The sequence below is a fragment of the Solanum dulcamara genome, chromosome 8, assembly GCF_947179165.1.
Source record: "Solanum dulcamara chromosome 8, daSolDulc1.2, whole genome shotgun sequence".
Classification (NCBI taxonomy): domain Eukaryota; kingdom Viridiplantae; phylum Streptophyta; class Magnoliopsida; order Solanales; family Solanaceae; genus Solanum; species Solanum dulcamara.
In genome coordinates, this window is record NC_077244.1 from 19,530,670 (window position 1) to 19,602,758 (window position 72,089).

Here is a 72,089-nt window from a genome sequence, read left to right on the forward strand (position 1 = left end):
TAATGGAATGTAGAATGAACTAGAGAAGGGGATCATATTGCTTGTTTCTTGACAGTTTCTTTCCCCTTAAGCTAAGGGAGGTGAAGATTTAAGAGATTATCAACTTAAGACAAGGTAGCATGAGTGTGCGGGAGTATGCCCTCAACTTCACCCAACTGTCAAAGTATGCTCACTTCATGGTATCCGATCCAAAAACCCGAATGAGTATGCTTTTGTCGGTTATTTCGGAATTGGTATCCAAAGAGTGCAAAGCAACCATGTTAATTAGAGAGATAGATATCTCAAGGATCATGACCTATGCCAAAACGATTGAGGATGAAAAGCTTAGGGAGAGGGCAAGAGAGTATAAGAGTTTGTCGGTGGTGAATTCTCACATGTGAGATCTGGAAATGGTTACCTCCCTCAATTTAACCAAAAGTATTCAGCCAAAATTTGGCAAACATCCAGCTCCAGAGTTTGAGAAAGAGAGGGTATCAAGACCTAACTTTTACGGAGGAGCTCTAAGTGGCCAAGTCATTCCTCCATGCAAGAAGTGTAGGAGAAACAATAAGGGAGAATGCTTGGAAGGTTTAAATGCATGCTATAGGTGTGGTATGTCAGGTCACCAAGCAAATGATTATAGAGATCATGGTCTACCCTAGGATCAGACTCAAGCTATAGGTCATCCAGTTCAACAGGATGCTACTACGGGTACCGATGGCGGTCAGCGCCAAAATTGATTCTATGCTCTTTAAACTAGGAAGGATCTAGAGGAGTCTAATGATGTTGTGAAGGGTATGTTGAAAGTCCTGGACCTTGATGTTTATACTTTACTAGATGCAGGTGCTACTCTATCTTTTATTACCCCTTATATTTCTATGAGATTTTTAGTTGATCAAGAGATATTAATAGTGTCTTTTTGGTTTATACCCTGGTTGCTGATTCAGTTATGGCTAAGAGAGTTTCTAGAGATTTTCAGGTCTCAGTTTTTCATAAAGTTACCCTATGTGATCTTATAGAGCTTGATATGATTAATTTTAATATTATCCTTGGTGTGGATTTATTTTATGCATATTATGCTTCCATATGTTGTAGGACCGGTGTCATCAAGTTTCACTTTCCTAATAAGCCAGTCCTAGCATGGAAAGGTAGTAATATTGTGTTTAAGGTTCAATTAATCTAATGCCTCAAGGCTTAGAAAATAATTTCTAAGGGTTGCATCTATCATCTAGGCTAGGCTAGGGCTACAAATTTCCAAAGCTCCTACCCTTGAGTCAGTTTTGGTTATGAATGAGTTTTTAGAAGTATTTCCTGATGATCTCCCAGGTATCCCCCAAAAGGGAAATAGACTTTGGTATCGTTCTCCTCCTCGATACCCAACCTATCTTTATTCCTTCTTATTATATGGCACCGATGAAACTTAAGGAGTTAAAGGACATTTGAAGGATTTGTTGGATAAGGGTTTCATTAGACCAAGTATCTCTCCATGGAGTGCTCTGGTTCTCTTTGTTAGAAAGTACGATGATTCCCTTCAAATGTGCATTGATTATTGGCAATTGAATAAGTCCACCATTAAAAATAAGTATCCCATTCTGAGGATTGGTGACTTGTTCAATCAACTTCAAAGAATGAGTAACTTTTCAAAAATTGATCTTCAATTGGGTTATCAACAACTCCAAGTAAGGGAATGTGATATTCTGAAGATGGGTTTTAGAACTCAGTGTGGTCACTTGAATTTTTGGTTATGTCTTTTGTACTAATGAGTACTCCCGCAACTTTTATGGACTTGATGAATAGGGTGTTCAAGCAATATTTGAATATATTCGTTATTGTGTTCATTGATGATATTTTGGTCTACTCTCGGAGTAAAAAGGAACATGCCAATTATTTGATGATCATATCGCAAGTTCTCAAGGGTGATCAATTGTTTGCTAAATTTAGCAAATGTGATTTTTTGTTAAGATTGGTTGCTTTTCTTGGTCATGTTGTGTCTGCTGATGGTATTATGGTTGATCCTAAGAAAATCAAAGTGGATAAGGATTGTCCTAGACCTTTGTCTCCTTCAGATATTTAGAGTTTCTTGGGTTTAGGCAGTTATTATAGAAGGTTTGTGGAAGGATTTTCATCGATTGCTTTGCCTTTGCCAAGTGGACCCAAAAAAAGGTAAAATTCCAATGATTCAGAATAGTGTCTTATGGCGAATGTGAAGTCAAAACTAGATAATGATCCCAATTTGGATGAGTTGAAGAAATCGGTTGCCCAAAAAGCCATTGAGACTTTCTCCCAAGGGAGAGATGGTGAGCTTTTTTATCAAAGTCGTTTGTATGTCCCTAATATTGATAGTGTAAGGGAATTGTTATTTTTAGAAGCTCATATTTCTTGGTATTCTATTCACTTGGGATCCACCAAGATGTATCGAAATTTGAGAAAAGTATATTAGTGGAGTGGCAGGAAAAAGGATATAGTCGATTTTGTGGCCAAATGTCCTAACTATCAACAAGTGAAGGTTGAGCATCAAAAATTGGGAGATTTAGCTCAATACATTGAGATTCCTACTTGGAAGTGGGAAGATGTGAACATGGACTTTGTAATGGGTTTGCCTCATACTCGTAGGCAACATGACTCTATTTGGGTAATTGTTGACCAAATGACTAAGTCGGCACATTTCAATCCAGTTAGACTTCCTATTTGGCCAAGGATTATGCAAGACTATACATTCATGAGTTGGTTAAGCTTCATGGTGTTCCTTTGTCTATCATTTTGGATATAGGTACTCAATTTATATCACAATTATTGAAGTATTTCCAAAAGGCTTTTGGTACTAAAGTTAAGCTAAATACCACTTTTTCATCTCAAACCGATGGTCAAGCCAAAAGAACAATTCAAACCTTGGAAGACATGTTGATGGCATGTGTTATTTACATCAAAGAAAATTGAAATGAGCACTTACCATTGATTATGTTTTGTTACAATAATAGCTACCATTCTAGTATCCTAATGGCTTATTTTAAAGCTTTGTATGGTAGGAGATATAGGTCCCCTATTGGGCAGTTTGAAGTTGGTAAGGTTTCTTTGATAGGACCCTAACTAGTATTTGAAACTATGGAGAAGTTCAAACTCATTAGAGAGTGATTGAAGACCGCTCAAAGCCGATAAAAGTCTTATGTCGATATGAGGAGAAGGAAACTTGAGTTTGAAGTTAATGATTGGGCTTATTATAAAATCACCTATGAAGGGTATGATGCATTTTGATAATAAAGGGAAGCTTAGTCTCCGATATGGTGGTTCTTATGAGATAGTTCAATGTGTTGGTAAGGTAGCCTATGAATTGGAATTGGCATTGGTACATCCGGTGTTTTGTATTTCTTTTTGGATAAAATGTATTGATGATCCTAATTCTATTGTGCCTTTGTAGAGTGCTTGTAGCATCCCCTTTGGGGAGGATGCCACGTACGAATCAAAAGATAGCTTTTTTTATAATCTCAAATAGTCAACACATTTAGAAAGCTTGTTTTGAAATTCTATTTCCAATTCAACACCATTGCGGGTCCATAAAATACACAAAACTCAAACTAGTAATTATCACAGAACTATTATCTTCCTTTGTGCATAATAAAGGGTCAGAGTATAAACCCAGCACATGGCATGACTTGATTTAAAAGCACACTCCAAAAATAGCAAAACTAGTGACCCTGTACAAGTTACAAGCATCTTGTTTTGTTTTCACAAGCTTTCAAAATTTCATACATAAGTGCCACATGTATCTTGTACAAGTCTCTAAAATATTTACAAAACTAGATGCATATGCAGATGTGATCTTCACAAGGTCTCCAAAATTCTACTCCAAATGGCCATCTTCACATCTCGTCCCGCACATTACCTACGATAGAAAAAAACTATCGCTAAACATAAAGCTTAGTGGTGTATAAACTTTGGGCTTGGGGCCATTAAATTCTTTAACTCCTTGGTTTGTCATAGGTGGCTCAATAAGGTAAAAGTAAGCCCAAGTGAACAAGTATATCAAAGTATCGAATACAAACCTTGAAGAGTTTCAAAATCAATATCAATATTCAAAGGCTTAAGTATCAAGAAACTTATAATTCAATTTGAAAGAGTTGTCAAATAATCAATTTCTCCCAATAGGTACGTCATGCCTTCACACTAAGCACAATAAACATCAAGATGGACCGAAGCCCCGAAATCAAGAAGGGTCATCACCCAATATCAAGAGAATCAAGAACCATGTTGAAAGTGGCTTCCACTCGTACTCGAGAATGGACGAAACCCCATCGTCAAGATGAAATATAAATCCAAAGTCAAGATGGACAAGATATGGATCAAGAGGCATGCCAATATCGATGAAAAGTCACCTAACAAGAAGGATAAATTCCAACAAGAATGCAAAATGATCAAGCAATACGTGCAAGTGGGTGATTTAGTGAAAGTTTTGCAATTCTTGAGATAATAGTCATACCATAATACAAGACAAGGAGTAAAGAAATAACCCATCAAAATTCTTCAAATTTAAGAAAAATAAAATATTCCAAGTTCAAGTTTATACACAAACATTGGCATTTTAGCACATAACAAGTTCTACCACAACTCGAGGAGTTCAATTCATCTACGTCATAGACCAACCAAAGTCCACTTCGTCAAATAATTCCCCTTAGCTTGTATAAGAGAATATACATCTTAAATACATAATCAAATACCTACTTAAGTTTAACAGTCTCATCATATCAAAACTAAACATGAAATCAATGAAAATCAGCCCAAACAATCAAAACAAGAGTTTTGGACAGCCTATTGTCTTGTATTGTTGCTCAGTTTCGAAGGGGTAAATGGGGGAAGTAGGATTTGTGGCCTCAATGAAAGTTATATACATGTTTCTTAGAGTATCATACAATTTATAATCACCCCAACATAAATTATTGAAAAAAAAGATATATCCAAAATACTAACAGCAATCCATGTAGGATTTCCAAAATAAAATCTGGGCAGCACCTCTCCTATACTTCATCACCCTTTTTCGAGCAGATAAAAGCAAAATTGGGTTTTAGAGCCTAAATTAAAGTTATATCCCTATAAAATATCTTTCCAAAACATCTTGAATCACTCGAAATGAAACTTTATACAAAGAGTTATACTAATAGTACTAACGGCAGTCCCATCCAAAAACGGGTTTGCTAACAAGAAAAAGAACCTCAATCTTACCTTAACAAGTGAGTCTCTCAAGTTGGCTAAAATATGTGGTGTGCACGTTAATCTCCTCTTTCTATTGCTTTCTCTCAAATTTTTTCTAAGTTTCTAAGTGTAAAAGATGAACAAATGAGAACCCTTAGTCATTAGTTGCCTTATATACTTCTCCCTTGAGAGTGATGTGTCTGGCTCTTAGGCCACCACCTCATTCCATGCATCCACCCCATAGATACCACATGGAGGGGTAGGTTCCACCAAAGCAGGTGCATCACCTACTCATTCTAAGTAGGTGCGTCATCTCCTTATTCCTCTTTCGTGGGTTCAAAATGTCATCTCACTTTAAGAACCTATGAAATCCTTGTTACTTAAGCTCGACATATAATCAAGTAGCTTTGTTATGTAAGGCATACAAGTTGGTAGCTTACTCAAGTAGGTTGATTACCACGACTCATTATTTTGCCTCCAACTCCTTCCAAATCCCTCTAGACATATTTCCAACCATCGCTACTCACATAGAACTTCATAGATAACATGGATCATATAGAAATCCTTTAGAAAAAATATAAAAAGAAAATTGGGGTGTTACAGTGCTGGTGTAAAGGAGAGTTTATCCTATGAGTTGGTCCCAGTGGATATTTTAGACCGCCAAGAGAAAAAGTTGAGAAATAAGGATGTTGCTTTCATTAAAGTGCTATGGAGGAACCTAGAGGTTGTAGGTGCTACGTGGGAGGTTGAGGCCGATATGATGACATGTCATCCTTATATCTTTTCCTCTATTTAAGCCCAAGGTATCTAGCTTCCTCATGATCTATCCCTTTGAATTCCTCTATTTCATGTTTTTTCATATGCATGCATGTTCATGATGATATTTTTCTATATTTTATGTTGGGTTTAAAAGTCTTATAGTCTATGCATATTAATGAGTCATTGCATTCATGGTGGGTTGATAGTCCTTTTTCCATGTCTGTTATTTCCTAGTTGAGTTCCATTCGAGGATGAATTTCCCCAAGAGGGAGATATTGTAAGACCCCAAAAGTTGGAAGGGATGGAAACAAGTTCAAAAAAAAGAGATCAGTTCACCTAATGATTCGGCGAACTGCCAAACAGGTTCAGCGAGCGCAAGGGAGACCTTTGAAAGTTACAGGAAGCTTGGGTTTTAATCAAAGTCTAGTCGGTGAAGAAGGGGAAACTCGGAGGACCACTGATTCAGTAGTCCATCTCAACGGAGATCGTCGAATAGACAAAAGACTTTGACCCCACGGACTAGCCAAGTAGGCAATGGAAATGCCATTCCGCAACTTGCCAAATGGGTTTGGGGACTCGATCGGCTCACCAAATTGGCCCATCATATAGTTTTATTCAGATTATTTCAGTCTTTTCCTATCTAATTAAACCCCAAGCTATATGTTTTTGGAATATTTTTTGAAGACCTATAACTATCCAAACCCTTTGAATCCCCTCATTCACTCCCAATCCTTAATTGCAATATTTCTCTCTCTAAAACACTTTTCTAAGGGTTTCATCTTCAAGAAAAGTTAAGGTCCAAAGGATTCAAGTCAAAGCCTCCATTGCTAGAGCTTGTTGTACGTGTTGGTTATCAAGGTTTGTGGGAATACACCAATGGATTCCATCCATCCATTGGGTCCCAAAAGATCTCAAATTTTTCCATTCAATTTCACCTAATTTGGGAGGGTTTTATGTAAATTATTCATGGGTCCTTTTCATTATGGTTAAATTAACGTTATTCATTTTCATTCATGAACTTACCATAATACATGATTTCTAATCGATTTTGTATGGACCCATGCATTATGTTTTTTCAAGCATAAACCTATGAAATTATGACCATGAAGTGATGATGTATTTTATGAAAAGTCATGACAATAATAAATTAGATTTCAATGATCTGTCAATGATGTATCTATAGATGTGAAAGGTAATTCTCACACACTATGTTAAGGAGGTGAAAGGTTTTCGCACCTAGTTAAGGATTCGTAAGAATTGAAAGAATCTCTCATTCTTTTATGAATCAATCATGTTTATGAGATACTCTTATAACTATTTTCATGATGATGTTAATAATTATGTTTAAGATGTATTCTATTGGGATAATGAGTATGCACCGAGAGGACTTTTAGGTGGGGTTCGATCCGGTAGCCAAAGTAGCTACCCAAGGGAATTCTAGGGAGCAACCTTTGGTCCCTAACTATGTTTCCCCCGTAGGTTTTCCTTATGGCCTAGATAGTGGATCCACATTTAGCTAATAATGTTAAGAAAGGTTCTCACGGAGTCTAACTTGGCAAGTAGCCTCTGTCATCTTGATATGGGAGTTACATCATATTCCATGTTACAGCTCGCATGGTTGCAAATGTCAGTTAAGGTCCTATCCCACACAAAAATGTATATGATGTGATATGATTTCTTATGTTGTTTTTATGATGACATAATTATAACGTTTTAAATATTTTCAAGTTTTACCTATGCTTTAAAGATATTGTTCATGCATTTTACGCTCATATTTCTCATATCCCATTACCATTGTTCATGCATGCTTCTCACATACTTAGTGCATTCTATGTACTAACGCATACTTTTGCCTATATTTTATCATAATGTAGTGTCTGATGATCACGTATATACTCATATGCGTGGCTAGAGTTGCTTTGTTAGCATCTCTTGATTGGTGAGCCCTCATGTCTCCGGGGCATAACCGATATGAGTTTGTGTTCATTTCTCATGACATTTCTTTCTTCTATGGGTGATCTAGGAACATATCTTATGCTCTCATCTAGACTAGAGTAGAGGCATGTTTAGACGATCATGATTTGTAGTCCAACTATTCGGACATGTTGTTTGGAGTTCTCCTTTCTATCTGAGTTATTGTTTGAGACTTATCTTTTGCTTATGATTGACTTGATGTTTTAAGTTACCTTATGTATGCAATGTAATCTAAGAGGCTCAGTTGGGCTCCCTCGATATTTCGATCGACGTGTCACGCCTAGGGCCTAGCTTGGGTTGTGACACTGCCCCCTTAAACTCTTTCTCAAAATTATCATTTATGCTTAATATTCTAACTCGTTTAGACTTTAGTAAAATCATGGATAAAATCAATAATATATAGCTTCATAAAACTCAAGTAATGTATGCACTTGTAACACTCGTGTCCCTTAAAATTCATCTTTCTCTCAAACATGAGAGTACACTCTGTTTATCTTAAAATAATGTATAATAATAAGCAATGAAATAACTCAATTAGGGTTCATGTGAAACTAGGCATGAACATAAATTCAAGATTTAAAATCATATGAATAAGCATAATCTCATTAAACATTCAGAGGACTCAATAATATGAATCATAACTCATTCGAAACTCGATAGAATTAGGGTTGGATCTCAACTTGTACTCATGCTTACTGAGTGAGATGTAGGGCACGAGAATGAAATCAGTTCAATTCTATGATTAACCTTACATACCCTGAAGAACGATGTTCTTTGTAATACTAGAAGAAATCTACCAATATGTTTGAACCCTAGATTTTCTCCTCTCCAATCTTTGATCAAAGTATTTTAAGTGTTAATGAGGGGAAAAGGCATGTAGGGTCCTGATAATGAACTTAACATAGTCCCAAAATGTCAAGGTTTTTACAAATAAGGGGTGGGAAAATAAAAAAACGCCCTTTATTAAAACTTTTTGGGTCATCCTACAGGTCATAGAACCTTCTACAATATTAGGAGCCCTCTTATGGAAGTTAGGTGCATAATTTTGAGCTTATTGGAAATTGCAAGGTTGGGTCTATGGGTCGTGGATACTTCTATGAGTCATAAGGGATAGTTATATGATCAAGTTGAGGGGCTTTGAGGTTTGAGTCTACGGACCCTTCTACGGGTCGTAGACCCTCACACGGTCTTAGATCCTTGTTTATGAGGACATGGTACACTTTCCAGTAGCTACTGGAATTATAGGGATGGGTCTATAAGTCCCTTCTATGGTTTGTAGACACTTCTACCGGTAATAGGAAATATTTTGTAGAATGGGTCTGAGACTGGACTTCAGGATATCCCTTATGGACACTACCTATGGTCCGTAAAACTTCTACACATCGTAGAAGCCATCCATAGAAAAAGTAGAAATATAGGAAAATTTTACTAAGTCTGTGGTGACCTACAAGTCCTCTTATGATCCATAGAAGCTTTTACAGGTTGTAGGTGGCACTCGTAAAAGTTATTTGATATAGAAACTCAGTCTCATCCTCAGGGGTATTTGGACTGATATAAGTTAGAATATTTCAGGGTGTTACAATATCTCCCCCTTGGGATCATTCATCCTGATGACCAATCTAAGAATTTACACAAGGCACAAATGCAATGCAAGAATTGAAGTACTCAAACACTCGAAAAGACACTAAATCTAAGATGGGAAAGGAGTATTACCTTCAACATTAATACTAGGAGGAACAAATAGATCAGGGTATTTAGCTTTCATATCCACTTGGGCTTCCCATGCCACCACTTCAACAAATTGATTCCTCCACAAAATATTTACTAAAGTGACCTTTTTGGTTCTCAACTTGCAAACCTGACAATCAAATATCTGAATCGGAATCTCCTTATAAGACAAGCTATCTTTCACACCAATGAAACACCAGATGAACCATAGCTAACTCAAATGGAAAATCCAGCTCATATGCCACCTTGCCAATACATCTCAATATCTTATAAGGTCCAAAATGCCTAGGAGTCAATTTTCCTTTCTTACCAAAACGCATTACACCCTTCATGGGTGAAAACTTCAAATAAACTCAATCATCCATATAAAATTCAAGGTCTCTTTTCCTAACATTCGAAAAGGACTTTTGATGATTTTGAGTCGTCTTCAACCTCTCTCTTATGTGTCTCACATTCTTCATATAATCTAATAACAAATCAAGACCATTCAATGCTATCTTACCTACTTCAAATCACCCCACCGAGGACCTACACCTTCTCCCATACAAAGCTTTAAAAGGATCCATTTGGATACTAAAGTGATAACTATTGTTGTAGGCAAACTCAATTAGTGGTAGATGCTCATCCCAACTTCCTTTGAAATCAATTACACATGGCCTCAACATATCCTCTATAGTTTGAATCGTTCTTTCAGCTTGGACATTGATTTGAGGGTGGAAAGTGGTACTTAACATGACTTTCGTATAAAGACCCCTTTGAAATGACTTCTAAAAATATGAGGTGAATTGAGTACCTCGATCCGATATAATGAAAATGGGGACACTATGAAGTCTTACAAACTCACGAATATACAACATAGCATAATCTTTGGCACCATAAGAAGTCTTAATCTGTAGAAAATGCGTCGACTTAGTCATCCGATCCATGACAACCCAAACAGAATCATGTTATTTTTTAGTATGACGCAAACCTGTTACAAAGTCTATATTTACATCTTCCCACTTCCAACTAGGAATCTCAATGTCTTGAGCTAAACCTCCTGATCTTTGATGCTCAACCTTAAATTATTGACAATTTGGACATTTTGCCATGTACTCTACTATGTCCTTCTTCATGCTATTCCACCAATACACCTCTCTCAAATCACGATACAACTTGGTGGATTTCAGATGAATCAAATACCGAGAACTATAGGCCTCATCCAATATCAACTCTCTTAGACCATCAACATTGGGTACACACAACTGACCTTGATATCGAAGTACACCATCTCCCCCTTGGGAGAAATCCTCAATGGCTTTTTCGGCAGCCGACTTCTTCAATTTAACCAACACCAGATTATTACCTTGCTTAACCTTGACATCCTCCACAAGACACGATTTCGAACCATTTTGAACAAGAATACTTCCATCAGTGGAATCAACCAAACGAACACCTAAATGGGCCAATCTATGCACATCTTTAACTAACTCTTTCTTACCCTCCTCAACACGGAATGAAGAAGAATATGGATTTAGGTTAGTTTATAGAGCCAAATTAGGTCCTAAAAATGTCCAGGTTCAATAACTAATAATTAGAAAAATGTTTAAAGTGCCCCCATTTAAAAATTAACTTCGAACAGAAAAATTATGCCAAGTCTGTGACACGGACTTGTTCCCATATAGGACAATTTTGAGCGAATGAGATTTTGGTTAGATTTTGACTTGGGAAAAAATTGCACTATAGGGGAGCAAGTCTGCGATGCGAACTTGCCGTGCACCCTAATTTTTTGTGCAATTTCTTGAAAAAATTATCTTTTGATATACTAGTCTTGAAAACCTATCGAGATCATTTTTGGAATGTTTAACCATATTATATCATATTCCAACCTTCAAAAGCCTGAGATGTTACATCTTTCTTCTTGAATATTTTCTACTCCTCCAAGTATGAAAGGTTATTATAATGAGGAACTCAGTTCGTCCTCACGCCCTAAATCAATAGTTTCAATTAGTAAGATCAAAATTAGAATTTTTACTCGTATGTCTATTATTTTGAATTGCTCTATTTCGAATTGCACATTGTTTATTCTACTATTAATTTCATAGTAATTTATATTGTTGGTTATTTTTCATTGATTAAGGGTTCATGCTTATTCTATCACATGGACTCCTTTTTAGCTGAAAGTTATTTGAAAACCTATTTTAGGAGGAGTGTTGATTTCAGGGAAACAATTTGGATTCATACAGAGCGGTCAACTACTGAAGCAATTCATCTTATGTGGAAACTAGTGGAAGAATTTAGAGATAGAAAGAGTAATCTTTATATAGTGTTCATTGATCTTGAAAAGTCTTATGACAAAGTTCTGAGGGATGTTCTCCGGAGATTTCTGGAGGCTAAAGGTGTCCCAATGGTGTATATTAAGGCGATAAAGGACATGTATGCTTGATCCAAGACTCAAGTTAGGATGGTGGGGGTGGCTCAGAGTATTTTTCTGTTTAGATAGGCCAACATCAGGGATCGGTGTTGAGTCATTTTCTTTTGCCTTGGTGATGGATAAGCTGACACGGTCTATGAAAAAGGAGGTTCCATGGTGTATGCTATTTGCAGACAACATAGTTTTGATTGATGAAACTTGAAACAGAGTTAATGATAGGTTGGAGGTTTGGAGACAAACTCTGGAGTCCAAAGGGTTCAAATTGAGCAGGACCAAAATAGAATACTTGGAGTGCAAATTTAGTGTTGCGAGAGATGAAGAAGGAATGAAAGTGAGGCCTATCACTCAACCTATCCCTAAGAAAGGAAACTTTGAATACCTTGTATCCTTCATCTAGAGTAGTGGAGACATCGATGAGGATTTCACACATCGCATTAGGGTAGCATGGATGAAATGGAGGCTTCCCTCTGAAGTCCTGTGTGATAAGAAAATACCAGCTAAACTTAAAGATAATTTTTATAGAATGGTGGTTAGACTGTCGTTGTTATATGGAGTGGAGTGCTGATTAGTCAAGAACTTTTATATTTAAAAGATGCATTGTGGAGATAAAGATGCTGAGATAAATGTGTGGACATACTACAAATGATAAAATTAGAAATGAGGTTATTCGGGAGAAGGTTGGGGTGGCCTTCGTGGAAGAAAAGATAAGAGAAGCGAGATTGAGTTAGTTTAGGCATGTGTAGAGGAGGGGGTCGATACCCCAGTTAGAAGGTGCGACTGGTTGGATTTGGGGGTTAAGCGGAGGGTAGGGGTAGACCAAAAAAAGTATTGGAGAGAGGTAATTAGACAGGATATGGTGCAACTCATATCACCATGGACATGACCTTAGATAGAAAGGAGTGGAGGTCACGGATTAGGGTAGAAGGCTAGTAGGGGTAGAATTTTATCTTGCCTTGTGATGGTTTATGGTTGGTCTTAGGTCTAGGCATGTCCTTTTTTTAGTTGTGATGTTATTTTCTTTCGATTATCATATTTTTTTGCTAGCATATTGTTATTGTTCTATATAATTTGCATCGCATTTCGCTTTAGCCATTATGCTATACATATTTTTTTCTCTCTTATTTGGAGCTGATACATTTGAGTCAAGGGTCTTTCAAAAATAGTCTCTCTATCTCAATGAGGTAGTGGTAAGATCTGCATACATCCTACCCTCCCCAGACCCCATATTTGGAATTTTACTGGATATGTTGTTGTTGTTGTTGTTGTTGTTTTCATATTATTTCTTATGCATTATTTTCATAAGTAAAGTATATTGCAAGTTTTAAAGCAGTATTGCAAAAAGAATTTCAAGAAAGTATAATTTGCCTCAAGTGCATAATTTCAAAAAGAAAGCATAGTTAGTTTTAAAGGAAACATATTTCAGCTTAGAGAAAGCGTAGTCATATTTTCAGAAAAGCCTAGCCAGTTTTAAAGAAAGTTTACTTCAATTCTAAAGAACTATTTTGATCAAGGACCCAAAGAAAGAGATTTTCAGATTTTCCCGGAAGTGGTACACTTTTCCTAAAGTGGGACATCTTTAAAGTTGTTGAGTAGCAGTGCATGTTTTAGGAGTAGTATTGAGCATCGGGTTGGATAAGGGTTCAGATAATTGAAATCTCAGAACTCAACCGCCAACTTGTTGATTGGATCAAATCATTGATTTTGACTACTCCACAATAAGCCCTTTGGTAAGAGATTATAGATTGAATCCATTAATTAAGTTTGTTCTTTACCCTAGCAAGGCATAGAATGGTTCTAACAATGTGGACAAGACATTGTATCATCATGAGGCTCACGCGATGGTTGTCGGTAGAAAAAACTCCACATCAAAAGTAATATTATTTTCACTATTTTTTATTATTGTATATTTTCAGTTGTAAAGTTTGTAGTTAAAGTACACATGCATGTTTTACTATTTAGCTGACTTTATTACAGTCCATCTTCAGATTTACTCTTTTAGCTAAGTATTTTCAGTTGTGACCAATTATTTCATTTAGTTATTTTATATGTCGTATATTCCATGTGTTGACCTTATTCGACATTACATTATTTTATGATGCAGATTCAAGTACTCAAGATCAAAAGCAAACGCATCATTGGAATCTCACTTTTATCCATCTTTATTGAGATCTCTGTGCTTTCGGAGGGCTCCAATCTATCTAGAGTTTAAGTAGTTATAAGATATTGCAAGTAGAGTGTTTAGGTAGTTGAGGATATTTTTTGGCACCTATCTTCAGTACATTAGAGGCTCATAAATGAATCTGTTGAGTTATAGTCTTAGTTGTTTTACAAACATCTTCACTATTAAGATAATTTTATTTATAAAGTTATTGAGTTATTTTCTAAATCAAGTGCATAGTCATGTTTCAAAAGCTTCTGCACAATGTTATAGTATTTAGTTAGTAGTAGGTCAGATCAAGGGTTTGCTTGGAACCAGCAATGATTCTAAGTGTCGATCACATCCAGGGTGTAGGCTTGGAGCATGATAGATTTATGACCTAGTTAGAGGTTTGCCATGATTTGTGACGCATTCGGGAGTATTTTGGACCTTTGGGTGGAATTATAGTTTCTCTTAAGATTGGAATTGACTATAGTCAAAGTCTAGTCAAGACCATCTTGGAATGGTTATTTGATGATTCCAACAAGTTCGAAACACATATTTTAGTCATTCTGCATATTTGGTTTGTTTTCGTGGTATTCCAAACGAATTTTTAGGAACAATGTGAAGACTTGAATAGATTTTGGTTGTTGTCTTCCGGTGTCAGAGCACTCTTCTTCGCATTCGCGGGTCCTTATCATGTTCACAAAGAGGAGAAGAGTATGGGTTGTGTCGATTGTGCATGCATTGAAAGGGTGATTTTGTTTGCGATAGGTTCGGGCCCAGTTCGTGGTTGGGGTCGCAGAGGGGTATTACATTCGCAAAGAACACCTACGACCTTGACATATTTAATTCCAATTTTGAACTTAGACTTCTTGTTTCGATTTTGGGATTGAACTCAAATTGAGAAGATTTTTTGATTTATTTTGAGATTCTCATGCAGGAGTTAGATTCTAACTCCCTACTTGGTATTTTTCTCATTAGTTTATCATTTATTTCATCGTTTAAACCACGATTGAAAATTGGATATTTTGCACCTAAATTTATGAAATTGTATTTTGATGATTTGAGGATCTATTTAGATTTTGATTTACTTCCTCACCTTATCGGTAAACAGATTTTGAAAAAAAAATCAGTTTTGACCTTAAGGTTCAGGATTAACTTTTTCACATGATTTATGAACCAAACTTTTATATTGCAATATGGATGTCAATAGACTCGTATACTCATATAGAACATGATATTGATAAATTGGGAGTTTTCTGTGGTGATACACAAGGGGACGACGATTGTGCAACAAGTTGTGGCGCGTTTGGTTGGTATTTGTGGTAGGTTATGACTTACTTTTTCTAGACTTAGCTTGGGTAATAGCTTATTGTAGAAAGCATGTCATGGTTTGGATGAAATGATGGGATTGAATTGTAAAGATGAATCGGTATTGTGAATTTTGAGTTGGGACTTAGATGATAGATATATACATGACTTGAAATGTGTACTTGTTGAATATTACCTTATTTTCGTATGTTATTCACGGTGTTCTAAAGGACATTTCTAGAGCGAGTCTTGATGCAGGGCGTAGTAAAAATGCACCGGGGCGATCTATGGTGGCGAAAGAATCGTGAGGCATAAGGCCCATTAGTCAGGGCATAAGCTTAGGCGTTGGACGAGTATTTATTTTGGGGCGTGAGCCTAGGAAATTAAACAAGTACTTAAATTAAACTTGTTATTAAACTTTAAGAAGTTAAAAGGTTTAAAAATCTAAAAAATATATATTCTTAGCCTAATTTTTATTTTTATTTATCTTCGTCTTTCATTGGGTAAAAGGAAAATATGATAAATGCACAAGATACGAAGCAAAAACGCATCATTGGTCATTGGTTGCTCTGAATTGATGTTTTTGATTGTAGGTTCCTTCTTCATGTTCTTTTTTTACGAGTTAATTCACAAATTTCTACTCATTTTTTTATGAAAGCCTAATTAGCCTTTTGAGATGAGCAATTGTTTTAATGAAAGTCTAATTAACCTTTCTGTTTATGTTTTTAGGTAATTATTGATTTTGATTAACATTTTAAGATGAAGTAATGCATTTCCACTTTTTAATTATTTTTTTTAATTTTCTATAATTTCTATGTAATTCTTTTATTAGCATTTTAATTTATAAAATATTAATATTTAAAGATTCACGTGATTTACACCCTAGTGCCTCGAGGCTTATGCTTCACTCCATATCAGGTAAAATGTCTCGTCTTACCTCCGTACCTTTTAAAACATTAGTCATATCATACCATGATGGATTATTTTGTCAAATGTGCATCGTTTTGAAAGGAATCAGTGTAGTTGATGAAATGTGGCCTAAGGACATAGTTTTGAAAGTGACGTTTATTATTAAGAAGGCTTGTAGCCTATAGTTATTATGGTCAGAACAACTTTCATATATACCCGTTATTTTTACTACAGTGATCATCCATACATATTCATATACATATTCATTCTCATGGATTTTCTCATGGATCACAAGCTTGGTACTATGGAAACAACAGGTTGAGGAATACTTATCTCCAATGGACAAAGCTCAAAGCATGTGAAACTCATCACTATCTCATAAGAACATTGAGATCATAGCATGTTACACAAAAGTGTGTTGAACAACACAACTCGAGGGGGTTTTCAAGCGTGGAAATTCTTAATTGTCACAATTTCTTTCTGAAATATTCTACGTATATTGTCCTAACGTCTACTGTGAGGATACATGCACTCTTTTATTTATAACTAACTAGGGTTGTCAAATGAAAGAATTGAATTAAATTTGAGTATGTCAAAATGGAAATTGCTAATAAATAGATAGGCCATTGAACCACCCATAAATTACTTGGACTGAAACAGATTAAGCTAACACGGGCTTAAACCGGATCATAATCCAACCTAGGTCTGCATGTGTATCGATCAGTTCAATTTTAAAACCTATCGACTTGACTAATAGGTTATTGGTTTATAGACATGCCAAACCATTATAGCACCATTAAGATATTGGCTTATCGATTATCGATTTATCAGTTATTGATTATTATCGGTTTAACCGTTAAGATTTGACACAAAAAAAACTCATTGAAAATCACTTAGAAACAAGATGACAAACCAAATGAACCATGCATATGAATTAATAAATTACATCTTGCTCAAAAGCAAATGCAAAACATTGTAGAGTTACCAAGAATTTGAGGCAGCCAAAAATAAAAGTATGAAAACTAAATCCAAAATGAAGGACTTTATACATCGAATAATAATAAATATAAATTAAGTTACTATTAGGTTATTGATTAACCTGACAGGAAAGAACCTTATATCATTAAGAACTGATAACTCGATAATAAAAAAAATTAAAACCATTAACAAAACCACTAAACCAATAACCCATACTGATAAACCAATAACTTTTTTCTTAATTCAATCTTTCAATTTCAATTCCATTATAAACCGCCTTAGTCCAACCTACCCAATTCTTATTAAGTTTTAAATTATTTGTTGTTTTCTTATAATTTATTTGAGTACCTCATAAAAAAAAATTCTTATATTATAACTATATAGGTAACATATCAAATAAAAAATCAAATTTAAAATGGCCGAATTAAAGGTGCAAAATGGACTGAATTAATAAAATATGCGAGTCACTAACACACCCACACCTACACAAACTGAGCGAGTCAAGATTATACGCATTGATTTTGCCACCCCTATAAGTAACTTTTAACAAACTCGAATGTTAATTCATGATTGCAAGGGAAAAGAAAACTTGGTCAGACCACTCCTCCAAGCATGTGTGCTTTCTGTTCTACTTATATCAACTAAATTAAAAAAAAATTGTACCAAAAAAAAATCTAAATTAAAATCAACAAAATCCAAAATGAATAAAGAATGCTTCATCTACTGGAAAATCAGCCAAGACTGAACATTTCTGTATGCTGAAGTTGATTCAGACAACTATGTTCGTGTATCTTCTTTGTCGTCGTATTTCAGCTTCATTCATTCGTTCGGAAAGCCATTGTAGGCCTTTATAACCCAAATATACTGAAGTAATTAGAGCTATTATAGTGATAATAAATAGAAGAAATCTCCTGAGGCCAGCTACAATTCTCTGTCAAGTTAAAATAACTGCAGTAAATCATTTGGAGCTTTGAAAGGAGAACAGATGCATCATTAATTCTAAGACGAACCTGCAGTGTCGAAGTTTTCTTTTCTTCGAGCACCCGCACTCGTCTCCGTCTTCGCTTCGTCACATTATCTTTTGTTTCTGGTTCCTTTTTCTGTGCAAGAGCAAATTTGAGTTAAATTTCAACAACTTAGGGGGTATTTTCGGTCAATAAACTATTCAACGCAAAGACAAGAAAGTAGCCCTCATGTTGAACTCCAGAAAATACTGTACAGCAGATGTGACATGCATTTAAGAAAATTAAAAAGGTTTACCTCGGGAGCTTTTGATTTACGATGTTGCAACTCTGCCTCAGCAGCCTTCACTTTGCTCCTGCAATCTGAATTGCAAGGGAGGAGGCCAAGTCCATATTGGTTTCTAGATACATCTTTAGGATCAGTACCACTACTTTGATAGGCTGCTTGGACATCCTTACATAGTAACTCTTTTTTCAAAGTTTGGCATCCACAACGAACATTAACCTAATGAAAGAATCATTAAAAATTAACAGTAGATAGGACAAGCTTAATCACAAAATAGTGGATAGAACATGGAAAAAAGATTGAAAAGGTGCAAGATAAACAGAATAACTGAAACTATTTCTGGGATATAGGATCGGCTTTTTCTGGCTCATCAACTAAGAACTCAAACTATATGCCATCAATCCAAAGAAAAAAAAAACAGAATCGATATTACATTTTGCACTAATTAGCTATCTGGGTTAAGAGCGCTTATGGTCATCTTTGGAGAAGTATTCATGTTCAACTTTCTAGGATGGAGTTTAGTTGTATTTGGATGAGCTCACAGAAGTTAAAAAAAAAAAATCTGAAATATTAGTAACTATTTCTCACAGAAGTTAACTCTTTCTCTTTTTCTTTTCTTTTCTTTTCTTTTTCTCCAATTTTTTCCTCTCTCCCTGACAATCAGAAAGGAACTTACTTCATTTTATGGTATACTTAAAATTTCAATAGATAACTGACACAAATAAGAAGTAGCTGATGGAAAGCAATGGTATATCCAGACAACTTGCTTTCATGCAGCTTCATAAAGATGACTTGTAAACACCAGTTAGTGGAATGTTTAATGGCATCAAGTGAAGCCCATTAAATCCCAAATGTGTGATTCTTTGATAGGATAGCAAGGCAAAGAAAGTAGTGGAAGGAAATGATGTTTCCTTGTTTGGAGGCATCATGGAAATTACACCCTTTATGGACCAAACACAAAAAGACATTTCTTTATTTTATTTTCTGTTTCTCCTTGCTCTATTTCATGTATACATGCACACATACAGATACGTATAGATACATATATACACACATCACACACGTATGTATCTCTCTCTCTGTATCCAAGCATGGAAAGGAGATTTTCTCACTTTTTTTCTTATCTGCTCATTCGAGGAGAGGTCTGGAAGTTATTATGTCTGATTTACAACAAAATGCAAAGAACATAAGCTCTTTGTAATTAGGATTAAGTATAACTAACCAAGATAGCAGATCAATAAACCATGCAGTGAGAGTACATCAATCAATTACCTTCTTGGAGCATTGATCAGGAGATGGACATTCACCAGGATGACATGTTTCAGGGCAGAGGTGCGTACAATTAGGTAATTTTCTGCACATTTAGCAGCCAAACAAAGAATTGTTCATCGAGGTCAGTTAAGGAGTTTCAGATGCATTGCAAATGCACATAATTCGGCATTTTATATAAAGCCTAAAGGGGAAAGGGGTTGCACAAAGAAGTTGATGAGCCTAATAGCCTCTGTAGCTATTAAGGTGCATATCTCTTTTGCTTTTTGGTGATATAAGAAGAAATATAGTCTATCTATAAAACATTGAAATTATAGCTTTTGGTGATGCTAGATTTGAAGGAAAAGCGAGCAAAGTTTATGAACTACCTATGGCATGGTCCTCCACATGACCGAACAGTTAACTGCTCTTTAGCTGACAAGCTGTTGTAGTATATGCACTCAAATACATGAACCATGGAACTGCAGTGACATGAACGTTTTATCAGTGCTTTGCAAGGGGGACATTCTCCAGGATGACAAGGCAAGGGACACGGATGAGGACAAGTAGGTCTCTGCTCCTAAATAAGGATCAACAAAAGTATACAGTTAATACCCGAATTACAAACTATAAAAGTGCCAACTTCTAAAGGAATGCAACCATCAAACTGATAGAGACAGCATATCTGTTGTGGAAAGTATTGATTGTTGAATTAGGCCACAGAGAAAAACCTAGTAAGACCGATAGAGAATTGATTTATACCTTTTGGCAAGGAAGAGTACACTTTTCACAAGTCTCGGCTCTTCTACTAGTATCTAATTTTGACGTACTAGTAACCAAGGTATGGCAAACATTAGTGCAGTAGTGATTTCCACAAGCAAGAAGATTTCCACAAAGATTGTTACAGGAAAATATTGCCCTGTCTGAGCAGACCATCTGAAACGAGAAAGAGCTCACATGAATTCTCGTTGGCAAGTAAATATGAAACTTTTGACAGAAACTAAAGAATAAACAGCTCCTGAAGAGAATGAACAAACGGTAAATGGAAGTGTTGTCCATGATTTAAGGATAATATGATCCCCACCATTCTTTCTGCTCCTAAATGATTACCCAAACAAGACCTCCAAACAAGTTGTGGGCATGGGGGGCATGGTGAACCAGGAGTAGGTTCAATTTGATTGTTTGGTCTCTTTTTCTTTGGTTTCAGAGTGAATTCTGGAAGAGGAGGCGGCGTAGGGCCATGGCACCTGTTTACAATCAACAAACAACAAAGATTCAGTGAATGAACCAGTATAAATTTGTAGATATCCAGAAATGTAATGAAGGCTAACCTCAATCCACACTTGTGCCCACAAGGATATTCTTCATCACAAAGTAAACGACATGGTGGGCAAGCTCCGTAGTGACACCTATGTGGCTAGACAAATTAGTGCACATGTTAGGCTCCACATTAAACAGTATTTTATTTCACGCTAGAAGTTGGATTAAGATTGAGGTATTAAGTGATGTCCCTGCTAACAATATTCATAAAAGGACAATCTAAAGATGTTGATATGATCACCAAGTACATGCAATAAATACAACCTTCCGATTAGAAGCATGCCTGCATAAGCGACCTACACAACATGATTTACGACATTTTGGAGGTTTCTGTTCAGCTTCAGCACCACAAGGAACCTGACAAAAGCAAACAATATTAACAGAAACAATTTAGCAAGAAACTTCAAAAAAGGATTCATGATATTAGCACCATATTTGTAAATACTAAACCAACATTTTCTAGTTGGTACTCTAAGGCCTTCTTTCCTTTGGTTTTTTTTTTTGTGATGAGTAGATACAGTCAGCACCTATAAAAAAAGCATCTTAAAATGTACACTGTAAAAAGTTTATACTTCTTTTTTTCCAAACATTTTTAAATATAGCCAAGACCATGTCAGATATCACCCAAGTTTTCTATTCTTTTTTATTGGCAACTTAAAAATTGTATTACAATTACATGCAGCCATCCTAATTCAGAGTAGCAACATCACAGAGAGAGAGAGAGAAAGAGAGAGAGAAAGAGACTCAAAAAGTACACTTAAATAAACCAAAAGAATGCTAAAGAGAACAACTAAATTACAAGTGTACTATTTTATTGGTATACCAGATTGGTTGTAATGTAAATGAAATCTATTCCAGAGTTGAGCAAGGACGATCAACAAGAACCTGATAAACTCTGTCATTAAATTTTTTCAATTTTAGCGAACACCAACTGGATGGAGGAGAACGAAGAGAGCATACAGAGGACCCAGATTCTTGTATTTTGCCACTTTGCAGGTAGCAATCTTAGGGCCGCTTCTGTAGATCAAAATGAACCTCGACAGCGAATACAACAATAGATCAATCAGATAAACTTGAGAACCCAATTAGATTTCTTTATATTATTTTACTATATTCATTAGGGATAAGTTCCAGGAAGGAAAATAATTTTTAACTCTTTAATATAATACAGTATTTCACTTTTATTTTTTTGATACAGTAATAAATTTTATTAAATGTTTGGGGAAAAACATACCCATATACAAGAAGTACATCAAAAAGAGATGGTCCTCTACGAACAATACTCAATCTACTAAACATAAAGGAATCTTATGGTGCACCAAAAAGATAAGGAACAAGATACTATCCTGAGCTGAACAAAATTCATCTATGGGGTATTTTTTTACTTTTTTCCTAATAAAGAGAAACTTCATCAAAAAGGCATCAAGAAAATGCAGGCAAAAATTAGATCAAAGAGAGAGAGTGTCTGCTCTGATACAAAAACTAGTCTACCATTAAAGGCAAACACAGTCCAAAAAGTGATCACAGCTAGATACAGTGCCTGATTGAGTGAACTAAATAAATTAAGCTTGAGCGCACAATTTGTAGTTGAGACCCCATCAAATATTTCCAATTTCTTTCATTCCAAATGCACCAAAAATTGTACCATGCACTATTAACCAAGTTTTTTGAGGGAATACCAACTTTCCATGAACACCAGTTTTCATATGCTTCCTTAATATTGTTAGGCATGACCCGAGGAAGTAAAAAATTAGAAAAGAACACACTTCACATATCTCTTTCAGACTCTAGTTGACACAGGTAACACCTGTTTACTATCTGAATGCTCCTCCTACCAAGGTTGTCTTGAGTTAAGCAAGTTTTATACAAGGCCATCCAGCTGAAACAAGTCACTTTAGTGAATGTCCATGGCCACTCGTCTATCAACTGATTGTTGGATCAGAGTTGTGAGTATCCTTCTTCACAGTGAATGTCCCACCTTTTGAGTCCTCCCATTGCAACTTATCTCTCATTTGAGGATTAACTTCACTAGTTTCTATTTTGTCAAGTAGTTACTTTAACTCATTCAACTCTTAGTCTTGAATGTTTCTGTTAGAATAGGAATAGGAACAAGAATAATATATACAATCCTACTTAGAATAGGAATAGGAATAGGAATAATAAATAGAATCCTACTTGGAAAAGGATTATAATGTAGCGTCCTAGTTGGAAAAGGAGTCCAATGTAGTGTCCAAAAATGGGGTCTCAATGTACTAATGTAGAGACACAATTCAATAATATTCGTCTTCAATATTTCTCACATATATCAGAGCCTCTACGATTTGGTAGAGAATCAAAGAGCTTTCGTAGTCGGCGGGCAGCTATTACCCATATATGTCGCCCGTCTGGCCAACAATTATGTTTGCAAAAGTTGGGTCACCGTGTTTCTTTTCGGTGACTATTTTCTCATAACTAATTTGTGCAACACCATGCATTTTTTCGGTGACTACTTTCTCATATTTAATTTGCATAGTACCATGCATTTATCCGGACTACTTTCTCATATCTAATTTGTGTAGTACCGTGAATCATTCCGGTTAATACTTAATATCGCATATCTTATTTGTGCAACACTGTGCCATCTTTTCGGTGACTACTTTCTCATATCCGATTTCTGTAGCACAATGTCATCTATTCAGTGACTACTTTTTTCATATCTTAATTGCATAGCACTGTGCCATCTTTCTGATGACTACTTTCTTATTTGTGTAGGGTTGTGCCATCATTCCAATCCTACACATATAATTTCTCTTTTTCAATAGGCTCGTGCCGTCAATCCCGACCCTACCTATCAGTGTTTTGAGAAGCGAGAAGCGGAAAAAAACGATGGGGGCTTGCTTCACAGAAGCGAGAAGCGTGAAGCAAAGCGCATGCTTTTTTCAGAAAAAGCATTATTTAGTATAAAAATAAAAAATATAAAATATGCATAGATAAATAATCAAGAATTCAAAAGACTTAGATTAAAAAGTAAATAGATAGTCAATAATCCTCATAAGTAACAACATATAAAGCAAATGCATAACTAAATCACAAAGAGAGAAAAATCCTATTCTTCAACAAGATCCTCAAACTCTTGAAGTGCCATCAACAAGGGTTCTACTTGGTCCTCATCTTCTTCATCGGAGGACTCATCAACAAGAGTTCTACTTCTATTTGAACTTGAACCTGTAGCTACTCTTTTTTCCTTGCCCCTTAAAGTACTCCCCCTAAAACTATAAGATTAAAAGATCTTTAAATACATTAATATATCTTTAGTTTAAGATCACAAGGTTCATAAGTTTTTTTTAATACTTTGTATCAAGTCAAAACCAAACAATCAAATTGAAATGAAAAGAGCACCAAATCGAACCTTTAGAAACTGTGAGTGTAAGCATATCATAGTATTTGTGTAGAAATAAAAGCTTCTAATTAAGAAATTATAAAAATGTTAATATTATATCTGGACGGACTAATAAGAAAAATAGTGTCAAATAAAAATGAAATGGAAAAAGTAATATAAAGTGAGCAGATCAGTAGTATTCTTATAAGTAATTTTGATTAGCTTTCTAATTAAATATTAATATTATATCTGGATTGAATAAAAAAAAAATAGTTTCAAACAAAAATGAAATGGAAGTGAGCAGAGTATTAAATTAATATATACCTAATTATCAATCCTCTAAGTGTAACCTTTTGGACTTTGTGGCAGACAAGTGATTCATGCTTTTGCTTTTAGACCTTCCTGGCAATAGCACTAAGTTAACTTTATAATTTTTCTTAATATACAATTATGAGGAAAAATATGAATGATTTTCTCTATAAATTTTTTAATACTGAGATTATTTTCTTCACTACCCGCTTTTTCCAAATAAGCGAGCTTTTTTCTCGCTTCTACATGAAATGGGCTTCTCGCTTCTCCCATGAAGTGCACGCTTTTCTGAAATCGCTTCGCTTCACGGTATTGAAGCGCTAGAGCCTCGCCTCGCTTCGCTTCACGCTTAAAGCGAGCGCTTCGGCGCTTTTTCACAACACTGCTACCTATATAATTTCTATTTTCCAGTAGGATCATGCAATCATTCCGACCCTACCCATATAATTTTCTTTCTCAGTAGGGTCGTGTCATCATACTGACCCTACCCATATAATTTTATTCTCAGATAATGACCACTTTTAGCCATCAAATCTAATACTTCGACGTATGAGCATGTTCCAACCAATTTTTCGGTGACTTTCTTTTTTAATATCAAATCGCCTATTTATTCCAAGATGATCCATATATTTTATATCAGATTTTGAGTACTTTTCGACGACCACTGCACTGTAAAGAAATCTATATAGAGCAACCACCTAGTTTTGTTTGTTGATCAGGGAAAGCTTAGTAGCCTTGTATGTCTATTATGCAGGTCATTCTATGGACTGAAACAGTCTTTTCGAGCTTGGTTTGGAAAGTTTAGCAGAATAATTCAGGAGTTTGGCATTACTCATGGATCTGATCATTATGTGTTTTATAACATTCTGCATCAAATCCGGTATTTCATGAGAAGACTAAACACATTGAGATTAACTGTCAATTTTGTGAAGTTGAGTGATCAACTTGCAAATATCTTTACCATGCCCCTCACCGGTCCTCTTATTAATTACATTTGTAACAAGTTATGTACATATGACTTACATGCACTAGCTTGAGGGGGAGCGTTAGAATAGGAATAGGAATAGGAATAGGAATAGTAAAAAGAATATTATATACAATCCTACTTGGAATAGGAATAGGAATAGGAATAGAACTAATATATAAAATCCTACTTGGAAAAGAATTATAATGTAGTGTCCTAGTTGGAAAAGGAGTCTAATGTAGTGTCTATAAATATGGTATCAATGTAAAATGTAGAGAAAAAATGCAATAATATTCTTCTCCAATATTTTTCACAATTTCTTCTCAGTTGTAAGTCCCACAAGTTGTGTTTCCAGCTCTGTTGAATATTGGAGTTTTGATTAGTTGACAGTGAGTATATGTTAGGAAATTTATCTTTCGAGTAGTATGTCCTTCCAAAATAATGTGTATGCTTTATCTCCTAACTTGAGAGTAGAGTTGAGCAAGGAATTCCAACCAAAGTTTAGAGACGTGCTTCCATGCCCTTGTGCCATGAGATGAACCGATCTACCTGGTGCACCAGTTGCTCAATTCACCATATTTTTTCTTCAATCACTACTTTCCATAGCCTAGGATTATCCAGGTTATACCTACAGCAAATGAGGAGAGATGGAAGACTGTCCCAGCTTGTATATGGTGGACATTGTGGAAGGAAAGAAATCAAAGATGCAATGAGGGAAAGCAGAGCAATTTACAGAATTTTAAGATGGAACTGCAGGCTTTGTACTACTTTTGGTGTGAACAAACTGTGTTAGGACAGACTGAAAATATTTTTGATGTTTTAGACTATTTGTAACAAAAAGTACAAATAGGCCTCCTAAATTGTAATACTTTTGGAAAGGGGACTACATTTTGATGTAGTATACCTGTGGATATATAGATGAAAAAGTTACCATTTCAAAAAAAAAAAATAGGGTCTCAATGTAATAATGTAGAGACACAATTCAATAATATTCTTCTTCAATATATCTCACAGTTTCTTCTCAGTTGCAAGTCCCACAAGTTGTGTTTCTAGCTCTATTAAATATTGGAGTTTTGATTAGCTGACTGTGAGTATATGTTTAGAAATTTATCGTCCGAGTAGTCTGTCCTTCCAAAACAATATGTATGGTTATTTCCTAACTTGAGAGTAGAGTTGAGCAGGAATTCCAACAAAAGTTTAGAGGCGTGCTTCCATGGCCTCGTGCCATGAGATGAACTGATCTGCGTGGTGCACCAGTTGTTCAATCCACCATATTTTTTCTTCAATTACAGCTTTCCACAGCCAAGGATTATCTAGGTTATACCTCCAGTAGCATACTCTTTTTATGTAGTGCCAAGTCTTTTATGCCCAATCCCCCATATTCCTTCGGAATCCTTTGGAAGTATTACTCTTGGCCATTTAATCAGGTGGGATATATGACTTTGATTGTTGTCTTCCCATATGAATGCTCTCCTGATTTGGTCCTGCCTCTTTTGCACACTATCTGGATTAGAAATATGGTCATGAAGAAGTTACAAAGATATCGAACACACTATTTATGAGTGTTAGCCAGCCCCAAAAGAAAGATATTTTGCATCTTCCAAGAAGCTAAATTTCTCGAACTTCTCAATTACTCCATTCCTTGTGATTTGTATCTTGCATCTAAAGGGAGGCCTAGGTAAGTTGTGAAAAATGACCCCATATTGCAACTCATTATCTCAGTCAAATCTTCCAGCTCATGGACTGCTTTAACAGGGAAAATAGTGTATTTTGACATGTTTTCTTGAGAATTATGATCTTGTATGACCAGTTTAGCTGGTCAAATGCCTTCTCTATTGAATACAAGATAATTGAATGCCTAGTGTATCGCTTTGGGGTGCTCTGGTGTTATTTGTGAAAAAGAAAGATGGGACGATGAGAATGTATATTGACTACAAGCAACTGAATAAGACAACAATCAAGAATAAAAACCCATTGCCTCATATTGATGATCTATTTGATCAGCTATAGGGTGCTACTCACTTTTCCAAAATTGACTTGAGATCAGGTGATCATCAGCTGAGAGTTATGACCGAAGATATCTCCAAGATGGCCTTTCGGACCAGATATGGGCACTTTTAATTTTTGGTGATGTCTTCCGGACTAACGAATGCACTCGCAACATTTATGGACCTCATGAACAGGGTATTCAAGCCATACTTAGACCATTTTGTGATCGTGTTCATTGATGAAATTTTGATCTACTCTCGGAGTGAGGCCGATTATGAGCACCACTTGAGAGTTGTGTTGCAGACACTTAGAGAATGGAAGCTTTATGCTAAGTTCTCAAAATGTGACTTCTGGTTGAACACGGTTTCATTTTTGGGAAGCGTGGTATTATGAGATGGAATCCAAGTTGATCCAAAGAAGATAGAAGCAGTTCGCGATTGGCCTCGACCTAATACTCCTACAGAGATGGGCAATTTTCTGGGACAAGTTGGATATTACAGACGATTTGTGGAGGGTTTCTCAAAGATAGTCACTCCATTGACACATTTAACTTAGAAAGGTGTGGTCTTTCAATTGTCAGATAGATGTGAAGAAGGTTTTCAGAAATTAAAGATTGCATTGACTACGACTCCGATTTTGACCTTACCTACAGCCGAGGGTGGTTTCACCATTTATTGTGATGCGTCTAGGATCGGTTTGGGTTGTGTCTTAATATAAAATGGTAAAGTGGTGGCATATGCTTCTCGACGCTAAAGATTCATGAGAAGAATAATCTGACACGTGACTTAGAACTGGCCATAATCATATTTGCACTCAAGATTTGGCGTCACTATCTTTATGGTGAGCTGCGTGAAGTCTATACTGATAACAAGAGTTCAGAATATATTTTCAAGCAAAGAGATCTAAATTTGAGGCAACGACGGTGGTTGGAGCTACTTAAAGATTATGAGCTTATTATTTTGTATCATCATGGAAAGGCGAATGTGGTGGTAGATGCCTTTAGTAGGAAGTCTATGGGTAGCTTGACCCGGATTACTACTGAAAGGTGACTATGGCTATGAATATTCAGGCTTTAGCCAAACAGGGAGTTTGAATCGCTCATACATTCTCTGGCAGGTTGCTTGTAGGTATGGTGGTGCAATCATCCTTAGTTGGAGAAGCCAAGACTTGCCAATATGACCATCCCCAACTTGCTAGACTACGAGACAGAGTGCAGAATGGAGGCGTGAAGTCATTCTCTATTGATGGATAGGGCGTTCTACATCGACATGGTAGATTATGTATTCCTGGGTGATGTGAAACAGTTAATTCTTGAAGAGGCTCACAGCTCGCGATATCCACTCGGGTGCTACAAAGATGTATCAAGACTTGTGTGGATTGTACTGGTGGAAAGGTATGAAGGATGATATTTTGAAACATCTGACTAGTTGCTTGAACTGTCAACAGCTCAACTATGAAATCAAAAACCCAACGGAGTAATGCAAAACTTGATTATCCCAGAGTGGAAGTGGGAAAGGATTACTATGGATTTCGTTGTTAGGTTGCCAAATACTTTCAAGAAACATGACTCAATTTAGGTGATTGTGGACAGACTCACAAAATCTGCCCATTTCATACCTATTCAGGATACTCATACCGCAAAGCAGTTAGCAGATATTTGTTGCAGAAGCTGAATATATAGAGAGAGTGATGAAATCACAACTGTTATATCTAAAGATAACTAATAATAAATAGTAAATGAGACAACAATAAAAAGAACACCACGAATTTACGAGGTTCGGCAAAAATTTATTTTCTTTTGCTTAATCCTAGGACACAACCAACCAATATTTATTTCACTCCAAAGGAATACAAGTGAAATACTACAAGAGAGAAAGAAGATCAAATGCCTTAGAAGATGAGAAGGCAAGTGAGAGGTGTATTTCAAATGAATCAAGAGCTACCTATTTATAGGAATGAATTATTCTTCTTGATGTCATCCATGACATCACTATGTGTCAAAATGTCAAAGTTTAACTTGTGAAACCAAATTATGATTTACCAAACTTTCAAATTAATTCATCTAGAATCTTGTCAAATTCAACAATATTTACCTTCGAGAGATAGTTCGGCTTCATGGGGTGCCTATTTCAAATAATATCTGATTGAGGTGCACAGTTCATAGCTGATTTTGAAAGTCCTTTCAAAAGTCGTCAGGTTCACAATTTGAGTTGAGTACAGCTTTTCATCCCCAAATTGACAGACAGTTTGAACAAGTTATTCAGATCTTGGAGGACATGCTTAGAACCTGTGTGATTGATTTTGGTGGTAATTGGAATGATCAGTTGCCTTTAGCAGAATATGCATATAAGAATAGCTACCAATTGAGTATACAGATGGCGCCATATGAGGCTATATATGGTCGCAGGTGTCGATCACTAGTTGGATGGTTTGAACCTGGTGAATTGCAGTATCTAGATTTGGTTCAGCAAGCTTTAGAGAAAGTTGCATTGACACGAGAACAGCTTCGGATAGCACAAAGTAGACAGATGTCCTATGCAGATAAGAAGGTACGTGATATAGAGTTTATGGAAGGTTTTGGCCTTTCTGTTTTTGTTTTTTGCTTAATTGATGCTTTGCCTTAAATGGAAGCAATGATTGGTAAATGATAAGAGGGTCACATGATATAGCATTGATGGCTAGATAGCAATTTTACTGTAGTTAGCAGCGGTTCATTAGGATGCAGTCCAACATACTAAGAGTGCAACTTTCAAAAATTCTTGGTCAATATCTTAAGCCTCTATTTCAGATATTTATCTATTTTATCTTTAATTCACGGTTTTAAGGTGTGGGATATTGAGGCTTGACCCCAACTAATATATAATTGATATCATTAATCAATATTTTTCATAGATTGAGGCCACTGAATGCTGTTTTGGTTGGTGTTCTAAGCGTGCAAGGTTGTAGAACTTGTCACTAGCAAGGTAAATGAGACTTTAAGCTTTAGTGCTTGATTTTCAAACCTGCTTTGAAAAATGTGTTTTCTCTGTCGGGTCCATGTGTTGGGACAAGCGTGTGCTTGGCAGAATCGATGGCCTTTGATCAGCCGTAGAAATGCTATTTTGTGAAGAATATTGAATATTTTTATAAGTTGTATGTGGTGTGACATTGGATATCTTTCTTCATTATCGTTACTAGGGGAATACATAGCAATTGTAATATGTTAGGGTCTTTGTACATGCTGTCGTAGTATACTTTGGGGCAAATATATGCTGTTGTATACTTGTCGGGGTGATGGACTGATCTCCTTCACTGTTGTTCATGACAAGCTTTGAGTGTGGATTGAGTTGAAACATGTAGTGTCCTTTTTTTTGAACATTTGTTTGGACTTATTGAGCTTTATTTTTATGAGATATATTCGTGTGCATATCATTATGTGTTTGTTGTGTAGATGTATTTTCTAATTCTTGTTCTAGGGATATTAAAGCAACAGGTCGAGGATCTTACTGGATTATATTTATATATAGCTCACTCTTTACTTACATGTCTATGCAGATACTGTTACAAAGGGTGATACTAGTGGTTGACGAGTTCGTTCGCGTGGATTTTGTTGCTGAGGTGAGCCTTCGCATTGTTCGTGGAGGCTACTCTTTCAGCTTTATCTATTTATAGCTTATATGTTCTTTTTCTTGGGGTTTGCATGCCCGACATTAAACTCATGCAACTCTATTAGATGCTCCATGGTCTTGTTGTGGGATATGGGCTAGAGATATATCATTTAAGTGATCGTTTCTTTTCATAAATTGATATACGATTTTGGTTGGATAATTGTTTCAATTTAATGAGTATTGATGGGCTTTGACACATTTCTACAGAGGTAAATTGTCATGCTTTTATATTGGTGATCTGGTAGTAGATCTGACAATTTACTTCCTCCGGTTCCTTGTCATGCTTTTAGTATTGGAAAGAGAGAAATCAGAGGCATTTTGAAGACAAGCAGAATAAACTTCAGAGTTTCAAGATTGTCTAGGTTTGTGTTATATTTGGTGTAAACAGAATATTTTAGTTCAAGCAGAAGATATCTTGGATGGTTTAGATTACTTGTAAGAAATAGAGGTGAAGGGGGTAATATGATTAGTCTGTAATACCTTTTGAAAGGGAACTACATATTTTGGATGTAGTATACCTGTGAATATATAGCGCTTACAGGAACTATCCTCCAAAAAAAAGTATTAGTGGTTGCTTTTGGTGCATACCATAGAACATCCGATAATGAACACCTGTCACCATCAGTCACTAGGTGCATCATGCTATAACATGCGGTTGAGACCACAACTTATCCAATTAGTGAGGGGAATATAAACAAGTGTAGGTGAAGAGGAATATAAGTAAGCACCATGAGTTACAACCTATTAATAGATAAATGTTCATTCCTAGGCCCTTTCTTCATCTCCCGAGCTAAATGATTTAGATGTTCCAAACATAAAGATTTCTAAGTGAAAAGCCTAATGATGTCGTTGACTCGTCATAAAATATTGGTGAGGACTTCCAGTAAAAACCAATGTTCACCAAACAAAGTGAAAGTCCTAATGAATGGAAAAAACTCTCACTCCTATTTGGTTAATCGATAGAACGGGAAACAGATATAGAGTAAACACAGCCATCTCTTCCACTGTAGGTAGGGAACATAAAACTTAAAACAAGGTTATTAATGTACATATAGTAGCTGAAGTCCTACCTCAAAATGTGTCTCCCCGCACAAACATGAAATTGTGACCATTACCGGACAGGGTGCACAAGAGCCTCTGCAGTAACCAAAAGGAAATTGGTCATATTTTATTCAAATACAGATGCAGGCATACAAGATCATGTCACAGTCATCCAAATATCCAATATAAAACAAGAACTGGAGTATTAAGCTTATAGGACTTTTTTCTTTGCAAATCAATGTTAAAGTAACACAACTTTAAATTAAAAGCGACCAACATATATAAATTGTTTACTTTTCCTACATATCATCAATTGTTTTGTTATTGATGCATTTGTCGGGAAACAATATTACAGATGCGAGAATTAATAGGACAGATAATGATTAATATTTTCTGAATTATTTTGTAAGTCGAATAGGACTTCCCTGAGTGGATTAGAATTCTTATTATTTCAGTGTTTCTAATTTATAAGGACTCTTGCTACTGTAAACCTTTATTTAAGAGAGTTGACTTTATTAATAAAGCAAGTTGGATCTTATCAAGTTGCAGATATTCAGAACTTCCTCAAACAAGTTCCCAGGTCTGCAATTCCCTGAATGAGTTGCAAAATTCAGCAATCATAGGCAGGTCAAGGAACAAGAACAAGGGCTTAGACCTGAGTTTTGGGCCTGACTTTCTAGTTAATTGTCTAGCGACTCGATCCAAAACTAGGGACCTTAACAAATTGGTATCAGAGCTTGTCACCATGGACGAAAATACTATAGAAGCAAAGTCGTGAAGTCTATTACCGGAAGCCCAAACTCAATCCAAAGCAAAAATAGAAGCTTCAAAAGCAAGGATGGACGCCAATTCCAACAACTATTGCAACAAATTGAAACATTAATCCGTACCACGGCATGTGCGAAGGGAGTTGAAGTTGGAGACACTAGCGTTGTTTCTGTCCAACGAACCAGCAAGGAAGGTCAACAGCTAGATGTGCGCCTAGGAGGAAGAAACAACAACAATAACTTTGGTACTGATGACAAATACGGAGGAAGAGGTATCATTCCCAAATACATTAATAAGACTTTCCTACTTATGATGGAAGTGAAGATCCTCTTATTTGGCTTCACCGATGTGAGAAATTCTTCGCTAACCAGCATACAACCAACCAAGAAAAAGTAGGTTTAGCTACTTTTCACATGGTAGGGGAGGCGCAATTGTGGGTTTATCAACTGGAATAGGAAGAACCCGATGTCTTCAAAGAAGATTGTACGTACTCTTCCTTTTGATCCACCAATGAAAAGCAATCCATTAGGAGAATTGATCAACTTGAAACAAACTAGTTGAGTTGAAGATTATCATAGGAACTTTTAAAAAATGTTTGCTCGTGCATCATTTGTACGTATAGATCAACAAGTAGATATGGTTACAACAAGGTAGTTGATTTGATTCATCTCAATGTTGAATTGCACATCCTATCCAACCTAGTACAAGCAATGAGTATGGCGAGAGCATTTGAGAAGAAGATACAAATTTCTTCTACCACACAAAGGTGCTATATTTCAACCTCAAACATTAGTGCAAGGGCTGCCGCTACAGCGGTAACTCTGAGTGCTAAGGTAACTGCTTCTAATACTTTTGTGAAAAAGTTGACTCATGCTAAGATGGATGCCAGACTTGCAAAGGGGTTGTGCTACAATCGTGATGATCCTTATGTTCAAGGCCAAAGTTATTTTGGCTGGAAATAGAGGATGGGGAATCTGAAGACGTACCAACATATGGTGGAGAGTCTGCCATCTTAGTCCATGCTATCACAGGCAAACAACATGCAAATATTATGCAATAGCAAGTTGTAATTGACCAAAAGTTGTTGCTTAGCTTAGTGGATTTGGACAGTACACACAATCTAATTAGCTCAACGGCGGCCCGACGTTTAGACTTGCCCATCCAACATCGAAGAAATCTCACTGTGTCGGTGGCAAATCGAGAAGATTTACAGTTTGGGCATTTGCACAGCAGTGCAATTTTGTGTAGTCTATGTTGATTTATGTGAGATTCCTTTGGATGCTTTTGATATTGTCCTAAGTATCAAGTAGCCTATTCTGTGGGATTTTGTATTATTGACAATGAGCTTTCAAGTAAAAGGGAAGCAGATCATTTTACATGGACAATAACAACTATATCAGCCACACAACATCTTTTGCAGGATTCTAAGCAAGGAGAGCACGAGAAGGTATTAGCCGAATTCATTGACCTATTCCATTGCCTTCCTGCAACCATCGCCTATGCTTACTACCAGGAACTTGTCCAGTGGAAGTTCAGCCCTATCGATAGCCTCACTATCAGATAGATGAGATTGAGAAACAGTGTGATCAAATGCTTCAGCAAGGCATTATTCGACCCAGTCATTCTCCATTCTCATCACTTGTACGGCTGGTCAAAACACATGATGAAAAACATGGCGCTTTTGTGTGGATTATAGGGAGCTAAATACCAAAACAGTAAAAGACAAATTCGCTATTCCAGTAGTGGAGGAATCAATTGAAGAATTGCATGGAACACAATTTTTCACCAAGCTTGATCTTCACTCTGGCTAGCACTAAGTCTGCATGGAATCTGTGGATGTTGAGAAGACGGGATTCGGATCAACTAATGCTCCTTCTACCTTTCAAGCATTGATGAATACGGTATTCCGAAAGTATCTACATCACTTTGTACTTGTACTTTGATGACATCCTTGTGTATAGCAAGACTTGGAAGGATCATTTGTCACACATGTGAATCATCTTTGAATTGATGCAAGCTTATCACCTTTATTTAATAAAATCCAAATGGTCCTTTGGCAGAAATCAAGTAACTTAACTTGGCCACATAGTCTCAAACAAAGGTGTGCTAGCTGATGTCAGCAAAATTGAAGCCGTGGTGGATTGGCCTCAACCACAATCAACAACAATGTTGTGTGGATTCTTAGGATTGACAGGATATTGTCGTAGATTTATCTGGAATTATAGTATGAATCTGTTGCCCCATCAACAAGTATGCTTAAGAGAAATTCTTTTTAAGTGGAATGATAATGCACTTGCGTCTTTTGAAGCTCTTAAAAAGGCATGTACAGTTACCAAACTTTGAAGAAGAATTTGTTGTTGAGTGTGATGTTTTGGGTGTTGGAATAGGATCAATCCTTCAACAACAAGGACATCCACTTATCTCTTGGGTCGAGCCTTTCTAATTCAAACAGAACACTACAGCCTTAAATACTTGTTAGATCAACGTCTTACTACTCCTCCTCAACAACATTGGCTTAGCAAGTTGATGGGGTTCTAGTTAATCATCCAGCGACTCGATCCAAAACTAGGGACCTTAACATGTTTAGTTCAGCAGGCAATAGCATTAACAAACCATAGATGCCAAAATTCATTTCTTTTCCAGGCTACCTCCCGCTGTCCTCGTCCATAGAGTCAAGACAAGCTCTATTGTAGCAAGATAAATTATTGAATCACTCCAAGTATCTTTTCTTTTAAGATGACGGCAGTATTGGGCCAACTTGTGTGCACCTCGACTATTCTATTGGTGTTTCTACTACCTTCCACCGTAGTTACTCTGCCCATCAAGGTTCGGGGAAGAAATCACCAAGTATTTTTTGCCTCTGCTAGAATTTGAACATGAAATCTCATGGTTCTCCTCCCACTTCAATAATAGCTAAGCCACATACTCGGTGATACATCACTCAGCTTATCCTTCTTAGATGATGGGTTTCTAATAAATACACTTGAATGATTTCTAATTTATTGTATTCATCCTTCTCATTTCAAATATTTGTAATGATTTTTATTCCTAATTACTGAAATATGCATCAGAGACACCACAAGTACATATATCTGATACATGTATATATATGAGGAATGGAGCTTCACAAAATGGTAAGAAACTCTTTCATGTATGAAACCTACCAAATAAGTGAGTATATCAATAAGACAATAATTTTTTCCTTTAAGAGGAATAGCATGGAAATTATCTTCCATTTAATGAAGGGGAATTGCTACTCAGAAAGACGGAAAGAACAATATCAGACCTGTGGCATGGAGCTGGACACTTGTGGTTCCTACAACGGAGCTTCCTGTCACACATCTGTCACTTGACAGATTCAGTACAAATTAGGAATAATAGCCATTAACAGAATTGTCAAATATGAACCGCCAAACACACCTCAGAACAAGGTGGGCAATCCCCGTCACAGCAGCGGCGTTTACAAGCATGTTTTCCACAGTCGCGCATTTTCTGACACTTCCTTTCACATGTCATGTCTTGGTAGCAAGGAACCTATTCTAAGTTCAATTTAATGTTGACAAACTTTGAACCGAGAGATAATTATGAAAGTTAAGTCAATTATTCAAAATAAATATAACTAAATCTTACCTGTTTCTTAAAACTCCCGCACCTACATGATTTGGTAACGACCACCCTACAAGTTTCAATGCAAGGGCCTCTGTGGCACCTTTCAGGGCACCGATGAAATCCACAGCTCAGCATTTTACCACATGTTGCTCCACATACTGAAACCACAACATCACACGCAATCCCTTCATAAACTCTCTTCCCACAAGGGCAAGTCCTCTTCCCTTGAAGTGGACAATCTCCACAGTCACCCTCATGACAACCTTTCTCACACTTATGCCTCCTACACCCAAGTAACTTCTCACATGGATTTTCACACCTAAAGACCCTATCAAAACACTCTCTTTTCATCTCAACCTTCCCACACTGACACTTAAACATGCCTTTAGCTTTACAAGGAGGGCAATCATCCTCATGGCAAATTTCATTGCACCTATGAGTGTTGCAATCCAACAAGTTTTTACAAACACCGTTGCAAGAGAAATTCTTAAACCCACATCGTTTGACATCTTCCACAGCCCCACAAAAGCACTTGGATTTCACCAATTTAGGACAAGCCGGACACGGTCCAGGGTGGCACAACAGTAAACAATGGTGTCCACAATTGTACATCAATGGCCTCCCACAAATTTCACCGCAAGAATGAGGTAAAACCCAAGGATCATGAGGTGGGTCTGGAAGTTTCCCACAGAAACAATAGTATGTTTTAGGGATCTGCGATTTAGAATACTCAATGCGGCATTTAGGGCAGTGCCATAGAAGGGAGCTGTCATTGGGAGCGACAGCGCGCGTGATGGCACGGACGGCAGCCAAATTGGAGGATTGAACGCCCCACGATTGAATGCAGTGGAGATGAAAGACGGCGAAACAGCGAGAGGAACAAGACCATGTGGGATCAGAGGGACGGATTCTTTCGAGGCAAATGAGGCATGAGAGAGCACCGGAACGAGAAGAAGTGAGAAAAGCTTGGATTTTGATGAGGTCATGTTTTTGGTTGTGGTGATCACCAGCAAGTTCAAGGTAGGACTTGAAGATGGTGGAAGAGAGGTCGGAATGATGGTGGCGATGGGAGGAGGAGTCCGAATCGGAGTCAGAAGATGGCGGTGAGAGAGGTGGTGCAAGGGTGGCAGAAGTGGAGATCATTTTATGAATTTAAATTGCAGAGAGTGTAATTCTGCTAACATTTACAAGTGATAGATCGGATCTTCGTTGGGTTGGTTTTGAGATGGACGTATAAGCTGAGAAAAATGATCGAAGCTACTCCCTTGATTTGTTTTTAATATTTTAACTAGTTTATAGGCTAAAAGTAACAAGTTCAAACCTAAATTTTTTTTTAGCCACTTTTTATCTTTCTCAAATACCTTTTAAAAAAGGGAATTTAAAAATCAAAAATTATTTAGAATAAGTTAATTCAAACAACCACGAGTTCCTTTAACAAACAATAATTAATATAACTATTTTATTATGATATTTATATTTATTGATGTATAATCTATAACAGAAGGAGAGTCTTGGAGTAACTGGTAAAGTTGTTGTCATGTGATCAGGAGGTCAAGGGTCAAGGTTTGTAGTTTAAGTTTGGTGAAACTCATCGGTGGCTCTCTAAAGTTGGCATCAACTCACTTAAACACATCAATTAAGCTTTGTTTATTTTAGACAGCTCAAGTAAGGTCCCGATGTGTCATTTTAACATTTTGTGCTGACTTGGCATATTGCGTGTGCTGCACTCATTTTGAGTGGGAGAAGAGCATTTTTTTAAAAATATATTTTTTTTAAAAAAAATTCTTCTTCTTCTCTATTTTCTAGCTACCATTTTCCGAGCTTTAATTTTTTCACAAAATCAAACCTTTTAGACTGGGTTTCAATGGGAGCGCTCTCCAAAATTCCATCATCATTAGGCAAAATTCATCAGAATATCAAGATTCCGGCCTAAATCGTCCATTTTTATATCATTTATAATGTAATTTTATAATTGATTTTCCATCTTCTTGACTTTTCCTCCATAACTTTGGACCTTGATTTTGTAATCTCATTGTCATTGGGCAGAAAAACTAAAAAGAAAAAGAAAATAGTGCAATCTACACAAAAGCTAGTATAAGCATTAGATTTCCCCCGAGTTTGGCAGCAATTGTACTGGCTAAGTGCCAAACACAATCAGAACAACCACCATCTCCTTCGTCCATGCTTTTTCTGCACATAAAGTTAATATATTCTTAAAGTGACTGCTTTCAAATGACAAAAAATGACAAGTGAAGTGCACAATTTACGTTAGGTAGGGGTTGGGTTAAGTGGAGGTGGAATCGTGAAGAATACGATAGGTGGGGTGGGTGAACAAGACGACTAGGTGGGGGTGAGTTTTTTTCTTTTTTTCGAAAATCACTTTTTTTAGAAGTGATAAATTTCTTCTTTTTTTTAATTATTATTTGGGTAAAAAATGTCACATGTCATCAAGTTAATGACCACTTTTTTTCTACTCAAAAGTCATTATTTCAAAATTATTTTTGATATATATGTCACATGTATTCATTTAATTGGCCACTTTGACACACATCGGCAAGTGTGTTACACACACTTATATTTGGATGATTGTAAAAAGAGTGTTAAAATGACACATCGGGACCTTACTTGAGATGTCTAAAATGAACAAAGCTTAGTTGAGGTGTCTAAGTGAAAATTCGTGCCAACTTTAGGGGGCCACCAATTGGTTCCGCCTTTAAGTTTTGAAGTTAAGCGGGTTGCGAAATAAAAGTTGGCAAAAATTATCGCAAGTTTCGTTTTAAAGATTTCTCTTAAATTTGAGTTAAATGTCTCAAAGGTTTTTAGCCAATATATAAAGAGTTATGGGGCCCACGGACTATCAAATCGAAGATCTACGAGTCTAGTGTCGAACGCATCAAACAGTTCGTCCATACAACTTTAGAATAGAGAATTTTTTGTTTTTTTGTGAGACTGCACAAGCAAGCACTTGAAGTGGGCCTTAGGTGGATTAAGATGGATATATATAAGGATTTCTCACTAATTATTTTATTTTCTCATTAGACCATTCGTCCCAACAAAGAAAATACAACTTATAACATCAAAATTTTCCCTGTTGTTCATGATCTTGGATTAAGGTCTTAACGGAAGTTGTTCTACATTGCGAGCTTATCATTTTGATATAGTGTTCTCCAAAAATTATGTGGTGTCTCTCCATTTGTGTTGTGGCATAAGTGGTTGGTTTGTGTTCTAACGTTACGAGTAGTGTTTCGGGCTTATATACTATGGTAAGACTCCCTCCATTGATTCTAGCTTCGTTAAGCCTTAGATAGTAATCTACAGTAGAAATTTGTATCGATTGTCAAATTGTCATAGTAATTCTTATCCTTATTTGATAATTGAGATTACCCCTTGTTGTATTGTCGTAGCGGTGCGGGCAGAGGTGATATTCAGTGTGAATTCGACAGAAAAAGGTATCTTAAGGATGTTTCCTTCTTTTGGCATGGTTCTTTTTAAGCTTAGGAGCAATACGAGAAGGTTGTTGTTTTCATTGATATATTTGTAGCCATAATTGTTGATTGTTGGCTGTTCAAGTTGTTATGATTCTATTTTGCCAGGATCCTTGTTTTGATAGTAGCGATCCTATGTTGGGCACGACTTAAAGACTATTTATATAGGTTGCTAATTGCTAAATTGCTCGTTTTAGCCTATTGAATTGCTATTGTTGCCCTTAGGGCTATTGTGGTCAACTGTAGGAATGTTAATATTGCCTAAAAGAGCTATGTGTTACCTATAGGGCTATGTTGTTTCGTAAGAGGGTTGTGAGCTGCCCACGGGGCTATAGTGATGCCTAAAAGAGTTATAATCTTCCTACATGTCTATGTTGGTACCTAAGAGGGCTCTGAGTTTCCTACGACGCTATATTGATGCCTAAAAGGCTATGTGTTGCATACAGGGCTATGTTGTTGCCTAAGAGGGCTATGAGTTGCCTATGGGGCTATATTGATGCTTAAGAAGGCTATATGTTGCCTATGAAGCTATATTATTGTCTAAGAGAGCTATGAGTTGACTATGGGGCTATATTGATGCACAAGAGGGCTATATACTTGGGGAGGAGTATTGGTGGAACCTTGCCGCATGAATCATTGCCCACTTTGGCCTTTGCCATTATTACCATAACCGGACCTTTGAGCATTGAACCCTCCACCATCAACTTTAGCCTTCTTAAACCCTCTTGACCTCTCCCTCAACTTCTTATCCTTGATTTGTTCCGCATATATCATGAGTGGGGAGATGTTCATTTCTTTGACCAACATGGCCGTCTTGCACTCTTTGGATACCAAGCAAGAAACGCCAGAAATAAACTTGTTCATCCTTGTCCTTGGGTCAGAGACCATAAAAGGAGCATACTTAGATAATTTGGTGGATTTGAGGGAATACTCCCTCACACTCATACTCCCTTGGCGAAGATTGATGAACTCTTGGATCTTTGCCTCCCTTAGCTCTATGGAAAAGAAGAGGTCTAGAAAGGTACCTTTGAACTCTTTCTATTCGATATGCTCCATATTTTCACCCCTCTCGATGACCCATTGTTCATACCAAACCCTTGCCACTCCTTTGAGCTGATAGGCCACTAGCTCGACCTTCTCATGTAGAGGTACACCCATGATAGCCACTATATGATAGATCTCATCAATGAACTCCATAGAGTCCTCATCTACTTTGGAACCATCAAACTCGGGAGGATTCATTATCTTGAAGTCTCGAATTCAAGAAGCCAGATTTGGCACTTGAGGGGGAGGAGGAGCATTGCCTTGGTTAACTTGGTTGGCTACGGCTTGATCCAACAATGTGATAATGTTGCAAAATTTTGCATGTGTCACTCTTTCCTCATGATGCGGTGTCACACCCCAAACTCAAGGGGCGCAATTGACACCTAATGCCAAAGCTTAGGCCCGAGTCGACCCTGTTGAACAATTTTCTACTAGCGCATGGCAATCATACACAATAAAGAAAACAACCAAGTATATATCGGCTTAAAATTAAGCTCGCGACTGGCAAGGCTTCTGTCAACAGCTCCATAAAAAATAGCTACTCCGAATCATACATTTAAAGAAATAGCCAACTAGCACACAAGTCCTGATTGGGCTGTCGAGGCCACTATGATCTCTATACTAAAACTGAAAGCAAGTATATATCAAGGCAATACATCAAACAACTAACTAGTCTCAACAAACCTACAAACTAGGCCAATATGGCCATAACGTAGCTATACAACCCACACACTAGTCTGCAAGCCTATAAGAGTAATAAATCTTGGTAGGACAAGGCCCCAACCAACCCAAAAATATATAAGACAAAAGCTAACAAACCTCAAAAATCTGGCAACTCCGGAAGAAAGGGGCTAGCCAACCTGCTAGAACTCACTGGAGGTCTATTGGGCCGTCTGTCGGGACCTGCAGGCATGAAGGCAGCGCCCCCAGGCAATGGGGAGTTAGTACAAAATAATGTACCTAGTATGAAAGGCAATATAGTAAATGAGCATGTATCATAATATACTGAAAGTAATCGAGTAAGGAAATCAAGAATAAGATAAGTGTACTGACCTGCTCCTGATTCTAAACATATCAAAAGTAATCAAACAATAACCTAACCAAGCCCCCATAAGCTCGATAGGTACAAACAATAAGTAAGACCACCTACCTAGGGCCCCATAATCCCAGAAGGTGTTAAATCAGTCTATATACCCCTATTGGTAGTCCCCTCATCCCCATAGGCCATCACGTAGCCCTCTTAAGCAACAATATAGCTCCATAGGTAGTGCATATCCCTATTAGGCATCAATATAGCCTCACAGTCAACTCATAGCCCTTTTAAGCAACAACCTATCCCGTAGGCAACACATAGCCTTCTTAGGCATCAATATAGTCCTGTAGGCAACTCATAGCCATCTTAGGCAACATATAGCCCTGTAGGCAGCACATAGCCTTCTTAGGCATAAATATAGCCCCATAGACATCTCATAGCACTCTTAGGCACCAACATAGCCATGTAGGAAGCACATAGCCTTCTTAGGCATCAATATAGTCCTGTAGGTAACTCATAGCCCTCTTAGGCAATAATCACATTCTTGCAGCTAACCATAATAGCCCCAAGGCAACAATAACCATTCAATAAGATAAAATCAAATAATTTATCTATAAGCAACCTATTCAAATAGTTTCTAAGTCATGCCCAACATAGGGCCACTACTAACAGAATAATAACCCCAGCAATAGAGAACTGTAATAACTTGAGCAGCCAACAACCAACAAACATGGCTAAGAGTATATCAACGATAACAACAACCTTCTTGTATAGCTCCTAAGATTTAAGGAAACATGCCAAAAAAAGGGAATAACCTTAACATACCTTTCAACTAAATCCTCAAAGGTGTCTATGAATCTCAACCAACCTATCATAACACAACAATTGCTTGAATCAAAAAGGCTACGAGAATGAGCCGTAGAGAATTAATAAAGTGTTAATGTCACACTCGTGACCAGACAACTCCAAAGCATAAAATGAGCCCAATAAAAATAATAAATGGAAGCTAAATCCAACAACAATATGCTAATCACATCTCAAAGAAGAGCGAGCTCTCAAGGCACTATTCCTAAGCATACTTCATGTCAATTCGATCCAACAACCTTATTACATGACTGTGATAAGAAGAAAACCAACCCCTAGTACCTCCAACACTTTAATACCATTAATATATAACAATAACAACTCAACTAAATAAGACAAAGGGGCTGCCCAGAGCAATAATATCCAAAACATCATTTCGTGGCTCAAAAATCTAGAAAAACGACACTAGAATATAGGATTATGAAAGAAATTATTTCCTTGACAAAAAACTTTAAAATACTAATCAAAACAATTTGACTCTTTGAAGTTACAACAGTATAAACCAAAATCAACAAGAAACAACTACAAGTCATCGACAACTACAAATTTCATAACTAGGAGCTTAGAATCTCAATTCAAAAAATAGATAAGTGTAGGAGATTCTTAGCTGAAAATATATATCCATAGGTACTTCAAAATACTCAATAAACACCTGCTAGCTCACTGCCACCACACCCATGAAGATACGCCATCAGATCGATGTGGCAAACTATACCAAAATGACGAACTCGCTATGTGGATTTGACTGACGGAGTCTTACAACTAGCCATGTGCAGGTGAGTGTAGAGCAATGCCGGTCTCTACATGGTAATATCATGTAGGCAATAGAGTATGTGTTATTACTTTGAATGTACTACGTATGTGAGCATGCATGATCAAAGAAACATTTGAACATTAATATAGTACGAAACATAGTCTAATGCATGCGAAATCAATCATGTGAATAACCTTTGAAACATTCATTTTGTAGGAAGATGACCATAACCAACATTTAGGACTATGCGATCTATTACATGGAATCCAACATAATCTCCTACGTTGGCACAGAGAGACTACTTCTTGGGTAGAACTCCGTCAACTTCATTCATTTCTTTAACTTTAACTTTAAGGGCTATTTATGGATCCACTAGCCTAAGCCTACAAGGGCTCCTATGTTGGCGCATAGTTAATGAGACAAGGGGTTGCTACTCGGATTCCCTTACCGAATCTTACCTCAATGCCTCATTCGGTGTTAAGTCAATCCTATAGAATAGTTAATGTAATAGCAACATAGTTATTTACATAGCTTTAGATCATCAAAACATCATTCGGTAGGATAACTTATCAAAACCTTTCATTTGATTCACACAAGTGAGAATTGGCCTTTCACAAGTGGAATGTATCATTTTAATATTCTTTCATTTCATAAGACTCCCTTTAATCATAACCATTTGTTTTCATAAACTTTGATTTTGCAGTCAAAGCATTCAATTCAACTTTATTGAGAATATACTAAAACTAGGTGGGTTCTATTCATTCAACCTTTAAATCATTTAAAATAATTCTAGCATGCATGAGAGTAATCAAATGCATAAATTTAGATATCTTTGAAACAACCCACCAAAACACCTTGAAACCTTTCCATGCATTCATATAAGGACCTTTAATAATATTATCAATTTCATACAATTAAGAGTCAATATAGACTAATATAGGTAAATAAACATTAAGTAAATAATAATCTATGCATTTGGAATTATACCATAAAAATCCATAAGAATCATACTTGAAATTGAATTTCTAGGTTTGGAAAATGCTTGGGCTCCATGGGTGAAAGAACCCATGAATAAAACCCACATACCTTGGGGAATGAAACTCTAATGTAAGCTTTAAACTAGTGGAGACTTGAAGATCCTTGAATGAAGCCCTAGTTTTCTTGTTGAAGCGAAAGACTTGAGAGAACTTGAGAGGTTAGGGTTTGGATCTTAGAACTTTGAGTGAGAGTGAAAGAGTGTAGAAAGGCTTAGGGTCATTTATATATGGTGAATTTAGTCCCTAAAATGACCTCACTTTAATGTTAAAACACAGGAAATACCAAAATACCCCTTTTAAAAACTGGTCGAACAGGGCTTCATGGGGACCATTCACGGTCCGTGGTGCTCACCACGGCTCATGGTGGTGTCCCGTGGTGAATTACTTGTGGAAGGATTTCTGAGATTTGCAAGAAAGTCTCTGAACTTTCTCCATGGAGACCTTCACGGTTCGTGGAAGGCATTATAGCTCATGAGATGTGGGCGTTGTGCAGGTCCTACTGGAGGTCTATAAAGTGACCACCACGGAAATACACCACGGTCCATGAAATGCTCAACGTCCCGTGATGGTCATCCGTGGTCCTTACCCTTAAATATTTTCTGAAGCGTTAGGGGAGGGGTCACCACGGAGGGCATTATGGTCAGTGGTGCTCTCCACTATTTATGGTCCCTCTTTTTGGTTCCTTCCCTACAGGTCTGAGTCTCTAAATTACCACCAAGGTGGCTCACCATGAGGTGTGCTGCTCACCATGGCTCGTGATGGCCTTTCGTGGTCATCACTAGTGCCAATTTTCTGCATTTCTTTGGGATTTCATCCTTTGTTCCTTATTTTAAGACTTTTCAACTTCTTGGTCTTACAATTCTAGTGGACTGAGGCTTGCGAGCATAGTTTCTAGGAGCTTAAGAACTGGTTGACATCAACACCAATTCTAGCCTTGCCAAAGGGTTCATAGGAATATATAGTGTACTTTGATACTTCTAGTGTTGGGTTAGGATGTGTTCTAATGCAACGTGGTAAGGTGATCACATATGCTTCATGACACTTGAAGAAGCATGATAAGAACTATCTGACCTACGACATAAAGTTAGATGCGGTTGTGAATGAGTTAAAAATTTAGAGACATAATTTGTATGGTATTCATACTTACATCTTCACAGATAATAAGAGCCTTCAGTATATATTTAGACAGAAGGAGTTGAATCTGCGATAGCGTTGATCGCTTGAGTTACTAAAACACTTTGATGTGGATATTTTATTTCATCCAGGGAAGGCAAATTTGGTAGTTGATGCCCTCAGTCTTTATTGGATCCGACTATAGTGCCTGTATAAGACAAGCTATCTTTTACCTCCAATGTTTTCTGTGGGAACAATGAGTGAAGGATCTCCCAAGCATTTATTAAGCATGGAGATGTGGAACACTGGATGAACTGCATCTAAATCTGGTGGAAGCTCTAGCTTATAAGCAGCATTGCTAACTCTCTTGATAATTTGATAAGGACCAATATAACGAGGACTCAACTTTCCTTTCTTCGCAACTTCATGACTCCCTTAATGGGTGAAACTTTCAATTACACCAATCACTTACCTCAAACTCCAAGTCTCTTATCCTAACATTAGTGTAGGATTTCTGACGACTTTATGTAGTTTTCAACTTTTCTTGGATGCTCTTTTAATTCTTTTAACTTTACGAGAGTCATTCTATATGGCAAAATAGAAATAGGCTGAGTATTTGGGAGAACATCTATTTCGAAGTATATCTCCCTATTAGGAGGGACTTTAGGTAAATCTTCAGGAAACACTTCAGGAAACTCATTTTTAACTGGAACTGAGTGTAAGGATGGTGTCTTCACACTATCATTTCTGACTCAAAAAATATGGTAAATACACCCTGTGGAGTCTAACATTTTGGCCTTAAGGTGAAATGAATCGACCCTTAGGCAAAGTTAGACTACCCTTCCACTCTATGACTGGCTCATTCAGAAACTGCAACTTTACAATTAGGGTTCTACAATCAACTGAGGCATAGCAAACATAAAGCCAGTTCATGCCAAGAATGACATGAAAGTCAATGATATCTAACTCAACTAAGTCTGCAGAAGTGTCTTTATAATAGACAGACACTATACAATCACAATACACTCTCTTATCTAGAAAAGTCTCACCAACCGGAGTAGAAATACTGAATGGTTCTAAGAGTCGTTAAGGAAGAATCCCTAACTTGATAGATACATAAGGAGTCACAAAAGACAAGGTAGCATCTGAATTAAGTAATGTATAAACCTCATGATAAAAGACTCAAAGCATACCAGTGAAAACATCTGGTGAGTTCTCTTGGTCATGCCGATTAGCCATGCATACTGACAGTTTGAACTTTTCTTACCTTCGAATTAGTACCTCTCTAATTACCTCTATTTGGCGGTTCTGTCGAAGAAGATTAGGCTCTATTGCCCCTATCACACTGCTCCCCATCAGAAATTCTCTATGAAAATAACCTGTCTGGGCACACTTGTAACAAGCATTGGTGCTATAGGACACTCATCCAGGTAGAGCTTACCGCACTTACCAAAAGGTGGTGCTGCAAACAACTTTGGGACATATTTCCTTGGGATTGGGAACCATGTGTTGTGAAATTTTGCAACCTCTGATCATTCCTTGTGTTGGGCGTAGGTGCACTTGTTGCTGGCAGTGCATAACTAAAAAACCTCTTTTGAAAACAAGAACGATCTCCATTCCCACACTTGTGTTGATTAGACTCATTGCCAATCCGATTTGGCCTTTTTACTTTGATGTTCTTAATATCCTTCTTCTTATTGTCCTCTAGTTGTTGGTCATACACCATGAGTCTAGAGATATCCATATCTGAAATCAACATGGCTACCTGACACTCCTTCTTTACATGTCTACCCAAACCTAAAACAAACATCTTTGTCTTGTCTCTCACATCAGGAACCGTATCGGGAATATAACTTGACAACTGAATGAATTTGAGGCTATACTCCTTGACTGTCACCCCTTCATGCTTCAAGTTCACAAACTTTTCTACCTTTTCCTCTTTCAGCTCTCGCGGAAAGAAGTGATCTAATAATGCATGCTTGAACTCATCCCAGACTACAGACACAACATCCTCATCTCTACTTTTATCTCATTGATTATACCATATATTAGCAATATCTTTCAGTCGGTAGGAGACAAGCTCAACTCCTTCTACCTTTGTGGCATGCATTTCCTTCGAGATCTCCCATATTTCATAATAAAGTTTTGAGGATCTTCTTCAACCTCGGACCTAGTGAAGATTGGTGGGTTTATTCTTAGAAAATCATGAATCCTATTTGCAGCAGATGACTCTTGAGAACTGGAGCTCAGGACTGGGGTGTTCTGATGACCAGATTGTGTAGCCATCAACTGGGTGAGCATAGAGATAGCTCCCCTAAATTCAGCCTCAGAAGCCATTGTGGGCTGAGTAGTCTATGGAACTTCCTGAGTTCCATTCTCAACCTTATTCTCATTCCCAGCAGCCTGAGCTTGTTCCGTTCTACATACCAGATGATTGCTTAATCTTATAATCAGCAACGTTCCTCTAACTCAAGGTTCTTTTCAAATGCTTGATATGGAAATAATGAAACACACGAATTAGAAGGAGATTTTCATAGAGTTAAACTCTATAGCATGAAATGGAGTATGAAAGAAGTGAAACAATTTCTAAAGTCCTGTACCTCCCTATTATAGATGTGGCACACTTCACACGGATAAGAAACACTCTGCTAGACTCGACTTCATAGACACCCTACGACTTTTGAACCTTGTGCTCTGATACCAAGTTTGTTACGCCTTAAGCCTACACCCTTGATATGGTCGGCATTAGAAATTCACTGCTGGTCCCAAGCGAACAACTTGTCCGGCTAACTAACTTAGTGGAAGACTTAACTCAATAATAGAGTAACATCAAGTGGGCAATCACATACATTCTCATAAAGCTTTTATGAAAATAACTTAAAGTACTCATTTAAATATAAATTAATATCACAACTTAATAATGAACGTCGTAGTTTCAAAACAGACTTTGAATGACTCAATATGTGTCACGACCCAAACTACGCCCTAGGTGTAACATAACGATTAGGATTCCTGAAGAAACCCCAACCAAGTCTCTTTGCATATCATAAGCATACATAAGATAACAAATAAGTGAAAACTCATAGAAATCCAAGAACATAGCATAGCTAGAATGGAGTAGGATGACATAGATTCTATACACATATCCAACATGCCTCTATATGACTACATAGGTGGGGTCTAGGACATGCTCCTAGCTCACCCTTAATGGAAAGAAAATGTCATAACATGAAATAGTCTCAAAACATTTTCATAGTCTAGAAATGACAATAAGAGGAAAGATCGACTCGGTTTTCCCTCAAAGCCTGAGGACTCACTACACAATATTCAATAGATCACCTACTAGCCATAGGAAGAAAATAGAGCGTCCATCCCTACATTGTAATATAATATAGGCAATGAAGTATACGTTATATGTTTGAATGTACTAAGTATGCACGCAATGCATAATAAAACCATGTTGTGAAAATGACCATTTCAAATGGCATGATAAAAAAAGTAGTAAAATCATAAGTAAACATAAGAGAAGTCAATGCACAATAAAACATAAGAGTACCATGAAAAAGTAAACGATAGTGTTAGTCATTTAAAATATCAGAAGGACCATACATATGTGGGAGATAATCGTAACCGACAATAAGACCATATGAGTTATTATACGAAATCTCGATGTAACTCCCACATTGAGGAAGGGAGAGGCTCATTGCCACGGTAGACTCCATATCATCATCATCAAGTGTTATATGTGGATCCACTAGTTAGTCTATAAAGACAACCTACAGTGGCAATGTAGTTAAGAAAGTAGAGATTGCTATGAAGGCTTAGGATGAGGCCCCACCTCAAAGTCCTCTTGGTTCTAAGTCAACATCCCACAGAATACATATCATTATTATAAATCATACTTGTCATAAATCATAAGCTATTCATAATCATAATTCATAAAACTTGTTCATAAGAATAGCTCATTATCATGTGATTCATGTTATGTGGGTGTAGGCCTTCCATTATTACGAATCCCTTTTTCATAAAAAAACATCATTATGGTCTTAACTCACCATTTTCCATAAAACTTGCTTGAACACTTAAAATTCCATGATCATGACTTATACTTGAAATTAAGGTGAAAACATAAATATATGATCAATTGACTTGGAAATCATGAAAATTGAATTGAAGACATGAATGAAAATATACTTTATATCAACCCAAACATCATTCATGAAAATAATATCAATTGGAAGTATAATTGAAAATACCCATCATCAATGCCATGAACTCTAAAAAGTAATGTAGGAAATATGTACAAAACTCTTCCATTCCTTATAATAATCATTAATTCATATTAAAATAAGATCATAGTCACAATTCAAAATAATAATTCATGTAATTAAAATAGAGATCATAAAACCCCTAAAAATACATACTTAATTTGATTGAAAAAGATGAGAATTTGTTGGGCTCCATGGGTGAAAGGTACCTTTGGATGAATGCCTACATACCTTGAATGAGAAGATCAAAGAAACTTGAAGAAATTTGGACTTTTGATGGAGAACTTGAGAGTATTTCTTGAATGTCTTCAATGGTGATTTGAAAGCTTTTATAGAGAGAGAATTATTTGAATAGATGAAATCTTGTAGAATGAATGAGAATAGGGATTTAGGTTAGTTAATAGAGTAGAATAGGTCCTAAAAACATCCAGGTTCATTAACAAATAGTTAGAAAAAAGTCTAAAATATCCCTACTTAAAATCTGAAATCGGACGGAAAATCTCACCCAAGTTCGCGACACAAACTTATTCCCTGACAGGACAATTTTGAGTGAATGAGAATTTTGCTAGATTTTGACTTGGGGAAAATATTGCACTATGGGGAAGCAGGTCTGAAAATGCAATTTTTAGAAAAATTTATCTTCCGAAATACTTGACCTAAAAATCTACCGAGGCCATTTTTGCAATGTTTAACACTATTGTATCATATTTCAATCTTCAAACGCTTGGGATATTGCAACATGACTCCACTTTACTCAGTCTATGAAGTATATACTAACTATTAAAAAGGTGCCGACACAAGCACACGACTACCTCATAAGAACTATCATAATGAAAGAAAACTGAAAGTGAAGGAGCTCATCTGAATGCAAAGAGGTCTCATATGGGAGATGGATCCTCAACAGTGCGAACTGTTGAGGATCTCTAACACTTGTATCTTCATCATAAAATGATATAGGTCGAATGACGTCAGTACATGAAATATACGAGTATGTAAAATAGCTAAAAAACTTACATCAAGATACTCAACTAAAGAAACTCAACACTGAAAATAACTCAACTCAAAAAATAACTCAACTCAATAAAGCATGCAATGTAATAAAACAATGCTTTAAAAGATTTGCAATAATAAATTCTGAGTGTTTGAAGGCGATATAGTGTCTAAATAACCTCGGTGGGTTTATTATTGGGTCAAGTATATTTTTGAAAGTAATAAAATTAAATGGAAGAAATGGAGGTTTTCCAAGTGTGTGTGTCTCTATATATATATAAATATATGTATGTATTAATATATGTATGTATTAATATATGTATGTATTAATATATTTATTAGGGGTCATACATATGCTATATGTGGATCCAATAGCTAGGCCATGAAGGCAACCTACAATGACACGTAGTTTATGGGACATGAGGCTGCTACTAAGGCTTTTGGTAGGGCCCCCATCTCAAGTCCACTCGGTTTTAAGTAAAATCCCACGAAATACATACATAGCACAGAAATCATAATGACATATATCATAGTCATGATCATAGGTTTGAAATTATAGAGTAACTCATTTTCATAACATACTTGTAATATGGGAATTGTCCTTTCATCATTACAATCATATTTGAATAATTCATATAGTTAGGTCCTAGGTCACCACATAGGTCCCTAAGTCATCTTATTTCATAACTTGCATGAAATGTATACCTTGAACATACTTGTGATTCTTGTTCACAATTCATACTTGAATTTAGAGTAAAACTCAAATGCATAATCAATTAACTTGAAAATCATGAAATTGACTTGAAAACATGCATGATCATATACTTTCTATCAGCCCATACATAATTCATAAAGGTGATATCATTAGGAAGAATAATTGAAAATACCCATAATTCACATAATGTACCATGGAGATCAATATAGGAGAGTTCATGAAACAAAGCTCTTTAATTCAATGCAATAACCATCAATTTATATCAAAATAGGCTCATAATAATAATTTGAATCATAATTCATGCAATTGGAATAGAGATCATAAATCTCATAAAATTCCATACATGAATTTAATAGAAAACTTAAGATTTGATTAGGCTTAATGGATGAAAGAATCCATGAATCAATACCCACATACATTAAGTGAGAAGACCAAATAATTTGGAAGAACTTGAGAGCTTGAGTGAATTTATTTGAAATCTTCAATGGATACCTTGAGAGTCTTTTATATAAAGAGAAATATTTGAGTAGGTGAATTGTAGAAGAATGAATAGAATTAGAGGTTTAGGTTAATTTATAGAGCTGAATTAGGTCCTAAAAATGTTCAGGTACATTAATTAACAATTAGGGAAAATTCTAAAGTACCCTTATTTAAAAACTGAATTTAGACAACAATCATCGCCCAGGTCCGCGACGCGGAGGTGTTCCTTGATAGGCCAATTTTGAGCAAATAAAATTTTTATCAGATTTTAACTCGGAAAAAAACTTCACTGAACGGGAGCAGGTACGTGATGAGGATATGTCATGCACTTCACTGTTTTGTGCATTTTCTTGAAAATCTATTTTTCGATATACAGGTCCTAGAAATCCATCGAGACCATTTTTCCGCAGATTTTGACTCCCTGATCGACATTCCGAGCTCGGATTTGCCAAAAATATTAAGAATAATGCATTACGTGAGTGGACTATTCCCAAGGCATTCTTAAGGAACTTGTGTGAATTTTGAGGAATGCTACAATTTCTTTATATATAATCATTATATTGCTAATTAGGGCTTAGTATCTCTTTATCAGGGATGAAAACTCATAAAAAATGGTGAAACATCTGGAAATTTTCTTGGGAAACCATCGGGTAGAGCAACCCCTCTGAAGTTCAGGGGCTGAGGCGGTGCTCCAACAGTGGGCCATGCCCTGGTCTCAGAAGTTTCAAGCCGGAGGCGGCGTGCCAGCAGTGCGCCATCGCCCTGATTTTTCCCTACACTGCCCCTTTTACATAGTTTATCCTTACCTCTCATCAGCTACTCTGTAAAGTTCATGAATTATGTTTTATTTATGATTTAACCTCCCAACTAAGCATGAATTACTACTTAATAACATGATGTTGATTTCAAATTGTAACACTCCAGAAGTTGGAAAGTAGGAAAATGAGGAACAAAAGATGAAATTCTAAAAAAACCAGCTTTTGGGCAATAGGTCATCTTCATGAGACCCAATACGGGCCGTAAAGAGGACCACGGGACGTGAAAGGCTACCATGGTCCCTTCCCAAGCAAGTAGTTTTCTTAGAGAGGACCACGAGAGGCCACCACGACCTGTGGTGTGGTCCACGGACCATTATGGTTTCTGTGGTGCACACCTCTACATGTCTTTGTCATAATCCCCTTCACGCCTCAAGTTCATGAACCATAGTAGCCTCTACGGACCGTGAAGGTCATCATGGAGGAACTTCTGAAACTTCCATGCATACTCTAAAAGTTTAAAGTTCAAGGCTAAGTGTTGTAGGGTTGGTCTAAATAACTCAAAATTTGGCTAAGTGTTGTGGGTTCTATGAGACCCCTCCTATGACTCATAGAACATCTACCGGTCGTAGGGTCTACTCATAGACCACTGGCAGTTCACTCTTCTCAATATTTCTCAGGGTTCTCGAAATTAATCTAAGTTAAAATAGTACAGGGTGTTACAATATCTCCCCCTTAGGATCATTTGTCCCCGAATGAGAACCATGCTAAGAATTAACTCAAGGAACGAATGAAAGAAATCAAAGACTCAAACTCAAGAATAACTACTCAGATACTCAAGAAGGCATTAACTCTGAGATACAAATAGAAATATTACCTTCAATATCGACATTAGGAGGAGTGAATAGATGTGCGCTACTTAGATTTCATATTCTTTTGGCTTCTAATGTAGCCTTCTCAATAAACTGATTTCTCCACAAGACTTTGAATGAAACAACCTCTTTGGTCCTAAATTTCAAGCCTGAAGATCAAGAATTTGGACAGGAATCACCTCATAGGACAAACTGTCTTTCACACCAATGTTTTTTATAGGAAAAATGAGTGAAGGATATCCTAAACACTTCTTAAGCATGGAAATATGAAACATTGGATGAACAACGACTAACTTTGATGGTAGCTCTAACTCATAAGCGGCATTACCAACTCTCTTAATAATCTGATAAGGACCAATGGGGTCTAAGTTTCCCTTTCTTCCAAAATCTCATAACACCTTTCATGGGAGAAATTTTCAGATACACTCAAACATTCACCTCAAATTATAAGTTCTTCTCCTAACATCAGTGTAGGACTTCTGGCGACTTTGTGCAATTTTCAACCTCTCTTGGATGATTTACAGTTTCTCCATCATTTGACGAACCAAGTCTAGCCCTATAAACTCAGCTTCACGAAATTCAAACCAACCAATTAGCGATCTATATCTCCTCCTCTACAGAGCTTCATAAAGAGCCATTTGAATACTCGAGATAAAACTATTGTTGTGAGAAAAATCAATAATAGGGAAGTGGTCATCCCAATTACCTTTGATATTAATAACACAAGATCTCAACATATCCTCAAGAGTCTGAATTGTATGCTCTAACCATCTATGTAAGACCCCAGAAGTTGGAAAGTCAAAAAATCTAGGTTCAAAAGAAGTTTCCAAGAAAAATCTCAGCTTTTTCACTAGATGACCTTTATGAGCTTAGTTCACAAACCATGAACATGAGTACGGGACATACTGCCCATCATGGTGGGAGCCTCATAACTCAAGTGGATCATGGGTGAGGACCATAAAATGTACCACGTGCCGTGGTAATCACCACGAGTTATGGTGGACACCCTCCTCATACCCCTAGGCATCCTTCTGACCACACCCATCACCATGGGAAGTGGTGGTATTCATGGACTGTAGTGAGTCTCATGGGACGAACCCTTGCAAAACCTTTATTTCAAAACACCAAGTTAATCACCACGACCTGCATTGTCTATCAGGGTAGTGGTGAAGGCTCGTCCAGGTGCCCGAATCCAGTTTTAAGTTGGGGGTATTTTGGTCTTTCCCTATAGTTTCATTAATGAATATGGATGGTTTTTGAGATTTTATTCTAACCTATTACTACCCTAAGCCCTCCTAACCTCTACTTCTCACCCTAGCACTCTTAATCAAAATCTTCTCTCTAAAAGTGTGCTCTCTAATCTCCTTATCCCTCAAGCAAGTTCTAAAGATTTCTTCAAGGTTAAGATTAAATTCTCTTAAATTTAGGGCTTTTAAAGGTCAAGGTATGTGGAAATTTATCTGTGAGCCCTTTCACCTATGGAATCCCAAAGATATTTTCTCAAAATCTCTTATGAATTCTTTTTCTAAAGCCCTAATATCATAATTTGCACTGGATCATCTAAATTATGATATATTTCAATGCTGCTAGCCTAATTATGCATAGTTCATATTACATTGCATGATTTCAATATGAAATTTCAAATACCTATGTTATATGCTAGTTTCAAGTATGATTTATGAGTTATGATCATTATTTTCAAGTTATTTTAATGAAAGCTTTATGAATGATGTTTAAAGATGCTTTATGCAAGAAGTTATGAATGATGTTTCAATGATGCTATAAGCAAAGAAGTTATGGTGCAAGAAGGAAAAATCTTGTACAATTATGTTAAAAGATGTAATAAGGACAATTCTCACCAAATCATAGATTCTTTATGAATCAAACATTTTAATGAGCTATTCTTATGATTTTACTATGATAATGATAAATGAACTACTCTTATGTTATTTTATAAAGATGGATTGATATTTACTATTATCTTTCTTAATGATGTTAATAATTATGTTTCATGAAAGTTCTGTTGCAATAAAGACTTAGCACCTAGTGGACTTTAAGGTGGGGTTCGGTTTGGTAGCCATTGTAGCTACCCAAGGAAATCCTAATAACAACCTTTAGTCCCTAACTACATTGCCCGTGTAGGTTTAAAGATGCAAATTTGGCAAAGCTAGTGGATCCACATATAGTGAAGTCAAAGAGAGTACCATAATGGAGTATGTCCTAGAAAGGTAGCCTCCCCCTTCTCGATGTAGGGATCATCAGATTCAATAAAATAGCTCGCATGATCATAAGTGTTGATTAAGGTCCTAGCCCACACCAGTTCAAGATAAGTTATAAAGTTTATATGATGATGATGTTTTTGATGCATTGACCAATGATTATGATGTTTTAAAGTTTTCATGCTTTTATTCATGTTTTAAGATATTTGTCTTACATAGCATGATTCATATTTATTATATCCTATGTTTATTGTTCATGCATACTTTTCACATAATCAGTGAATTTTATGTAATAATACATATTTTTTGCCTACATTGTATCATAATGTAGAGTCCAACGATCTCGTTCATCCTCCTGCTTGTGGCTTCTTTTCCATCTTCTATAATGGGTGAGCTAGGAGCATGTCTTGTGTCCTCATCTAGACTAGTAGAGGCATGCTAGATGTTCATGGAGTTTATGTTATCGAATCCTTTGAAGTTGTTTCTCTTTTATTGAGATATTCCTATTGTGACTTTACTTCCGCTTTCATAATTTAGTCTTATTTGCTTATTCACCTTATGTATGCTCATAAATAACATACTAAGAGTCTTGATTGGAGTCCTCCAGGATTCTAATTGTTGTGTCACACCTAGGGTCCATCTTGGGTCATGACAATTTGTCTAAGGATGGAAAGAGGTACTAAGATTCACATTTGAACCCAAACCTTTTTGGAACGACTTCTAAAACTGAGCAGTGAATTGAACATGTCTATCTGAGTTGATAGACAAAGGAATTCCTTGATGTTAGACTATCTCACAAATGTACAATCTTACATAATCTTGTACCGAATCTTTAGTCTTAACGGGAAAGAAGTGGGTTGATTTGATCATTCTATCCACAATCACCCAAATTGAATCATGCTGTCTGTGAGATTGCGACAAACTTGTGATGAGGTTGTATTGATCGTCTATCACTTCCACTCCGGCAACTCTATAGTCTGAGCTATACCACAAGTTATTTAATTCTTGACATTGATTTGTTGACAATTCAGGCATTTGGACATTAAGTCTGCTACATCTCTTTTCATGCCATTCCACCAATAGACTTCTCTCAAGTCATTGTACATTTTGGTAGAACACAGATGAATTGAATATCAAGAGTTATGAGCCTCTACCATGATTCTATCTCAAATTCCATCTAAAGACTTGAACCAACCCACTGGAGTGCGACAATGCCTACCAAATAAGTCCTTAAACGGGCCCATCTGAATACTAGAGTAGTAGCTATTGTTGTACGCAAACTCTACCAGAGCCAAGTACTAATCCCAATGACGCCCAAACTCTAAAACACAAGCTCACAACATATCCTACAAAACTTGAATAGTGCACTTTGATTGGCCATTAGTCTGTGGGTGAAATGTCGTGCTAAGATCAACCCAGATGCCCAATTTTCTCCAAAACGCTTATTAGAAACTAGAAGTAAACTGAGATCCCCTATTTGCTATAATAGACACTGGTCCCCCGTGAAGACAGAATACCTCATGAATACAGACCCGAGCTAGACATTCTGCACTGAAAGTAGACCGCACCGGCAAGAAATGTTCTGACTTAGTCAATCGATCAACAATCACCCAAATACTATCACTACCTCTAGGTGTCCGAGGTAATCCCATCATGAAGTCTATGGTAATACATTCCCATTTCCACTCAGGAATGAGTAATCTCTAAAACACTCTACCAAGCCTTCGATGCTCGGCTTAACTTTCTGGCAACTCAAACAATGAGACACAAACTCAGCTATATCTCTCCTCTTAACACACCACTAGTAGTGCTGTCTTATATCCAAATACATTTTTGCAGTTCCTGGATGAATAGAGTATCTGGAATGATGGGCCTCGCAAAGGATCAACTAGATAAAGTCTCCAAATCTGGGTATGCAAAGGCTACCATCAAACCATAGTACCCCATCTGAATCTATAGAAGCCTTGCCACCCTCACCTCACAATACCAACTCTCAAAGCTCTACCAATGCTATATCCTCAAACTGTTGGCCATGAATCTGATCCAATATAGATAATCGAGGTCCTACGAAAGCCAAAATCAATCCAGAATTGAGATTCCAACCTGACTATCCTATTAGCCAAAGACTAAATGTCCAATGCTAGAGGTCGCTCCACAGTAGGCAAGTAATTCAAACTACCCATAATCCCTATTTTCCACATCAAGGTGTCCACTACCTCATTACCCTAGCCCGGATGGTAGAGAATAAAGATGTCATAGTCATCTAAAAGTTCAATCCAGTGCTGCTATCTAGAATTAAGATCCCTCTGGCTCATAATGTACTCTAGGCTGTAGCGATCTGTATATATCTCACAATGGACCTTGTATAAGTAGTTCCTCCACATTTTGAGTGCAAAAACTACCGCTGCCAACTCTAAATCATGAGTGGGGTAGTTGTGCTAGTGTACTCTCAACTATTTGAAAGCATAAGAAATAACTCGGCCCCGCTGTATCAGAACATACCCAAGGCCTACACCAGAAATATCACAATATACTGAAAAGCTCTCTCCCTCAACTAGAAGAATCAAAACATAAGTGATTAAAAGTAACTTTTTGAGCCTCTAAAAGCTCGACTCACACTCCTCGGACCATACAAAAGGAACATCTTGATGGGTCAAATGGGTCAATAGGGCTACAATGAAGGAGAAAACCTCAATGAAGTGCCTGTAATAACCAAACAATTCGATGAAGCTCCGAATCTATGTAACATTTATGGGCCTAGCCCAGCTATGAATAGCCTTAATCTTCGCCGGATCTACCATGATACCCTCCTTTGACACCATGTGTCCCAGGAATGCCACAGATTCTAACCAAAACTTGCGCTTCGAGAACTTATCATAAGGTTGCCGATCTCTCAAAGTATGGAGCACAATCCCCAAATGCTTTATATACTCTTCTCTACTTTGTGAGTATACTAGTATATCATCAATAAATACGATCACGAAGGAGTTAAGATAAGACCTGAATACTTGGGTCCCAAGGTCCATAAAGGTTGTGGGGTCATTAGAAGCCTAGAAGACATCACAAGAACTCGCAGTGGCCGTAACGAGTCCAAAAGTAGTCTTAGGGATGTTGGATACTCTAATCCTCAACTGGTGGTAGGCAAACCTCAGATCAATCTTAGAAAAAATGGAGGCACCTTGAAGCTGGTCGAATAGATCATCAATATAAGGCATGGGGTAATGGTTCTTCACCTTCACCTTGTTAAGATGCCTGTAAGTGACACACATCGGTATAGTCCCATCTTTCTTCTTAACAAATAGGACAGAAACACCCTATGATGACACACTTAGACAAATAAAACCCTTACTTAGGAGGTCCTCAAGATAAGCATTGACCTCTCGGAGCTCTACAGTATGATAAGGTTGAATAGAAATAAGCTTGTGCCCATCTCCAAGTCTATAGAAAATTTAACATCTTTCTCTGGGGATAGGACAAGTAGGTCGGTAGGAAAGACATTAGTAAACTCCCGAACCATAGGAACTAAATCAATAGATAGGGCCTCGCTGAACACATCATGAACATATGCTAAGTAGGCTAAACACCAGAAAGAAACTAGTCGCTGGGCCCGTATATAGGATATAGTCCCCATCGGTGAGCATATATAAGAACCCTAACACAAAACAGGGGGAATTCCAGGCATGGCTAAGATAACAGTCTTAACATAATAGTCCAAAACCACATGGTGAGGGGATAGCCAATCCATGCCAAGAATAATATCAAATTCCAGCATTTCGAGTAAAATAAGATCTGCCCAAGTCTCATGCCCCTGAATAGTCACCACACAGGATCTACAAAATTGATCCACTACTAAAGAATCCCCTACCAGGTCGAAACATGCAACGACACCTTAAGTGACTTATAAACAATACCCATATGGGGAGCAAAATATATAGACAAATAAGAATGCATGGAACCTATATAAAATAAAGTTAAAGAAGTTTGTTGACATATGAGGATAGTAACTATGATGACATCATCTAATGTCTCGGCCTCTTCCCTAGCAGGAGAAGCATTAAAATGGACCTGTCAACCTCTCCCACATCTATCAAACCTACCCCCTGACTTTTTTCCTAAGGGACCTCCCCAAATACCCTGCTGTCCATCGTCAAAACCCAAAGCTGAGCGACCTGTGATAACCTATCCGTGATAGAAAGAAAGTAGATCTGATCCCCTCGATCTCTACCCTACGGTGGAACCCCCTAAATGGGGATAGTTACCCTCAATATCTAGTAGGGAAGCCTGAACCAGCCATCTTGACTGACCCTTCTGGTACCTTTTATGTTGGAAACACTGGCGGGGCCTGTCATAGCTGTCCTATCCCCTAGACCAGGACCCAATAAAGTTTCTCTGATGCTTAGGCCTCATATTGCTGCTCCCTTAGGCCTGGCGCTAAATAATCTCTATGGTGCGGCCATGGTCCACAATATTTAGGAAAGAGTGGCCCTCAGAAACTAAGTCCTCCATCCCCAATCTAATGTGGGGCCTCAACTCACGCATAATGCACCATATCCAATCTTTCTCAGTGGACATAATCATCATGGTATGCTGGGATAACTTATGGAATTTGGCCTCATACTCAGTGATTGTCATATAACCCTGCTCCAACCAGGTAAACAAATCTTAAAGTCGGTCCCTAACACTCTTGGGGATGTATCTAGATAAAAATTCCTTTGAAAACTAAGGCCAATTCATCGGTGGTGACTAAGCAGGCATGGTCTGTAAGTAGGAGCGCAACCACTGTTTGGCTGACCTATGGAACTGGTTGTTATACCCCGTACTTTTGTACCTTGTAAGGTTCCTAAGTTACGTAAGCTTCTTAAGTTCTTAAGTTTCTTGAAAGGTTCTTAAGTTTTGTGGAAGGTTTGTAAGCCTCTTAGAAGTTACCATGTGAGCTGGATAATCTATAACGTTACCTAACAACTCTAAGAAAGGGAAAATATGATACCCCATAGTAAGGAAGATTGGAAATATGATTATAAGAATTCGGAAGGAGTTGGAAGCAAAATAATGAGTCGTAGGACTCAACTTACTTACGTAACCTACCAACTTGGAAATCTTACATACTTAAGATACTTGAGTACATACCAAACTTACGTAGCAAGGATTACATAGGTTCATAAAAGAATACGAGATTACAAACCCACGAGAAGGAAAATAAAGTGAAACATGGAAGCATGAGAGAGCCTCTGGCAGAAATGCAAGGTAAGGCTGCGTACAATAGACCCTTGTGGTCGGGCCCTTCCCTGGACCCTGCGCATAGCGGGAGTTTAAGTGCACCGAGCTGCCCTTTTATAGAAGCATGAGAGAGTGCGATGTGGTAGCAGCTGGAGTAAGAAGGGTGGACCCTACCTGCCATATGGCAGCCCCTGAGGGGTAGTGCAATAATTTATACCAACAAGGGCTTGACATGTGTCACCACTTACGGGTTGACATAACAATTCATTCTTATCTCCAAAAGTTCAAGAAAACTCTAGAGAAAAATATAAGGGAAGAAACCTTAAGTTAGAGAGAGACTTACATATTTGGAGAGAAAAAGAGGTAAGTCTCCGATTTCATTCCGTGAATTAATTATATAGGATATACCAATATGTTATGAAGGTGTTAGTAATATAAAATTTATGGTTTGGAGAAGCACTAAAATGTTAGAAAACAGCCCCAAATATCTAGCCCACGCTAGAAGAGCTTCCGTGGCGAGTTTTGGCGAGTCTTAGGTAAGGTAAGGTTTTTCCTTTTAAATTGGATTTTATGATATTGTTATGTGGTATATTAAATGTCTTAAACAAGGTTGAAAGTGGAAAAATTGCATAAGGATGGTTGATGTTAGGAAAAAACTAAATTGAAGTCGTCGTAGTTAAATCGAAGTCGAGTAGTGTATTGCGATTGTGGTGCTGAAGTTGCATATGGTTAGATGGAGTGTTGCAGGGATGTAAAGTATTCTAAAAGTGGTGTGCGTACTTCTGGTTTCAGCCACACGACCCTCTATTTCGTATTGTTAAAGGTTTTGCAAAATAAAGATTAAAAACTCTATTTTGATATCGTAGCTTCGGGCGAGTTCTTTGGAGTTTGTATTGTGTAATGTTGAAGTAATTCACTTGTGTATATTCTGCTGGTTTTTCTTGTTGGTATGGTTGTTGACACGGTTTCCTAGTTGAAATCTTAGGGATGTTAAAGTTATAGGGGAAATGCTGCTCGATTTTTGATAACTTCAAAACTAGTAACAAACTAGTCGAGGGTATTGGATAAGGAAACGATTCCTATGGATACTTGGTTGTAGAGTTGGAAATTGGAAAGTGAAGGTTATTAACCTTAGTATTACTCTCATGTTAATAGGTCAAGGAGATAATGAGGTGAACTAGTTTATAGTTAATCCATAAAAGGTATGTGAAACTTACCCTTTCTTTCTTTTGGCATGTCTTAGCCTTAAGTTATATATATACGAAACTTGGGAGTCATTCCATACATAAAGCTCTGAGTATGAGTCAAGACCCTTGTTCACTTCTGGATGTTAGAACTCTTGCACAAAGTGGACTCATCTCCTTTCAAGTCTTCTGTAGGATGAAGAGTAGTACATATAAGGCCTATCTCCTTCTTTCGTTGAAATCACTTAGGGTAAGTGAAATGATGTCTGATATGAGTTTAGTGGTAATTCCATTTATAGGTTTCGGATATAATTCGTGACTCGTAGTCACTTCTAAATACTAAGGGTCCTAAAGTAGTTAAATTACTACTCTCGATCCATCTATATGTTGAATAGTAAGTGGAGATATAAGCTCCTATTATGAAAGGCTCTAAGAGGATAAATGTCTCTGATTGCATAAGCTGTATTCAAGACCGGTACTGGGACTCGAATGCTCATTATAATTCATAGGTACGGTCTAGTCTGGGACTGCGACCTAGATGATCTCTAAAATATATAGGTATGGTTGAGGTCGGGACTGGGACGCCCGCCATACTAACAAGTTGGTATAGGTCAGGACTTGAACCCGAATGCTTCCTAATTGAATTCTAAATTAAAGGCCGAGACTGAGACCCAGATGCTCATAAATGATTTAATCAAAGGTGTCAAACACTCTCTTGACAACTGAAGCTAATAAATACTAAGGATTTCCTTCACAATGAATAAACTGATAAATCACTTGGGCTTGAACCAGAACCGAACAAGCCAAACACGAAGTCTAGTGTCATAGTGTCATCGATGCATATCAAAAGTATTCATCATAGAAAATTATGGAAACGGTCATTCAAGAGAGAAAGGCTACTACCTAGATAGGTCCAACTACTAGACACTAGTCTGCTACACCATTCTACAAGGATCTACGCCTTCCGTAGCGACGTCGGGGAATCTAAAGCAAGATGAAACAACCTATACTAAGGCCAACATGCTCCACAATATTAAAATATGAAATCAATGCCACTTACAATACTAAAATTTAACAGAATAGATCACATGTTTTCCATCAATCGAAAACCCTGATAAATGCCTAAAACCTGATTTCCAACACCCATGTTATAGAAAAGCTACCCAACCAAAATTCCATCAATATCAACATTATTTTATACATTATAGCTCAATCTAAAGGAAGAAAAGTCATAGCCTACTTGTAGGCTGAACAAGTGCGCTCCAAATCACTTTGTCGAAGCTTTTCCTTTCTGTACAACCTTAAAATGCTATCACGCTATCAAAAATAGACTCATAACGTCAATATGGTCGTTATGACACTAAAATTATCAAATTTGAATATGGGCCAATTATGGAGTAAAAAATTGAGAATTGTGAGACCCGCTCCGTAACTCACAAAATTTACTCCGAAAATAGGCCCTAAATGCTACTGAATCTTACATTCCAAAAAGGAACACAATTCACCCATCAAAACATTTACAAACCAAACATGCAATACAATCCCAAATTTAGGCTAAAGGCAAGGAATGGCAACTATTAGGGATAATAAATTACCAAAAATAAAGCTCCTATGATCAAAATAAATCATAGCCGATGTTACTTGCGGAAAACCCCATAATTTACCCTCAGGAATCGCTGACAATGGAGCTATAAATGATCAAGAGATGGAGCCCCAAAATTGAACAAAACTTCAATTCGAAAATTCTAAAGGCAGTAACTTAATTCGTGAATTTACCTCACACAAAGCTTCTACTCAAGATTCAGAGCTCACCAACGGATTCCCTACGAATATTTCTTAAACTTAGGCCTTTGAATCGCCAAAATTTCCTCAAAATTAAGATAAAAATAATTTCTTAAAGATAGGTACTTAACTGAATTTCGGAGAAGGAAATAACCCCTAAGTGTCGCTCAAGCGAACCCTTGATGGTCTCTTAAGTGACCACCTCAATAAGGCGGGCTCTCTTAAGCAAGGACGTTATTGGTTAAGAGAGGGGTCGATTTAGCGACCTTTTGTCTCTTTAATGACACCCGCCCATGGGGCCTGGTTGCTTTAGGGACCTCCTGGCTAATTTAGCAGCACTCTCTTTTGTACCAAGAGTCTCTTTTGCGATGGCACAAGAATCAACTAGTGCAAAATGGACTTGGCATGTCCAAATTCTTCAACGGGATGCTTGGGATTTATTCAAAACCTCGTCCAATCAAATGAGATATGCTATTCCACCAAATTCAATATTCCACACTCAATGGTGTATTCGAAATTCCCATACGAGGTTATTTTAATAGAAAGTGGTCCTATACCCAAGTGCCATTTTGAGCCTAAATCCACAATGGGCCTCAAGATTAGATCGAACGCCTCTAGAAGTGAACTACACCATCAGAATTTTCATCCAAATGCGTTTTCCAGGAATATTGATCAAAGTCAACAATAGGTTAAATTTTAGAGGAAAAAATGCCAAATGGACCCAAACTCATAATAATTATCTCGATACTTGTGCCAACTATACTACTAGCCTAATTTAGCCATTCAAAAGTTGATGAAACTATCAGAATTTCATTTTGAGGTTTTTTACCTAAAGTTATGTCCAAATTCAACTTTTCAGATTATAAAAGCTCCAAATCAGGGAAACGGGCCTAAAACTCAAGTGAATGACTAGGCAACTAAGCTACCAGCGTCAGCAGGTCATAAATAACATAGGGTCGCTATAGGAACGCTCTAAATAATAAAGCAAAAGCAGAAACACAAAAATGAACTTAAGTGTCATTACATGACGCCATATCTTGAGAGCAAATACTACCGCTGCAATCTCTAGATCATGAGTCAGATAATTCCTCTCATGGATCTTAAACTGTCTGAAAGCATAAGCTATAACTTTGCCTCTCTACATCAATACACAACCCATTCCAACTCTGGCAATATCATAATAAATGATGGATCTATCTGTTCCATCTGGTAGGGACAATATTAGAGCAATAGTCAATCTCACCTTTAATTTTTAAAAACTTTTCTCACACACATCGAACCATTAAAACTTAGTATTCTTCTGAGTCTACTTAGTCAATGGAGATATGGAAAAAAATACCTTAACAAACCTCCTATTATAATCACTTAATCCCAAGAGAGTTCATTTATCAGCAAGAGATTTCGATCTGGGCCAATTCTTTACTTCCTTGATCTTTTGTGAATCCACTTGGATACCGTCACTAGAAATAATATGGCCTAGGAATGCCACAAATCCAAGACAAAAATCACACTTTGAAAACTTAGCATAAACTCTTAGTCCTTAAGATTTTGGAGAACAATTCTGAGATGGTTGGTATGCTCCTTCTCATTTCTAGAATCAACCAGAATGTCATTGATGAACACGATAACAACCTTATCTAGATGCTGCTTGAACACTCTATTCATGAGGTCCATGAATGTTGTAGTAGCATTAGTCAAACCAAAAGACATTACTAGGAACTCATAATGACCCTGGTTTAGAAGGTTGTCTTCCAGATGTCACTTTCTCTTAGTCTGACTGATGATAGCTTGATCTGAGGTCTATCTTAGAGAAATAAGTGTCACTCTAAAGTTGGTTGAATAAGTCATCGGTTCTCTCAAGATGGTACTTATTCTTTATATTGACCTTGTTCAATTAACGGTAGTCAATACACATTCTAAGGGAACCATTTTTCTTTTGCATGAAAAGGACAGGAGAGCCCCAAGGTGAGACACTCGACCTAATAAATCCCTTATCTAGAAGATCTCTCAACTACTTCTTTAGCTCTTTTAACTCAAATAGAGCCATTCTATATTACGGAATAGAGATAGGATGTGTATCAGGAAGAACATCAATTCCGAAGTCTACCTCCCTATCGGGAGGGATTCCAGGTAAATTCTTAGGAAAGGCTTCAAGAAATTCATTTACGATTGGTACTAACTGAAGGGATGGTGTCTTTACACTATTATCTCTAACTCGGACAATGTGGTAGATACACCCCTGAGAGACTAACTTTCTAGCCTTATGGTATGAAATAAATTTACCTTTAGGCACTGCTGGACAACCTTTCCATTTAATAAGAGACTCATTTAGAAATTGAAACTTGACAACTCGAGTTATACAATCAACTGAGGCATAGCAAGAATAAAGCCAACATGCCTAAGATGACATCCAAATCAACCATGTCTAACTGAACTAAGTGTGCGGAAATATCTTTATGATAAAGAAAAGTTGTGCAAACTCTATAGAGTCTGCTCACTAGAATAGATTTACCAATCCCATATGAACATATAGTTCTCTTTAATTATGTTTTTTTCCCTCTTTTTCATATAATAGTGATATCCAAATCAATTTAGATAAAAGAAAAGAAATCATCTAATTTTATTCTACTACACCCGTGCTATTTTAACTTTGATAAATTCTGAGAATTTAAAAAAAAGTGAGAAAACTTAACATTGCACAGGGGCCACGAGTGGCAACCTAGGACCTATAGAAGATACTAGGAGTTGTAGGTGGGACTCAAAGGGTCCCCCAAAACTTAGTAAAATCTTTTAAAATTGAGACCTTTTCTATGAACTCTTCTTATAAGCTGTCAATTTTCTACGACCTGTAGGGTCAGTCGTAGTATTAGATGCCACATTCTAGTATCTACTAAAATGTGCACAAGTTTATATGAAAGGGTCCTATGACCCATAACAAGTCCTACAGATTGTAGGATGACCCATAGACCCCAAGCCCAAGCCTATTGGTGGAGACCTATAAGTAGACTGTATGAGTCATCCTATGTTCTATGACCCATAGAAAGTTAGTCATAGATCCATATATCTAAATTCCAGTAGGGTCCAAATTTGGACCCTAGTTCCTACTAGTGGGACCCTACAGTTCATAGGAACGGCCTGTAGATAGCCACCACCCATATTTATGAGGGGTATTCTAGTCTTTTCCCAACTTTCCAATACTAAAACCAAGACATTTTGGGACTAAAATTAATCTCTTATGAATAACCAACGAGGATTTTTTCTTATTAACACTTAGAATATTTTGAGAGCAAGGATTGGAGAGAAGGAGATAAGCTAGGGTTCAAGAGTTTCAAGCAAGATCTTCGAGTTTCTCTTAGATAATTATTGTTCCAGGTATGTTAGGTTAATGAAAAAATAAGACTAAGTTCTTCCTCATGCCTTACATCTTAATTTAGTCAAGTTTGAGTTTAAACCTTGTAAATTAAGTTTTGAGTTAATTATAAATCTTTCATTGGGTTTCCTATATATTTATTAGTACTGAGATCGTTCATATAAGTTCAAGTTCTTCAGAGTAATGTTCATTATTGAACTCACATGAACCCTAGTTGATTATTTGTATTATTTATTTTTATGTATTTTATTGAGTTTAAAGAATGATCTATTTCATCTTTTAATTAAGAAAGAGTTTGAGCATGCGTTAAGTTTTGAGAAGTCTCTTATTCATTATTTTGAGCATGATCATTATTAAGTCTAAATGAGTTGAATATAATGCATTTAAATATTTATTTTGAGATTGAGTTGAGAAGTCAACATATATTTTTAAATGCATTCATTAAGTTGAGAATGTAATTTTTTTAAAGAAAAGGGATGAGTTGAGAAGAGTTGAGTTATTGAAAAAAGTCTAATGAGACTAAATGAATTATTTGAGTACATACACCCACTTGAGATATGAGCATAAAAAATATATTTTTGGAAGAAGTATTGAGCATCAATTTGGGTAAGAGTATAGAACAACTCAAACCCCATAAACTACGTAGCCAGCATAGGATATGATCGTGCCGTTGATTTGTGAGACTCCTCATTAGCCTTACTGAGGGATCTTATATAGATTCATGAGATGAGTTATGGCCCTTACCTAGGCCAGGTATTGTATGGGTATGGCAATGACAACAGCTCATCACGAAGCTCATAGTGATGGTTGTCGGTTAGAGCAACTTCCCAAAGGGTAAAATGCTATTTTTATACTAAGATGAGCTTTTTCCATATCCATTGAGTTGAGTTGAGTTGAGTTTAGTATTCTTGAGTAAGTTTCTTCTTAGCTATTTTACATATCGTACATTTTATGTACTGACACTATTTGGCACTGAATCATTTTATGATATAGACATAGGTGATAGAGATCCTCAATAGGAGCATCATTGAAGATCAAATTTCTATCCAGCTTTTGGTGAGAACTCTTTGCATTCAGAGGAGATCTAGAGTCTTATTAAGTCTTTACTATAATAGTCAATTGAGTTACCCATAGGCCTGTCCTGGTACCTATTTCAGAGTCAGTTTTAGAGGCTTCGTAGACTAGACAGAAAGAGTTTGAGTTCTTTCAGTTTACTTTCAGAGATTATGTCTAAAACTTGTTTCACATAATTATGTTACATACAGAGCATTTTGAGACTTATGTTTTGAGAAGTTGAACTTATGTTCTTGTTTATGCCCATATGAGTTATGCTTTGTATAAGTTACGTCTTTCGCTTAGTAGTTAGCCAGACTAAGGGTATGTTTGGGTGACAACAATGGTTTCTGAGGACCAACCACACTTAGGGTGTAGACTCAGAGCATGACAAACTTGGTATCAGATCACAGAGTTCAAGAGTCCTAGGATGTTTATGAAGCCGAGTCTAGTAGAGTCTTTCTTATTAATGTGAAGCATGCCGCAACTATAATGGGGAGGCTACAGGACTTTAGTAATTGTTTCACTTCTTTCTTACTCCAGTTCGTGCGATAGAGTTAACTCTATAAAATCTCTTTCTAATTCATGTTTTTCACATTCTTAGATCATGCCTTCCAAATGCACCATGAATCAGAGGAACATCAATGATAATGAGATTCCACCACCATTTGGAATACATACCAAAAGTAAGCTAGAACAGTTGTGTCACAACCCAACCTCATAGGCCGCGACTGGGATACGACTTGGACCCCCGTATATATATTTATCAGTTGTGGTCAAGTCAAATTATATACACGTAATGCATATAAATCAAGTGTAGTCAATCGAACTACAAATAACATGATACATACATGAGAACCCCTATGGGTCATAGCATTTTATATATCTGTAGCCTCTTTCATTTGTATCATAACATGAAAGAGCACGTAAGCCAATAAGGCTGCTATAACACATACCTATATAGCACATCATGTAGACCCAGCTGAACAAAACTTACACATGCCACCCACATATACATGTTTGCAGACCTCTAAAAATATTAATGACAACATGTGGTGGGATAGGGCCCCCGCCGTACCCCTAGATAAAAAAAATAATAATATACATCAGTGGCCAGTGCCAAAAACCAGGCTCTGATATAATGGAGCCTCTTCCAGCTGAGCTGAACGGAATTCTAAGCTGACAGACTCCCAAAACCTGTATCTATACATGCAGGTATGAAATGCAGCCCCCCGGGAAAAAGGGGTTACTACGACATATGTACTGAGTATGTAAAACATAACATAATACAACTGGAGGCATATCTGAAATAGAGAAGCAGTGGATAAAATATTAAATCAGAAACCTGTACATGTACTCAGTGAATCATAAAATCATGCATGCTCAAATCATACAATATAGCCGACCCTTTCGGGGATCCCGTGAATCACATCTATAGGACCATCATAGGCCCGACGCCATCACCACCTTATTGCAATACATTATCATATATTTATATACGTACCCGGCCCTTTAGTGAGGGAATCAGTGAGTTTTTCATATCATTGCATTATCATGTCCTCGTATAGTATACTCGACACTTTAGTGAGAGACTCGGTGGATAATGCAGTGAACTGTGCACGAGAACATATCCTGGCCTAAGACTCAGTGATAGAAGGGTTACAATATTTACGAGTAGAGTAGTGAGTAACTATATGCAATTTAAATCATTATCAGAGACTCGACAGAATAAGAAAGTTAAGCTTTTGCCTGAGGACCCGAGTAGTAGTGTAGTCATCTCGAGTGTCCTCTAAATGTCATTATGGGCTATATAAATTGTAATCTCGGGGACCCTAGACATGTATTAACGTAGGGCTAAATCGTTTATGGAATCAGAAACACTTGGTCTCATATAGTCTTTAAGACTTGGAGCCTGTACATTTGGTACCTCTTTAACATATAGAAGTTTCCAGAGAAATAGTTCAACTATTATAGGAGTACAATATTCAGAAGTAAATAGGAGATGCTTAAGAATGGAATTACCCCAGAGCTCATATCATATTTAACTTACAACTAAGACATGCCAAAAGAAAAGAAGAGAATAAGCTCTATATAGTCTGTACTTCCTTTCATGTGGTCATCCTGTACATATTTCGTACCCGGCCCATCCTAGGGCTCGATGAACAACTATAGCATCATAAACAAACTTTCATTCCAAGTACATATCAAAATAAAGGAGAGATAGCTTTCCACACACTACTTTTTAACACGTAGAAGCCTTAACAGGCAATACTCAATTCTTGCAGGAGTTCCAATACCAAGAAGTGGATAGGGATTATGAGGCATACTTGGAGTCCTGGGAATAGAATTACCCCCACATTTCACACACAATTCATTTACGGCTAAGACATGCCAAAAAAAAAAGAAAGATAGCTTTACATACCTCTTACGAGTTACTCTTTAGCACGTTCGCCTCTTCGTCCTTTGAACCTATTCAACACGGAAGCAATACGAATATCAACCCTACTTGACTTTTCAGCATCTTAAGTTGCACATGAGTATTCATAAAACTCATTTCCTCGTTCGTCTGTTCGACTATTTCTTTAGCTAGTTAAGGAGTTAACGAAAATTGGGCAGCACCTCCCCTATAACGTGCCCTATCCGAACTTCCAATTATATCCCTAATTACTACAGCCAACCAACAAAAACAAACTTCAGCGCATATACACATAAAACATGGAAACATTACACAACATAAGCTCCAAACAACTTGCTTAACATTACGATACCAAAATAGGGTTTCTAGTCTTTATTTTGTAAAACTTTAACCGTACGAAGCGGAGGGTCATATGGCGGAAACCAGAAGCTCCCACACACTATTTAAACCATGTTACATCCCTGAAACACACCACCACACATCTTCAACATCACCCCACACGCACAATGCCTCATTTTGACCACAATTTAACTATAATGATTCCAATTTAGTTTGTTTCTAA

At 36.9% G+C, this 72,089-nt stretch overlaps 1 protein-coding gene across 1 annotated transcript; it reads right to left on the reverse strand.

The window, feature by feature from the left end:
• Positions 1–17,799: 17,799 nt before the first annotated feature.
• On the reverse strand, positions 17,800–38,152 carry LOC129898722 (NF-X1-type zinc finger protein NFXL2). Its single transcript, XM_055973370.1, has 13 exons — positions 36,898–38,152; positions 36,688–36,801; positions 36,554–36,609; positions 32,529–32,595; positions 21,456–21,548; positions 21,203–21,288; positions 20,956–21,118; positions 20,634–20,807; positions 20,261–20,451; positions 19,896–19,977; positions 18,636–18,842; positions 18,386–18,475; positions 17,800–18,306 (listed from the first exon to the last, which is right to left on the reverse strand). The coding sequence occupies exons 1-13, from the start codon at positions 38,017–38,019 to the stop codon at positions 18,145–18,147; spliced, it is 2,607 nt and encodes an 868-aa protein (XP_055829345.1). The 5' UTR covers positions 38,020–38,152; the 3' UTR covers positions 17,800–18,144.
• Between the last annotated feature and the right edge of the window lie 33,937 nt (positions 38,153–72,089).

Coding starts and splice junctions, on each gene's coding strand:
- LOC129898722 (XM_055973370.1), bottom strand. CDS start 38,019: ATGATCTCCACTTCTGCCACCCTTGCACCACCTCTCTCACCGCCATCT. Junction 32,596..36,553: donor TGTCCAGCTCCATGCCACAG/GTCTGATATTGT, acceptor TGGTTACTGCAG/AGGCTCTTGTGCACCCTGTC. Junction 18,476..18,635: donor GTAAATCAAAAGCTCCCGAG/GTAAACCTTTTT, acceptor GCTCTTGCACAG/AAAAAGGAACCAGAAACAAA.